Source organism: Anoplopoma fimbria, chromosome 3, assembly GCF_027596085.1.
Source record: "Anoplopoma fimbria isolate UVic2021 breed Golden Eagle Sablefish chromosome 3, Afim_UVic_2022, whole genome shotgun sequence".
NCBI classification, from domain to species: Eukaryota; Metazoa; Chordata; class Actinopteri; order Perciformes; family Anoplopomatidae; genus Anoplopoma; species Anoplopoma fimbria.
This window is the reverse complement of record NC_072451.1, coordinates 134,460-205,973: the sequence shown is the minus strand read 5'-3', so window position 1 is coordinate 205,973 and position 71,514 is coordinate 134,460. Positions and strand designations below refer to the sequence as shown.

The following is a 71,514-nucleotide window of genomic DNA, read 5'->3' as shown; positions in this document are numbered from 1 at the left end:
AAACATTAATGACATCATTGTGTTCATACAGGAACATTTCATCACAGCTTTTATTGTGAAACATTAGCACGCTTCCCATGGCTACTTTAAATGTAGTGGTTCCTACAAAATAAAACACATGACCACAGTGACCATAAGCCAACAGGTGAGTGTCAGGGGTATGTACAGGTCTACAGGTGAGGGTCAGGGGTATGTACAGGTCTACAGGTGGGGGTCAGGGGTATGTACAGGTCTACAGGTGGGGGTCAGGGGTATGTACAGGTCTACAGGTGAGGGTCAGGGGTATGTACAGGTCTACAGGTGAGGGTCAGGGGTATGTACAGGTCTACAGGTGGGGGTCAGGGGTATGTACAGGTCTACAGGTGAGGGTCAGGGGTATGTACAGGTACACAGGTGAGTGTCAGGGGTATGTACAGGTCTACAGGTGAGGGTCAGGGGTATGTACAGGTACACAGGTGAGTGTCAGGGGTATGTACAGGTCTACAGGTGAGGGTCAGGGGTATGTACAGGTCTACAGGTGAGGGTCAGGGGTATGTACAGGTCTACAGGTGAGGGTCAGGGGTATGTACAGGTCTACAGGTGAGGGTCAGGGGTATGTACAGGTCTACAGGTGAGGGTCAGGGGTATGTACAGGTCTACAGGTGAGGGTCAGGGGTATGTACAGGTCTACAGGTGGGGGTCAGGGGTATGTACAGGTCTACAGGTGAGTGTCAGGGGTATGTACAGGTACACAGGTGAGTGTCAGGGGTATGTACAGGTCTACAGGTGAGGGTCAGGGGTATGTACAGGTCTACAGGTGAGTGTCAGGGGTATGTACAGGTACACAGGTGAGTGTCAGGGGTATGTACAGGTACACAGGTGAGGGTCAGGGGTATGTACAGGTACACAGGTGAGGGTCAGGGGTATGTACAGGTACACAGGTGAGGGTCAGGGGTATGTACAGGTACACAGGTGAGGGTCAGGGGTATGTACAGGTACACAGGTGAGGGTCAGGGGTATGTACAGGTACACAGGTGAGTGTGAGGTACGTGTCAGGTGTTACCTTGGTGCACGGCGGTCTCCAGGAAGTGTTTTTCCAGTAGCTCGTGTATGGGCAGCTTCCTGATCAGGTAATAACTGTTGATACTGTTAAATACAGTTTCCAGGTGAGAGGGGGCGGAGCTACACTCAGGCAGCAGCAGGGACACCTGCACAGGTAAAACAATTTACAGAACAAATGACAGGGCTCATGACAGAACTGAAATTCTACAGGTGTTCTATTTTCCTTTCATTCCCTTTAAATCAGTTACGGGTCAGCTGTTCTCTCTGATGAATATTCATAATCACCTCTCACAGAACAGCTTAGTGCTAAGCTAACATGCTGACTGTTAGACAGGGCTCTCACGCTATGCTAAGCTAACAGGCTGACTGTTAGACAGGGCTCTCACGCTATGCTAAGCTAACAGGCTGACTGTTAGACAGGGCTCTCACGCTATGCTAAGCTAACAGGCTGACTGTTAGACAGGGCTCTCACGCTATGCTAAGCTAACACGCTATGCTAAGCTAACAGGCTGACTCTCTGTTAGACAGGGCTCTCACGCTATGCTAAGCTAACACGCTATGCTAAGCTAACAGGCTGACTGTTAGACAGGGCTCTCACGCTATGCTAAGCTAACACGCTATGCTAAGCTAACATGCTGACTGTTAGACAGGGCTCTCACGCTATGCTAAGCTAACAGGCTAGGCTACCTTGTAGCTGAAGTGCAGCTGCTCCACCTGAGCACTCAGCCGGTTCTTCTCCTCCAGGAAACTGGACCGGTCACAGACCAGCAGAGTCCGGGGGGTCCGCTCCAGATCCCCCAGCATCCTGGAGAACCTTGCTAGAACCTTGTTAGAACGTCACGGAGCTTAGCCAGGAGCTAACACGCTACAAGATACTTCCTGTTTGGGGTTTTCAACATAAAAGCCTCCGATGGAGCAGCTGCTGCTTCTGATCCAGCTAACCTCCACCAGAGAGGAGGGGGAGCAAAACGAGCGTCTCCTCTTCTCCACGTGTTCTCCCCTCTGCACACCATCAAAACCATCAGACCCATAACAACCATCACACCCATAACAACCATCACACCCATCAGACCCATCACACCCATCAGACCCATCAAAACCATCACACCCATCAGACCCATAACAACCATCACACCCATCAGACCCATAACAACCGTCACACCCATAACAACCATCACAACCATCACACCCATCAAAACCATCACACCCATAACACCCATAACAACCATCACACCCATCAACAACCATCACACCCATCACACCATCACACCATCACAACCATCACACCCATAACAACCATCACAACCATCACACCCATAACAACCATCACACCCATCAAAACCATCACACCCATCAAAACCATCACACCCATCACACCCATCACACCCATAACAACCATCACACCCATAACAACCATCACACCCATCAAAACCATCACACCCATCACAACCATCACACCCATAACAACCATCACACCCATCAAACCATCACCCATCACACCCATCAAAACCATCACACCCATCAGACCCATCACACCCATCAAAACCATAACAACCATCACACCCATAACAACCATCACACCCATCAAAACCATCACACCCATCACAACCATCACACCCATAACAACCATCACACCCATCACAACCATCACACCCATCAAAACCATAACAACCATCACACCCATAACAACCATCACACCCATCAAAACCATCACACCCATCACAACCATCACACCCATCAAAACCATCACACCCATCAAAACCATAACAACCATCACACCCATAACAACCATCACACCCATAACAACCATCACACCCATCAAAACCATCACACCCATCACAACCATCACACCCATCACAACCATCACACCCATCAAAACCATAACAACCATCACACCCATAACAACCATCACACCCATAACAACCATCACACCCATCAAAACCATCACACCCATAACAACCATCACACCCATCACAACCATCACACCCATCAAAACCATCACACCCATCAAAACCATCACAACCATCACACCCATCACACCCATAACAACCATCACACCCATCACACCCATCAAAACCATAACAACCATCACACCCATCAAAACCATCACACCCATAACAACCATCAGACCCATCAAAACCATAACAACCATCACACCCATCAAAACCATCACACCCATAACAACCATCAGACCCATCAAAACCATAACAACCATCACACCCATCAAAACCATCACACCCATAACAACCATCAAAACCATAACAACCATCAAAACCATAACAACCATCACACCCATAACAACCATCACACCCATCACAACCATCACACCCATCAAAACCATCACACCCATCAAAACCATAACAACCATCACACCCATAACAACCATCACACCCATAACAACCATCACACCCATAACAACCATCACACCCATCAAAACCATCACACCCATCAAAACCATCACAACCATCAAAACCATCACACCCATCACACCCATAACAACCATCACACCCATCACACCCATCAAAACCATAACAACCATCACACCCATCAAAACCATCACACCCATAACAACCATCAAAACCATCACAACCATAAAAACCATAACAACCATCACACCCATCACACCCATAAAAACCATAACAACCATCACAACCAGGTTCATCTCCCATCATATTTAAAATATATGATCATATTTAATATATATGATCATATTTAATATATATATTATCATATTTAATATATATATATATAATCATATATATATAATCATATATATATATATTAAATATGATAATATATTTATATTTGTATTTATAGCAGTTAACTGTATCTTATCTTTGTTCTACTTTGTTATCCATGTTTGTTTGTTTTTGTCTAGAAACGTTTTAAATAAAGTTTCATTGGTTATGTTTGATACTAATAGAAGCAGTATTTCTACACTGAGGTATTAGTACTTCCTCCAACAATATTGATTATTATATTGATTATTATATTATATTGATTATTATATTGATTATTATATTGATTATTATATTGATTATGACCCTCAACAGGGGGCAGCACTGAGCTGCAGTTCGCTAAAGCAGCCTCGTCTCTCTCCGTAGTCACATGTTCAGACCCGGAAGTGAACATAACACGCTGCAGTGTGAGCTGCTCCGACCACGTCTGGATCAGTTTGGATCGGGTTCGGTTCTGGATCAGTTCTGTTCAGAGTCTCTGTTGGTGTGTGACGTCATGTCTGCGGTCAGCTGTGTACCTGGCCAGTTTGATGACGTAGAGGAGGACAGGTGAGACTGTTTGTTTCTACTGAGAGACCAAATGTTGTTATTGATATACACATATGTATATATATATACATATACACATATACACATATATATATATATATATATATATATATATATATATATATATATATATATATATATATATATATATATATATATATATATGTATATATATATATATATATATATATATATATATATATATATATATATATATATATATATATATATATATATATATATATGTATATATATATATATATGTATATACATATATATATATATATATATATATATATATATATATATATATATATATATATATATATATATATATATATATATATATATATATATATATATATATATATATATATATATATGTATATATATATGTATATATATATATATGTATATATATATATGTATATACATATACATATATATATATATACATATATATATATATATGTATATATATGTATATGTATATACACATATACACATACATATATATATATATATATATATATATATATATATGTATATATATATATGTATATACATATATATATATACATATGTATATATATATATGTGTATATGTATATGTATGTATATGTATATATATATATATGTGTATATGTATATGTATGTATATGTATATATATATGTGTGTATGTATATGTATATGTATATGCATAAGAAAGATATTTTCTTAATGAACGGTCAGCTGATACGTGATCAATATCAGTAAACAAAACTATAACGTGACAACATGAATAACAAATAATCAAACAGATGAAGAGTTTCTTCCAATAACGAGGCGTCAATATCACTATTCAGTAGTTTCCTGTTAAGTAACGTTATGATTCATATCGCCTCCTGCAGTGGCCAATCACAGCCGTCTGCTGCAACGCATCACACCGGTGATGTCACTCAGCAGCCTCCATCACACCGACAGGAGGAGGAAGACGAGGAGGAGGAGGAGGAGGAGGAGGACGAGGAGGAGGAGGAGGAGGAGTGGGCGTGGCGTTCAGCAGGAGGAGATCTTACCAAAAGATACAACAGGACGGCCGTGAGCTGTCAGGTCAGAAACACTGATCAATCTGATTGATTATCAGTAGGTTCGTTGGAGATGAGTCAGTTCTGATCAGAATCGATCGCCACAATGCATGCTGGGTAGATTTGTGTCCGACTTGCTCTGACGTCATGAACACGTGGGCAACAATGACCTCACGAGAGCGAGGTGGGTTTTAGAGCTGACTGCATGGCCCAGTGCATGATGGGAAACGCCTGCTGTCTCCAGATCAAAGAGCTGATTGGCTCTTAGCTTAGACAACAAACACCACGTTTTGTAGAAAATTCTTATTTTCTGTGTAAATGTAAGATTTGATGCTAGATTGTTGAATAGTGGACTCACGTTGTGCAATGATGAGGCTGATAATTCAATTCAGTTTATTCTGTAGAGCCCAGAATCACAAATTACAAATTTGCCTCAGAGGGCTTTATAATCTGTACACATGAGACATCCTCTGTCCTTAGACCCACCTCACACCCTCCCTCTGTCCTTACACCCTCACATCCTCTGTCCTTAGACCCTCACATCCTCTGTCCTTACACCCTCACATCCTCTGTCCTTACACCCTCACATCCTCTGTCCTTAGACCCTCACATCCTCTGTCCTTACACCCACACATCCTCTGTCCTTAGACCCTCACATCCTCTGTCCTTACACCCACACATCCTCTGTCCTTAGACCCTCACATCCTCTGTCCTTACACCCCCTCACATCCTCTGTCCTTACACCCTCACATCCTCTGTCCTTACACCCTCACATCCTCTGTCCTTACACCCTCACATCCTCTGTCCTTAGACCCTCACATCCTCTGTCCTTACACCCTCACATCCTCTGTCCTTACATCCTCTGTCACATCCATCCTCTGTCCTTACATCCTCTGTCCTTACATCCTCTGTCCTTACACCCTCACATCCTCTGTCCTTACACCCTCACATCCTCTGTCCTTACACCCTCACATCCTCTGTCCTTACACCCATCACATCCTCTGTCCTTACACCCTCACATCCTCTGTCCTTACACCCACACATCCTCTGTCCTTAGACCCTCACATCCTCTGTCCTTACACCCTCACATCATCCTCTGTCCTTACACCCACACATCCTCTGTCCTTAGACCCTCACATCCTCTGTCCTTACACCCTCACATCCTCTGTCCTTAGACCCTCACATCCTCTGTCCTTACACCCTCACATCCTCTGTCCTTACACCCTCACATCCTCTGTCCTTACACCCTCACATCCTCTGTCCTTACACCCTCACGTCCTTACTCTGTCCTCAAACGTCCTTAACCTCACATCCTCTGTCCCCGAAACGACTGTGACTCTTCTTCAGTCAGCTGACTGCTCTCCTTGTTCTCATTGGTCAGTTCAACAGACAGAATCCATCCAATAAGACGCTGCAGTCGACTCCGTCTGACAAAGCTCTGAGGAAATATGAGCACAAGATCAACCTGGGTAACCACACACACACACACACACACACACACACACACACACACACACACACACACAAACATATATACACACAAACATATATACACACAAACATATATACACACACACGAACATATATGCACACATATACACACATACACACACACGAACATACACACACACACACACACACACACACACACGAACATATATACACACACACACACACAAACATATATACACACATATACATACACACACACACAAACATATATACGCACATATACATATACGTATACACACACATACACACACACGCACACAAACATATATACATACACACACATACACACACACATATATACACACACATATACAGACACACATATACATACACACACACATACATACACACACACATATACATACATAAACACACACAAACATATACACACACTCATACACACGCACACACGCACCCACACACACACACACACACACACACACACACACACACATACATACACACACACACACACACACACACACACACATACATACACACACACACACACACACACACACACACACACACACATATACATACATACATACACACACATACACACATTTATTTTTTGCTGACCGCTAATTGATGCTATTTATCGCTGTCGATCGTCTTCGTACACAGTGGGTTCTATTGAGAACACGTGTTTGTTTGTTTCTTGCTAATAAAACAACAAAAGCAGCTTCTGGATCTTTGATCATCGACAGACGGGTTCTTCTCCTTCGTTAACCTCTTTAACATGTAGTCACCTAGAACATGCTTTTCTCTGGTTCTTCATGTGGTCCACTGAGACGTTAAACTACCTGAAGAACACAGAACGAACTCTTTGTTTGCCGACAGAACCTGATCTTCACATCAACACAGTGGAGACTAGAACACTACTCTGTGTTCTGAAACTAGAACGGTAGAACCAGTTGGATCACATGGATGTTATTTCAGTAAAATCCTTGGATGCTGCGTTCCTGAGGTTCATAACCGTAGAACCGTACAGAACCCTCCTCTGACACTTTGACCTAAAGGTTTGGTTTATTGATCCATAAAGCTTCATCCCTCTAACTGTCAACAGAACGAACGGAACGAGGAAACTCCACTCTTTTCCTCTTTCAGAACAACGTTCTCATGGAACCCACGTTCTCTTTCAGAACAACGTTCTCATGGAACTCTTTTTCTCTTTCAGAACAACGTTCTCATGGAACTCTTTTTCTCTTTCAGAACAACGTTCTCATGGAACCCTCGTTCTCTTTCAGAACAACGTTCTCATGGAACCCTCGTTCTCTTTCAGAACAACGTTCTCATGGAACCCACGTTCTCTTTCAGAACAACGTTCTTATGGAACTCTTTTTCTCTTTCAGAACAACGTTCTCATGGAACTCTTTTTCTCTTTCAGAACAACGTTCTCATGGAACCCTCGTTCTCTTTCAGAACAACGTTCTCATGGAACTCTTTTTCTCTTTCAGAACAACGTTCTCATGGAACTCTCGTTTGCTTTCAGAACGTTCTCATGGAACCCTCGTTCTCTTTCAGAACAACGTTCTCATGGAACCCTCGTTCTCTTTCAGAACAACGTTCTCATGGAACCCACGTTCTCTTTCAGAACAACGTTCTTATGGAACTCTTTTTCTCTTTCAGAACAACGTTCTCATGGAACTCTTTTTCTCTTTCAGAACAACGTTCTCATGGAACCCTCGTTCTCTTTCAGAACAACGTTCTCATGGAACTCTTTTTCTCTTTCAGAACAACGTTCTCATGGAACTCTCGTTTGCTTTCAGAACGTTCTCATGGAACCCTCGTTCTCTTTCAGAACAACGTTCTCATGGAACTCTTTTTCTCTGCTTTGATCCATTAAACCTTTGATCTTTTTCCTGTCATGTTCCACGTCACTGTTTTCATCTCTTCTGTTTCATCGTGTTCTCCGTTAACGTTCGTTCTCCTCTTTTTAGGCTCCTTGTAGTTCTAATTGTTAGCTCTTTGGTTCTGTGTCGTAGAGAGGAAACCTCAACGGTCCATCAGGTTCCACAGATAGACATTCTGAGTGACTCTCAGAGGAGATAACGGAGAACCCTCTGACGTTCTGAACATGTTCACTCTGAGTTTACTAACGGAGACCTAAATCACAAAGAAGGAGCGACGTTACAAACCCTTGGTAAAGGCCTTCCTCTTCAGGATATTGACCAATGAGCTTCAGAGGGGTGTGGCTAAGCACGTCACACCAAGTGAACAACCATCGGGCCAATCATCAGGATTTGTTCTCAAGAGAACCTGAAGCTCCCGGAACGGTTCCTTCAAATCCACCACTAAGGGAACCACAAATGCAAATCTATCTCTAAATCCTAAACAGTTCTTCTGATCAGTACAAACTCAGGATATGATTGATGACGATGTTGAACCACATGTGTAGAACATTTTAAAAACACTAGACAGATGTCAGCGTGTGCATGAGCCCGGGGAGAATGTGTCCATAAATCAATGTTTGTCCAAACTTCACCAAACCTGCTGGACATTTTGAATGAGGCTGTTGAAACAGCTGGACATGTGACTGGAGGGAATGAGAGTGAGTGACGGCTGATGGGAGGAGCCCCGTTGTCTTGAGTCAGTCTGTGATTGTGAGGTTCCAGCGACACCTTGAGCTCAGTGAGTGTAGAGGACGGGTCTCACCAGAAGGTCGGACCTGTGGTTAACTTGGTCTATGTAAAAGAATCTAAGTCAATAATCAATGTATTGATTAAGTTCTTCATCCTGATCAGTCTGTTCGTTGTTGTTTCAGATAAACTGAACTACGCCGACTCAGTGATCAATAAAGTGACGACGATGCAGAAACAGAAGGAAGCCGACAAGTACGTCTGAACTCACCTCATATCGCATTACCTCACAGCTCGTCTTACCATGTGACTAATGATCTGATTGGCTGCTGTCTGCAGGTACAGAGTGAAGGACAAATCAGATCGGGCCACAGTGGAACAGGTGAGCTGCTTCTCTACATGCAGAGGCTCTTATTTTGAAAAGCTTTGACAGGAAATAGGTGAAATGGTTTAGCCTCATGATCAATTCATCTCCCCGGTATTTTATTGATTACTTGATGAACCATACACTAAGGAAGGTGAAGGGTTTTTGATTTAAGTGGTAAGCAGCTGGCCTTCTGAACACCGGGTCGGGGGTTCGATCCCCGCCTCCTCCCGTCAGCATGTGTTTAGATCACCGTAACCTGCTTTAGAGAAAAAGAATGTGAGTTAGAGTGCAGATTGATGAAACAAGTCTTCTGTTTCCTCATGATGTAATCATCAAACACATTCAGGAACGTTCCGCTCCTCCTTGTTGTTCTCATCAGCTGCTTGTTGCTCTTCTTCTTCTTCTGCAGGTGTTAGATCCTCGAACTCGAATGATTCTCTTTAAGATGTTGAGTCGGGGAGTCATCTGTGAAATCAACGGCTGCATCAGTACAGGGAAGGAGGTCAGAAATCACTCATCAATACTGACTAATACTCATCAATACTGACTAATACTGATCAATACTGACTAATACTCATCAATACTGACTAATACTGATCATCAAATACTGATCAATAATAATACTCATCAATACTGACTAATACTCATCAATACTGACTAATACTGATCAATACTGACTAATACTCATCAATACTGACTAATACTCATCAATACTGACTAATACTCATCAATACTGACTAATACTGATCAATACTGACTAATACTGATCAATACTGTGTGTGTGTGTGTGTGTGTGTGTGTGTGTGTGTGTGTGTGTGTGTGTGTGTGTGTGTGTGTGTGTGTGTGTGTGTGTGTGTGTGTGTGTTTTTTCAGGCTAATGTTTATCATGCCAGCACCTCCTCTGGAGAAAGTAGAGCCATAAAGATCTACAAGACCTCCATCCTGCTGTTCAAAGACCGGGACAAGTACGTCAGCGGAGAGTTCAGGTCAGTCTCATCATAGTGACATCACAGTCTCATCATAGTGACATCACAGTCTCATCATAGTGACATCACAGTCTCATCATAGTGACATCACAGTCTCATCACAGAACTTCCTGTTGTCTCTAAAATAACAGACATCAGACAAGTCAATAAGTTAGTGTCCTTTATGATCATTATCAATAATCAGCAGGCATCAGCAGTTCATTGCTGTTCTCAATCATCATCAGGTTCTAACACGTTCAGTTAACTGTTTAAAGTCCTTCTTCTGTTGTTCTGCAGGTTCCGTCACGGTTACTGTAAAGGAAACCCCAGGAAGATGGTGAGAACCTGGGCAGAGAAGGAGATGAGGAACCTCATCAGGTGAGAACCTTTCTGCTGACACATAAACCATGTAGAACCTGTTCGACCAGATGATAGAACCCGTCAGAACCTGATCCGACCAGCTGATAGAACCCGTTAGAACCTGATGCGACCAGCTAATAGAACCATGTAGAACCTGATTGACCAGCTGATAGAACCTGTTAGAATCTGATCCGACTAACTGATCGGACCTGTTAGAAACTTGTGCGACCAGCTGATAGAACCATGTAGAACCTGATCAGACGAGATGATGGAACCAAGTAGATCTTAGCCGACCAGCTGATGGAACCCGGTAGAACCTGATCCGACCAGCGGCTAGAACCTTGTAGAACCTGATCCGACCAGCTGATAGAACCCAGTTCCCAATCGAACCTTATCTGGCGCTGGTGGAACCCAGTAGAACCTGATCCGAACAGTGGATAGGACCCAGTAGAGTCTGATCTGACCACTGGATGGAACCCAGTAGAACCTTACAGTGTGTGTGTTCTAGGCTGCAGACGGCAGGAATCCCGAGTCCAGAACCGTACCTGCTCAGAAGTCACGTTCTGCTGATGAGCTTCATCGGAAAAGACACCATGTAAGAACCCATCGGGGCCGCTGATCAGAGAGGTCCAAACAGAAACTATGACTGTCCTGTCATGTATTGATCACTCCGGTATTGACGACCCTGTTGTTTATTGATCGGTCAGGCCGGCTCCTCTGTTGAAGAACGCGGCGTTGTCTGAGTCGAAGGCTCGTGAGCTCTACCTACAGGTTCTACAGAACATGAGGAAGATGTTCCAGGAGGCTCGCCTCGTCCACGCGGACCTCAGCGAGTTCAACATGCTGTAAGAGACCCTGCTCACACACACAACCCCTTCAAAATAAAAGCCTCTAAAACTCACCAACCTGTCTTTAGATATCACAACGGAGACGCTTACATCATTGACGTGTCGCAGTCGGTGGAGCACGATCATCCTCACGCTCTGGAGTTCCTCAGGAAGGACTGCTGTAACGTCAACGGTGAGACGTCTGCCCCTATCGGACTGTGTACAGTGGATGACGTCATCATGACGTCATCCTTGGATTGTGGACTGATGTTTTGAAACCTTCAGTTCAGCTTTTGAACTGATACGATTTAAGTGCCTTCATCATTTCAAGTGTTGATTGGAAAAAGAAATGTTATTTTGTTTCAATGAACTGCGAGCACTAGGAAAGGACCACCCCATTGTAGAGACCTGTCAATCAGTGTGTAGCCCCGCCCCTAAAGCAAACCTGTCAGCTGATCTGATTGTGGGTTTTGTTTCCCAGAGTTCTTTGTGAAGCGTGGCGTCGCGGTGATGACAGTCAGAGAGCTGTTTGACTTCATCACAGACCCGTCGATCACCTGCCACAACATCGACCAATACCTGGAGAAGGTCTGAACACTTCCTGGAAAAAGTGTATTCATAAAAACATGCTCAGGAAACACAAACAAGTAGAAGAAAGAGACAATAGAAACAGAATAGAGAGAGCTTTTACCTTTGTGTCGCTGATCTACAGGCGATGGTGATTGCATCTGAGCGGACGTCGGAACAGCGGTCGGATCAGGACGGAGTGGACGAGGAGGTGACGGATACACAAACATCCTCATGTTCAGATGGTTACAATAGTCTCCCCCTCTGACCTCCCCCTCCTCCCTCCTCAGGTGTTTAAGAAGGCCTACATCCCCCGAACTCTGACGGACGTGAGTCACTACGAGCGAGACGTCGACCTGATGAGGACGAAGGAGGAGGAGTCGGCCATCTGTGGACATGAGGACAACGTAAGAGAAGCAACACATGAGGACGAGTAGGGACTAGTGGAGACGTGTGGAGACTAGTGGAGACGTGTGGAGACGTGTAGAGACTCGTAGAGACTAGTAGAGACTAGTAGAGACGGGTGGAAACGGGTAGAGACGGGTAGAGACGTGTAGAGACGTGTGGAGACGGGTAGAGACTAGTAGAGACGTGTGGAGACGGGTAGAGACGTGTGGAGACGGGTAGAGACTAGTAGAGACGGGTGGAGACTAGTAGAGACGAGTGGAGACGGGTGGAGACGGATAGAGACTAGTAGAGACGTGTCGAGACTAGTAGAGACTCGTAGAGACTCGTAGAGACGTGTCGAGACTAGTAGAGACGTGTCGAGACTCGTAGAGACTCGTAGAGACGTGTCAAGACTAGTAGAGACTAGTAGAGACGGGTGGAAACGGGTAGAGACGTGTGGAGACGGGTGGAGACGGGTAGAGACGGGTGGAGGGCTGTGTTACCTGAGTTAGCTGTTACCTGAGTTACATTACATTTACATTACATTACAGTCATTTAGCAGACGCTTTTATCCAAAGCGACTTACAGGAAGTGTATTCAACATAGGTATTCAGTTACCTGAGTTAGCTGTTACCCGAGTTACCTGTGTTACCCGAGTTACCTGTGTTACCTGAGTTAGCTGTTACCTGTATTACCTGAGTTACCTGTGTTACCTGAGTTAGCTGTTACCTGTATTACCTGAGTTACCTGTGTTATCTGAGTTAGCTGTTACCTGTGTTACCTGTGTTACCTGAGTTAGCTGTTACCTGTATTACCTGAGTTACCTGTTACCTGTATTACCTGAGTTACCTGTGTTACCTGAGTTAGCTGTTACCTGTGTTACCTGTGTTACCTGAGTTAGCTGTTACCTGTGTTACCTTGAGTTACCTGTGTTAGCTGTTACCTGTGTTACCTGTGTTACCTGTGTTACCTGAGTTAGCTGTTACCTGTGTTACCTGAGTTACCTGTGTTACCTGAGTTAGCTGTTACCTGTATTACCTGAGTTACCTGTGTTACCTGAGTTAGCTGTTACCTGTGTTACCTGTGTTACCTGAGTTAGCTGTTACCTGTGTTACCTTGAGTTACCTGTGTTAGCTGTTACCTGTGTTACCTGTGTTACCTGAGTTAGCTGTTACCTGTGTTACCTGTGTTACCTGTGTTACCTGAGTTACCTGAGTTACCTGAGTTAGCTGTTAACAATCTGCGTGTTTGCCGTTCAGGTTCTGTACCAGACGCTGACCGGACTGAGGAAGGATCTGTCTGGAGTTCAAACGGTATGACCATCTCTCACTCTGTCTAATACAAGTGTTAGCTTAGCTTAGCTTTGTCTTTATTGCCTTATTTACCTCACCTGTCGAGAGAACCATAGAACGTCCCCTGTTAAGCTTTATCAATAAAACATTAAAAGTCTCAGGACCAAAGTAGAAAAAGAGGAGGAGAGGGAGGAGGACAGAGGAGGACAGAGGGAGGAGGACAGAGGAGGAGAGAGGGAGGAGGACAGAGGAGGAGAGAGGGAGGGGGACAGAGGAGGACAGAGGGAGGAGGACAGAGGAGGAGAGGGAGGAGGACAGAGGACAGAGGAGGAGGACAGAGAGAGTAGGACAGAGGGAGGAGGACAGGAGGAGAGGGAGGCGGACAGAGAGAGGAGGACAGAGAGAGGAGGGGAGGAGGACAGAGGAGGAGAGGGAGGCGGACAGAGGACAGAGGAGGAGGACAGAGGGAGGAGGACAGAGGAGGAGAGGGGGAGGCAGGACAGAGAGGAGGGGGAGGACAGGGGAGGAGGACAGAGGAGGAGAGGGAGGAGGACAGAGGGAGGAGGACAGAGAGAGGAGGACAGAGGGAGGAGGAGAGGGAGGAGTCTTTTAGCTTTTAGAACAAACTATTGGATTGAAATCCAAAAATATTTCTTTCTTTTTTGAGACAATTCAAAGTTTTCTTCAGATTGAGATGAAATGGAAACCCGAGTTCAGGCTAACGTTAGCTGGACAGGTGAACAGGTGTACTCTCTCTGGTTCAGGTTCCTGCTCTCCTGGAGAATGACCAGTCTTCATCTGAGGAGGAAGAGGAGGAGGAGGAGGAAGCGGAAGAAGAAGATCAGCAGGAGCAGAGTGAGGAAGCCCAGATTGACAAAAAGGTACTCAACAGCAGTCCTCCAGCTGAGACAGAAGACAGGATGAAGAGTTTATTTGTCTCCTACATGGAAAATACAATAAAGATGTTTCTATTTATTTCATTCTTTCAGGAGAAGAAGAAGGTGGTGAAAGAAGCTCAGAGAGAAAAAAGGAAAAAGAAAGTACCAAAACATGTGAAGAAGAGGAAAGAGAAAGCGTCCAAGATGAAGAAAGGCAAATGATGACTTCCTGTTTGTCTGTGTAGACTTCCTGTGTGTTACTACTCTATTGATCAGCTGTGCAGCATCACCACGACGACCAGTCACAGTAAACATCAAAGAAAGCTTTCAATAAAACATTTTATCACATGTTTTTATCATCATGTCATATTTTTATTTTCCTCCACTAGCCAAGGTTTGTGTGTGTTTGTGTGTTTGTGTGTTTGTGTGTGTGTGTGTGTGTGTGTGTGTGTGTGTGTGTGTGTGTCAGGAACAGTGTGTGTGTGTGTGTGTGTGTGTCAGGAGGAACAGTGTGTGTGTGTGTGTGTGTCAGGAACAGTGTGTGTGTGTGTGTGTGTGTGTGTGTGTGTGTGTGTGTGTGTGTGTGTCAGGAACAGTGTGTGTGTGTGTGTGTGTGTGTGTGTGTCAGGAACAGTGTGTCCTCGTCTGTTCACTATCGTCACAGTGAGACAGTATGAGACAGAAGACAAAACAAAACTACAAACTGATAAACAGCCAATCACAACCCTCTGAAACTCACCTCTCACTGGCTCATGGGTAATGTAGTCTTCAGAGACTGTTAGCGCTCACCATCACAGAGATGGACAGAAATGTTGTTCATTGAACAAGTTTAAATATTATTGATAATGAGCAGGAACAGAGTAAGTATGACATCATCAGCTTCCTGTAACACTGAGGTTTGATGTATGACATCATCAGCTTCCTGTAACACTGAGGTTTGATGTATGACATCATCAGCTTCCTGTAACGCTGAGGTTTGATGTATGACATCATCAGCTTCCTGTAACACTGAGGTTTGATGTATGACATCATCAGCTTCCTGTAATGCTGAGGTTTGATGTATGACATCATCAGCTTCCTGTAATGCTGAGGTTTGATGAGTTCTTATGCTCCTTAAAACTGAAACATGATTTACGAAAGGTCCATGACACGGACAGACAGACAGACAGACAGACAGGAGAAGTGTGTGTGTGAATGGGAACCTTTGACTGGTTTCAGTAAACCAGTGTGAGCATGTGGAGGAAGTACTACTCACAGCTCTACTACAGTAAAAGTATCACTTGTACTGTGTAAAATACTCTGTGACAAGTATTCATCCTGCTGTCAGAGCGTCTCAATGGAACATCATTATGGGATGGATAACTCGCTGTTTCCTCCTCAAGGGGGACAGACACCCACTCCCTTATTGCTGAGTGCTCATTGGCTGTCTCAGAGTGCAGCGTGTGGCGTTCTCCGGTTCTGATTGGCTGATGCTTGAAGCAGCAGCTCCTTACAGAAACCCAGTGACCCCGTGACCTCTGAAGGTCACAGTGAACTTCAGGTTATCAGTGGTGATATGTAGTGACATCATCACTGATAACACACACACACACACACACACACACACACACACACATACACACACACACACACACAATCATACACGAATACAATCACACACACACACACACACACACACACTGTTCCTGACACACACACACACACACACACACACACACACACACACACACACACACACACACACACACACACACACACACTACCTCTAGCTCAATAGAATTAGTGTGGACGAGTGTCTAAACAGGATGTGTCAGCTGACCGACGGCATGTGCTGCCACTTCCCTGTGACAGTCTAACCCAAAGACTCCTGTAATCAGTCTGAAGAGTGAGGATGAGGAGGGAGGGGTCCAGTGATCCAGGCAGCTCTGCCATTGGCTGGTTGTGTGGCGGGGGGGGAGGTGAGCACTGATTGGCTCTCAGTTGTATAAAAAGAGGAAAAAGTTGAAAAAGTTTTTCTTCATTATCGGAGATTCACTGAACTTCAGGTAACAACACTGGTTCTACTCTTATTCTACTGGTTCTACTCTCACTCTACTGGTTCTACTCTCACTCTACTGGTTCTACTCTTATTCTACTGGTTCTACTCTCACTCTACTGGTTCTACTCTCACTCTACTGGTTCTACTCTTATTCTACTGGTTCTACTCTCACTCTACTGGTTCTACTCTCACTCTACTGGTTCTACTCTTATTCTACTGGTTCTACTCTTATTCTACTGGTTCTACTCTCACTCTACTGGTTCTACTCTTATTCTACTGGTTCTACTCTCACTCTACTGGTTCTACTCTCACTCTACTGGTTCTACTCTTATTCTACTGGTTCTACTCTTATTCTACTGGTTCTACTCTCACTCTACTGGTTCTACTCTCACTCTACTGGTTCTACTCTTATTCTACTGGTTCTACTCTCACTCTACTGGTTCTACTCTCACTCTACTGGTTCTACTCTTATTCTACTGGTTCTACTCTCACTCTACTGGTTCTACTCTCACTCTACTGGTTCACTACTGGTTCTACTCTTATTCTACTGGTTCACTCTACTGGTTCTACTCTCACTCTACTGGTTCTACTCTTATTCTACTGGTTCTACTCTCACTCTACTGGTTCTACTCTTATTCTACTGGTTCTACTCTCACTCTACTGGTTCTACTGGTTCTACTCTCACTCTACTGGTTCTACTCTCACTCTACTGGTTCACTACTGGTTCTACTCTTATTCTACTGGTTCTACTCTCACTCTACTGGTTCTACTCTCACTCTACTGGTTCACTACTGGTTCTACTCTTATTCTACTGGTTCACTCTACTGGTTCTACTCTCACTCTACTGGTTCTACTCTTATTCTACTGGTTCTACTCTTATTCTACTGGTTCTACTCTCACTCTACTGGTTCTACTCTACTGGTTCTACTGGTTCTACTCTTACTCTACTGGTTCTACTCTTACTCTACTGGTTCTACTCTCACTCTACTGGTTCTACTGGTTCTTATTCTACTGGTTCTACTCTACTCTACTGGTTCTACTCTCACTCTACTGGTTCTACTCTTATTCTACTGGTTCTACTCTCACTCTACTGGTTCTACTCTCACTCTACTGGTTCTACTCTTATTCTACTGGTTCTACTCTCACTCTACTGGTTCTACTCTCACTCTACTTTCTACTGGTTCTACTCTTATTCTACTGGTTCTACTGGTTCTACTCTCACTCTACTGGTTCTACTCTTATTCTACTGGTTCTACTCTCACTCTACTGGTTCTACTCTCACTCTACTGGTTCTACTCTACTACTGGTTCTACTCTCACTCTACTGGTTCTACTCTTATCTACTGGTTCTACTCTTATTCTACTGGTTCTACTGGTTCTACTCTCACTCTACTGGTTCTACTGGTTCTACTACTGGTTCTACTCTCACTCTACTGGTTCTACTCTTACTCTACTGGTTCTACTTCTACTCTCACTCTACTGGTTCACTACTACTGGTTCTACTCTCTCTACTGGTTCTACTCTTACTGGTTCTGGTTCTACTCTACTCTACTACTGGTTCTACTCTCACTCTACTGGTTCTACTCTTACTGGTTCTACTCTCACTCTACTGGTTCTACTCTTACTTCTACTGGTTCTACTCTCACTCTACTGGTTCTACTCTCACTCTACTGGTTCTACTCTTATTCTACTGGTTCTACTTATTCTACTGGTTCTACTCTTATTCTACTGGTTCTACTCTCACTCTACTGGTTCTACTCTTATTCTACTGGTTCTACTCTCACTCTACTGGTTCTACTCTTATTCTACTGGTTCTACTGGTTCTACTCTTACTCTACTGGTTCTACTCTTACTGGTTCTACTCTCACTCTACTGGTTCTACTCTCACTCTACTGGTTCTACTGGTTCTACTCTACTGGTTCTACTATTCTACTGGTTCTACTCTCACTCTACTGGTTCTACTCTTATTCTACTGGTTCTACTCTTATTCTACTGGTTCTACTCTTACTACTGGTTCTACTCTACTCTACTGGTTCTACTCTTATTCTACTGGTTCTACTCTTACTACTGGTTCTACTGGTTCTACTGGTTCTACTCACTCTATTTCTACTGGTTCTACTCTTATTCTACTGGTTCTACTCTCTACTGGTTCTACTACTCTATTCTGGTTCTACTCTCACTCTACTGGTTCTACTCTTATTCTACTGGTTCTACTCTCACTCTACTGGTTCTACTCTCACTCTACTGGTTCTACTCTTATTCTACTGGTTTTACTTTTACTCTACTGGTTCTACTCTTATTCTACTGGTTCTACTCTCACTCTACTGGTTCTACTCTCACTCTACTGGTTCTACTCTTATTCTACTGGTTTTACTTTTACTCTACTGGTTCTACTCTCACTCTACTAGTTCTACTGGTTCTACTCTCACTACTGGTTCTACTCTCACTCTACTGGTTCACTCTACTGGTTCACTCTACTGGTTCTACTCTCACTCTACTGGTTCTACTCTCACTCTACTGGTTCTACTCTTATTCTACTGGTTTTACTTTTACTCTACTGGTTCTACTCTTATTCTACTGGTTCTACTCTTATTCTACTGGTTCTACTCTTATTCTACTGGTTCTACTCTCACTCTACTGGTTCTACTCTTATTCTACTGGTTCTACTCTTATTCTACTGGTTCTACTCTCACTCTACTGGTTCACTCTACTGGTTCTACTCTCACTCTACTGGTTCTACTCTTATTCTACTGGTTCTACTCTCACTCTACTGGTTCTACTCTTATTCTACTGGTTCTACTCTCACTCTACTGGTTCTACTCTCACTCTACTGGTTCTACTCTTATTCTATTCAATTCAATTCAATTCAGTTTATTTTGTATAGCCCAGAATCACAAATTACAAATTTGCCTCAGAGGGCTTTATAATCTGTACACATGAGACATCCTCTGTCCTTAGACCCTCACATCCTCTGTCCTTAGACCCTCACATCCTCTGTCCTTACACCCTCACATCCTCTGTCCTTAGACCCTCACATCCTCTGTCCTTAGACCCTCACATCCTCTGTCCTTACACCCTCACATCCTCTGTCCTTACACCCTCACATCCTCTGTCCTTACACCCTCACATCCTCTGTCCTTCCCTCACATCAGCACAGGAAAAACTCCCCTAAAAACCCCTTTAACAGGGAGAAAAAAGGAAGAAACCTCTGGGAGAACGACAGAGGAGGGATCCTTCTCCCAGGATGGACAGAATGCAATAGATGTCATGTGTACAGAATGAACAGCATAACAGAGATACAACACATTCAATGTATATGGCATAAATGATTCATATAATAAGACTACTTATAATAACAGCAGCAATTATTACAGTAGAATTATAGCCATGAAAATAGGGATAGTAATGTGATTAATAATAATAATGGAAGTAGCAGTGGGTGTCAGTCGGCTCACAGCAGGAGGCACGACTACGGTCCAGGTACCACAACGATTCATGGAAACCTGCAGAACGAGAAAGCAAAAGGGCTTCAGGGTGGAAGTAAAGCTAAAATGCTTAATGGTACAGGTAATAGTAATAGTAATGTGACTAGTAATAATAATAATGGTGGTAGCAGTCGGTGTCAGCAGGGCCGTAGCAGGATGCACGACCACGGTCCAGGTACAGCCACGATTTATAGAAGCCTGCGAAGCGAGAAAGCACAAAGACTCCAGGGTAGAAGCAAGTCAATAAGCGTAATAGTACAGGCAATAATAATAGTAATGTGACTAATAATGATAGTGGTAGTAGTAGTGGGTGTCAGCAGGGCCTCAGTAGGTGGCACGATGACAGTCCAAATATAACCCCGATTCCTGGGAACCTGCGAGGAGAGAAAGCACAAGAACTCCGGGGAAGAAGCAAAATCAGTAATGTGCATAAATAGGAGATTAATACATAAAGAAGGAGGGAGAGAAGAGGAGAGAGGAGCTCAGTGTATCCTAGGTAGTCCCCCGGCTGTCTAGGCATATAGCAGCATATCTAGGGGCTGGACCAAGGCGAACCTGAACCAGCCCTAACTATAAACCTGAACCAGTCCTAACTATAAGCGCTATCAAAAAGGAAGGTCTTAAGTCTACTCTTAAATGTAGTGAGTGTGTCGGCCCCCCGGACTGAAACTGGAACCTGGTTCCACAGAAGAGGAGCCTGATAACTGAAGGCTCTGGCTCCCATCCTACTTTTATATACTCTAGGAACCACAAGTAACCCTGCATTGATTGAGCGCAACTCTCTAGTTGGGTAATATGGAACTATAAGTTCCTTAAGATAAGACGGTGCCTGACCAGTTAGAGCTTTGTAGGTAAGTAAAATAATTTTAAATTCTATTCTTGATTTAACAGGGAGCCAGTGCAGAGAAGCTAATACTGGAGTAATATGATCTCTTTACTTAGTTTTTGTTAGAACACGTGCTGCAGCATTCTGGATCAACTGTAAAGATCTAAGAGACCTATTAGAGCAGCCTGATAATAAGGAGTTACAGTAATCTAGTCTAGAGGTAACAAATGCATGAACTAGTTTTTCTGCATCACTTTGAGACAGGATTTGCCTGATTTTCGCAATGTTACGTAAATGAAAAAAGGCTGTCCTTGAGATCTGTTTTATATAAGAGTTAAAAGACAGATCCTGATCAAAGATAACTCCGAGGTTCTTAACGGTAGTGCTGAATGCTAGAGCAATGCCATCTAGAGAAACTATATCGTTAGATAATTGAATTCGAAGGTGATCTGGGCCTAGTAGGATAACCTTTGTTTTTCAGAGTTTAACATTAAGAAGTTACAGGTCATCCAGGTTTTTATGTCCGTAAGACATGCTTGAAGTTTAGAGAACTGGTTAGTTTCGTCTGGCTTAATTGATAGATATAACTGGGTATCATCTGCATAACAATGAAAGTTTACTGAGTGTTTTCTGATAATATTCCCCAAGGGAAGCATATATAAGGTAAATAAAATAGGTCCAAGAACAGACCCCTGTGGAACTCCGTGACTAACCCTGGTTTTCATCGAGCTTTCATTGTTTACATATACAAACTGAGATCGGTCTGATAAATACGACTTAAACCAGCTGAGTGCGGTTCCTTTAATGCCTATAAGATGCTCCAATCTCTGTAATAGGATTTGGTGATCAATGGTATCAAATGCAGCACTAAGGTCTAACAGTACAAGTACAGAGACAAGTCCTTTGTCTGAAGCTATTAGAAGGTCATTGGTAATTTTCACCAGTGCCGCCTCTGTGCTATGATTCACTCTAAATCCTGACTGAAAATCCTCAAATAAACTATTGTTATGCATAAAGTCACAGAGCTGATTTGCTACTGCTTTCTCAAGGATCTTAGAGAGGAACGGAAGGTTAGATATAGGTCTATAGTTAGATATAGGTCTATAGTTAGATATAGTCTATAGTTAGATATAGGTCTATAGTTAGATATAGGTCTATAGTTAGATATAGTCTATAGTTAGATATAGGTCTATAGTTAGATATAGGTCTATAGTTAGATATAGTCTATAGTTAGATATAGGTCTATAGTTAGATATAGGTCTATAGTTAGATATAGTCTATAGTTAGATATAGGTCTATGGTTAGATATAGTCTATAGTTAGATATAGGTCTATAGTTAGATATAGTCTATAGTTAGATATAGTCTATAGTTAGATATAGGTCTATAGTTAGATATAGGTCTATAGTTAGATATAGTCTATAGTTAGATATAGGTCTATAGTTAGATATAGGTCTAAGGTTAGATATAGTCTATAGTTAGATATAGTCTATAGTTAGATATAGTCTATAGTTAGATATAGGTCTATAGTTAGATATAGGTCTATAGTTAGATATAGGTCTAAGGTTAGATATAGTCTATAGTTAGATATAGTCTATAGTTAGATATAGGTCTATAGTTAGATATAGTATAGGTCTATAGTTAGATATCTATAGTTAGATCTATAGTTAGATATAGTCTATAGTTAGATATAGTCTATAGTTAGATATAGGTCTATAGTTAGATATAGGTCTATAGTTAGATATAGTCTATAGTTAGATATAGGTCTATAGTTAGATAATAATAATAATAATAATAATAATAATAATAATAATCAATCCTTTATTAGTCCCACAATGGGGAAATTATTTCTCTGCATTTAACCCATCCCGGAGGAGCAGTGGGCTGCAATGAAGCGCCCGGGGAGCAACTTGGGGTTAGGTGTCTCGCTCAAGGACACCTCGGCATGTTGCCAGTAGAGGGGTTTGAACCACCAACCTTGTGGTTACGGGACAAGCGCTCTACCTCATGTGCCTATAGTTAGATATAGGTCTATAGTTAGATATAGGTCTATAGTTAGCCAACACCTCTGGATCTAGAGTAGGTTTCTTAAGAAGAGGTTTAATTACAGCTAGTTTGAAGGCCTGTGCTACATGGCCCGTTAGTAAAGACAGATTGATCATTTCTAATAAAGAATTGCTAATTAAAGGTAAAACTTCCTTAAGCAGCCTAGTCGGAATCGGGTCTAAGAGACAGGTGGAAGGTTTAGACTTAGAAATAGTTAAAGTCAATTGTTGAAGGTCGATGGGGGAAAAGCCATCTAAATATATTTCAGGTTCTACAGCTGTGGATCGATGGGTACTGGTTGAGGGCAGTAGATTATACATTCTTTCTCTAATAGTTAGAATCTTATCATTAAAGAAGTTCATGAAGTCACTACTACTGAGGTTTATAGGAATACACGGCTCAACAGAGCTGTGACTCTCTGTCAGCCTGGCTACAGTGCTGAAGAGAACCCTGGGCTTGTTCTTATTTAAATCTATTAATGCTGAGTAATAGGCTGCTCTAGCATTACGGAGTGCCTTCTTATATATTTTAAGACTGTCTCGCCAGACTAACCGCGCTTCATCCACACTGGTGGAACGCCATATCCTTTCAAGTTTTCGCGATATTTGCTTTAAATCGCGGGTTTGAGGATTATACCATGGAGCAAACCTCCTTTCTTTTATTAGCTTCTTTTTTAGAGGAGCTATAGAGTCTAGTGTCATTCAGTGAGCATGCAGCACTATCAACAAGATGGTCAATCTGAGACGGACTAAAGCTAGAGTAGGAGTCCTCTGTTATATTGAGCAATGGTACTGAATAAAACCCTGAAGAAATCGCTTCTTTAAATTTAGCTACAGCATTATCAGATAGACATCTAGTGGAGAAACTTTTGCCTAATGGCGTACACTCTGGTAGAACAAATTCATTATTAGATAATGGTCCGATAAAAGAGAGTTCTGTTGAGAGACAATTACATTTTCTACTTCAATACCATAAACCAGAACAAGGTGGAGGGTTAAAACAGTGAGTGGGTTTATGTACACACTGACAGAAGCCAATAGAATCTAATAATGAACCAAACGCAGTACTAAGGCTATCATTATACACATCCACATGAATATTAAAATCCCCTACAATAATAACTTTATCTGTCTTAAGGACTAAACTAGATAAAAACTCTGAGAATTCAGATAGGAATTCAGAATACGCACCTGGTGCACGATACACTATAACAAATAAAATTGACTTTAATGCTTTCCCGCTCGGGTTTGAAAGACTAAGAACAAGGCTTTCAAATGAGTTGTAATTTAATTTAGGTTTAGGGTTTATTAATAGGCTTGAGTCAAAGATAGCTGCTACTCCACCTCCTCGGCCTGTGCCTCCAGGAATATGAGTATTAATATAACTTGGAGGAGTTGATTCATTAAAACTAACGTACTCTTCATGACACAGCCAGGTTTCAGTAAGACAAAATAATTCAATATGATTATCTGATATTAAATCATTTACAAGTACACCCTTAGATGACAGAGATCTGATATTTAAGAGTCCACATTTAACTGTCCTGTTTTGATGCACTGTTGCATCGGTTGCCTTAACTTTTATTAAGTTATTTTGTATAACTCCTCTTCTGTTGACTTTAAATAATTGAAGTGGCCGTGGGGCAGACACAGTCTCTATAGGGTTTTGGGTGGTAACTGGGTGGGTAAATGGGTGGGTAAATGGGTGGGTAACTGGGTGGGTAAATGGGTGGGTAACTGGGTGGTAACTGGGTGGGTAACTGGGTGGGTAACTGGGTGGTAACTGGGTGGTAACTGGGTGGGTAACTGGGCGGGTAACTGCTCCAAAGGAAGCGCAGAGAGGTGTGAAAGACTGCGACTCTGCTTCTGCTTCCTGGTCTGAACTCTGGGTCATGGATTAGGTCCACTAATGAACCGGGTCAGATTTCTAGAGATGAGATCCGCTCCATCCAAAGTAGGATGGATGCCGTCTCTCCTCATCAGACCAGGTTTTCCCCAGAAAGTATGCCAATTGTCTACGAAGCCCACATTGTTTGCAGGACACCACCTCGACAGCCAGCGGCGGAATGATGACATGATGACTATACATCTCATCATTGACCAGATGATGAGATGGTTCTACTCTTATTCTACTGGTTCTACTCTCACTCTACTGGTTCTACTCTTATTCTACTGGTTCTACTCTCACTCTATTCTGACTCTACTGCTTCCTTCATCATTCTTTCCTTCCTCACCTTGTTTGTCTCCATCTTGTTTCTTCTTCTCTTCTTTTTTAATGGTCCCTTTCCTCTTTTCTTCTTTTCTTCTTCTCTCTTTTTGATCTGTTTTAAACTCTTTTTTTCTCTTTCTTTTCTTCCACTCTTTTTCTTTGATATCTTTTCTTCCACTCTTCTTCTTTGCTTTCTTTTCTTCCACTCTTCTTCTTTGCTTTCTTTTCTTCCACTCTTCTTCTTTGATATCTTTTCTTCCACTCTTCTTCTTTGCTTTCTTTTCTTGCTCTTTCACATCGTATTCTTCCTTTAAGGTCCACCTTCTTTTCTGTCTCTCTCGTCTTCCTCCTCTTTTTCATTTTCTCATAAGTGTTTCTTCTTCTTCCCTGACAGGAGGTCTCACTCTGTCAGATTTTCTGCTCTCATCATCATCATCATCATCATCACCATCATCATCATCATCATCACCATCATCATCATCACCACCACCATCATCACCATCATCATCATCATCATCAGGGTAACCAGACAATGATGGAGGACAGAGGCGTGGGTCCATTTTCACAATGATCGCGGTTTATTTGACAACATAACAAAAAGGAGATCAAAACGTCGCAGCGTGGCAAGCAGGTAGAGATGCCAAAAAGGAAGGGCTGGACTGCTGGAACAGGGCGCACCATATAGGCCACCAACGCGGCGACTCCGCCCCTCTTCATCAGTCCTGGTTGGGAGACAGGCATACCAGTCATCACAATCATCACATCTCCCCCCATAAAAAAAAATCCACCGGATTTCCGATTTGGTCAATCCAGCAATTCCACTACCTATTGCTCTTAAATAAAACTCATCAATCTGGTTCATCAATCAACCATTTTTAGCAATACAAATATTCTAGGTCAAACAGTCGTAACCCACACATAAAGTTACTCAACACTACAATATACAACCTGACCAACAGCTCCTGGTCTCGTACTGACCCCCGTATTCCGGCGCCTGGAATAACTAAGGATAAGACAAAACAAGAGACTGCATAGAAATTACCACAATTGCATGTTAGACACACTAGATGGCAGGAGCGCGTGACAGCGCGTCCGCGATTACGTTCTCTTTGCCCCTGATATGCCTAATGTGCAGATTGTATGGCTGGAGGAAAATACTCCAGCGCATCAATCTCTGGTTCGGGTTTTGAAGTGAGTGAAGGAAAGTTAACGGGTTGTGATCACTATAGATGACGATGGGTGTTGGGCTACCCCCAATGTAAACCTCAAAATTTTGCAAAGCCCAAATTAATGCCAATGCTTCTTTTTCTATGGTTGAGTAATTCAGCTGATACGAATTGAATTTTCTCGAGAAATAGCATATGGGACGTTCAACGGAATCCTCATCATCTTGGAGCAAAACGGCTCCAGCTCCCACATTGCTCGCATCTACGTGCAACCTGAATGGCTTATTAATTTTTGGAGCCAACAGAAGGGGCGCAGATGAGAGAAGATCTTTGGCTCTCTCAAACGCCGCTTGACAAGTGGACGTCCAAACAAAAGGCTTGTTCTTTTTTAACAAAGTTGTCAAAGGCACAACGACTGAGGAAAAGTTCTCGCAAAAACTTCGATAGTATCCGATCATTCCGAGAAATCTCATTAACTCTCGCTTAGTGGTAGGTGGTGGGTAACCATCTATGGCCAGGACCTTTGCGCGCACTGGGCGCACAAAGCCCTGACCAACCACTTTTCCCAGGTAGGTCACCGTCGCCCTGGCAAACTCACACTTCGCCAGGTTGACGGTGAGGTTGGCGTGTGCAAGTCGAGTAAATAAGTGATGAAGTCGTTCCAAATGTGAACCCCAGGTGTCGCTATATACCACCACGTCGTCCAGATAGACTGCACAACCGTCCAAATTTGCCACTACCTGATTCATCAGTCTTTGAAAGGTGGCGGCAGCGTTACGTAGCCCGAACGGCATGACCTTGTACTCATACAACCCACTAGAAGTAACGAAGGCGGATAGCTCCCGTGCTCGCTCGGTCAACGGAACTTGCCAATATCCTTTTAATAAGTCCAATTTGGTAACAAATTTAGCTGACCCCACTTGGTCTACGCAGTCCTCCATTCTAGGGAGGGGAAATGAATCGGGTTTCGTGACATTATTCAATTTCCTATAGTCGGTGCAGAACCGATGTGTTCCATTGGCCTTTTTAACTAGCAAACAAGGACTTGTCCAGCTAGAATAGGACCTTTTTGCCAAATCATTCTTCAATAAATAATTCACTTCGCCTTCTAAGATTTGCTGTCTCTCCCCAGAGCCTCTATAGAAGCGTTGCCGAATTGGGGTGGCCTCCCCAACGTCAATATCGTGACTAATAAGGTCAGTCTGAGTGGGTGTGTCGGAAAAAAAGACCCGGAAACTCCTTAATCAGCGCACTCAACTCAGATGCTTGATCTGGAGTCAGATGGCCCAACAGCAACGGTAAATTAGCCAAAGATTCAGTATTGTTGAGTTTTCCCAACAAAGCTGCATCGTCAGGCTCACAGGCGTCCACCTCCTCCAGCGTTGCCACCGCTGGCATGGAGGGGATGGAAGTTGCGATACAAGTCTGAATGCAGGTAGCGCCGTCCTCATCCGGTGCTACCACCACCGGACTGGGAACAGTGCTCAAATCAGGCCGCACAGACGGCAACTCCTCTTCCTCCCCGTCTCGGTTAAAGTAGGGCTTCAGCAGATTTGCGTGACACAGCTGTGTACGTCTTTTCTTATCTGGCGTGGCCACTACATAATTGTCATTTTTCTCTTGGCGAATCACCTTGTATGGCCCTGCAAATTTAGCCTGAAATGGAGAGTGTATGACAGGTAGAATGACCATCACCTGGTCTCCAGGTTTGAAAGAGCGACACCTAGCTTTCCTGTCATACACTTGCTTCATTTTCACTTGCGCTTTTTGCAGTTTCAACCTTGCTAATCCCCCAACAGCATATAATCGTCGCCTGAATCCATTAACGTAATCGGTCAAAGTCTGCGGCGGCTCATTGCTTGCACTATCCATCAGTGATGCTACTGGCCCCCGCACTGTGTGGCCAAACACAAGTTCGTTCGGGCTAAACCCGGTACTTGCCTGAGTCACCTCCCTAACCGCCAGCAGCAGCCAGGGAAGAGCATCCTCCCAATCGCTGTCTAATTGTACACAATAGGCTCTCAGCATCGATTTGTACGTCTGATGGAAACGTTCTAAGACACCTTGACTCTGGGGGTGCCGAGCCGATGACTTATTGTGTCGGATCTTCAACAAGCGCAATATTTGAGAGAACGTTTTGGATGTGAAATTTGTACCACGATCCGACTGTATCACTGTAGGCAATCCGAATATGGAAATGAATTGGGACAGCGCCTTAACGACTGGCTTGACCTTGATTGAACGCAGAGCATATGCTGCGGGGTAACGGGTTGTTTGACACATCACTGTCAGCAGATAAATACAACCCGATTTCGAGCGAGGCAGCGGTCCGACACAGTCAATCACAAGATGATCAAAAGGTTTAGGTGTAGGTGTTATCGGCCTTAGAGGCACGGGCTTAATCGCCTGGTTCGGCTTACCAGTTAATTGACACACATGACAGGTCTTCACGTGTGAAGCGATGTCTCGTTTAACTCGAGGCCAATAACAGTAGCGCAGGATTCGGTCATACGTCTTTTTAACCCCCATATGACCCGCATCATCATGGGCCGTTTCCAACACTATTTTGCGCAGTGAAGCTGGCACTACCAACTGCCAGTCATATACTCCTGGCAGTCCGCTGCGTGCTGGACATCTGCGCATTAGGACATCCTCTCTAACCACATAACCCTGTACGGTATTGCTGTCCTTCACTCTAGCGTATAGAGACTGTAACGAAGTGTCAGCTCGTTGCGCATCGATCAGCTGTTCTCTCGGGATCGAATCAGGCAAACCAGGCAACGGTGGCAGCGCAGAACTGTCGCCATCACCTGTTTTGGCAGCAGCCCGCGAGGCAGAGCGTGTCACAGCAGCCACTGGGTGCACACAGGGGGTCTCACACCCCTCAAAGAGAGATCCTAGGTTAGATTTATCAACGCTAGGCGGTGCCTTGGCCCATACTCTGGACTTGGCCAGTCCATTACCAAGAATCATGGCGGCGCCCTGTAACGGGAGCGCCGGACGTACGCCAACAGCCACCTCACCCTGGACCAAGTCGGAGTCTATATACACCCTATGCAGGGGCACAGACAAAACATTTAGGTTAATTCCACGCACTAAAACAGACTGGCCAGTGTCGGAAGCAGGCGAGAACGGCAACGCTGATTGCAAGATAAATGATTCGACCGAACCAGTATCTCTGAGTATCTTAATCGGCACTTTCTCTCCATCAGCGCCTAGTGAAACAGAGCCATCTGAAATAAAGGGGGAAAAACTCACTTCGAATTCAGGCTCGTTCACGTTAATCGGTTGACTAGGGAGAGATATGGCCAAAGCAGATCCTTGTGCTGCGCCTTTAGTCTGAGTAGCGGTACCAAATTTAGCCTTATATTTTTGTTCATTCTCTTTTTTCTTTTTCAACGCCTCACATTGCCATTTCGTATGCCCTACGCCTAGGCAGAAGTGGCACGTTACGTTATGATCTATTTTATTTTGAGTGCGCTCAGCACGAAATCCTGAATCACCAGAAGCAGAGGGTGCATTAGACGTGGTTTTACGGGGAGCTTGGTGGCTCCACTGTGCACGTTCATTACTGACTGGTTGTCCACCAAACAACCTTGTTTTGTGGACCAACGCATAGTTATCCGCTAAAACTGCTGCTTCAGAAAGTGTAGTCACCTGGTGTTCTGTTACATACATCGCCATCTCCTCAGGGAGCCAATTCTTGAATTGCTCCACCAAAAAGAGACTGCGTAACCCGTCATACGACTCAACTTCCGATGACGAACACCAGCGATCTAACTGAATAGACAAATCGTCTGCGAACACCCCATAAGTCTGACCAAAACGTTTGCGCATTCCACGAAACCTTTGACGGTATGCTTCTGGCACGAGTTCATAGGTTTTAAGCACTGCTTCTTTCACACACGAATAAGAACGACTCTCGGGCACACCGAGTGCTGCATAAGCTTGGGCAGCACGACCACTCAAAACACACTGAAGCAGTAAACATCGCGTCGCATCAGGCCAATCGTGCAGGTCAGCCGCACGCTCAAATAAAGTAAAAAAAGTATCTACATTAGACTCTTCAAACTTTGGCAGAAGTCTTAGGTACCTCGTAACATCAATATTGCCACCATTAATAGGTGTAATAGGAGTTGATTTACCCTCCTCAATTAATGCTAAGCGCTTGTGCTCAAGCGCCATTTTTTCGCGTTCAAACTCCTGTTTTCCAACTTCGATATCGCGCTCCAATCTGCACTTTTCAACAAGAGCTTCACGCTCTAAAAGTTGCAGCTTGCCTTTGTCTATTTGCAATTGCAAAAGCTCTTTTTGCTGCTCAAACGACAAGCCAATGGGAGGCAGCTCGGGAGGAGGTTCGGGTTCTGCAGGCAGAACCTCCTTCTCAACTAGCGCGTCTCGTATAATCGTTTGCATTACGCCTTTATTTCTCTTTGCAGAGCTAGACAACGACACTCCATAATGGCCCGCAAGAAACACAAGCTGTTCCTTGGTAAATTCCTCGAACACCTCCAATGTGGGAGTGGCCACGAAATTATCAATCTCAGCCATGGCTGTGGCAGATGGCTCATCGATCAGCTGTTCTTAAAAATAAATCAAACGAGACACGCAACGCGCAACTCTACCCATGTAACAAGACAACACAGAGCTCCCTCTAATTCCCCCCCGACTAATCTTACCTATCTTCTGACTGCGTCCGAGAGCCGGGGATTAGCAAAAAGGCTCTGCCCACCTAATACCGCTGGAGTTCCAGCCATCCCGACTATGTCGATTCAGCCTTCCTTCCAGGGCGGTGACCACCAGCCCAGACGCAGTCGCTGGAACCTAGGCACAAACGCCGGAGCGTTCTAACTGGGGAAAACGTTGCTCTGCAATTGTTATCTTGTCACACGAGCATGAGCAGCGAACATGAAAACAAAATAAACTACGTATCCGAAAACACAACCCAACGCTAGAACGTTGGTAGGATATTGAACAGCTATCAGAGACCACTCATGATCAGACCTACCATGCCCGACCCTTACATTTAACATTACAAAAAACACATTTTAATAACCAATATCGCACACCTCTCGCCCTCCCAAAAAAAAAAAAAAAAAAAAAAACGATCTCGGCTCAGTTACTACGTAACCAACGTAAACAATCACTGGAGTTACTCACGTGATGTGTCCATTCATTCATAAAATGGAACCAAACAAAGCCGACTAAACAAACCACGGAGCATGGCTATAGTTTGACGAGCCCCCACTTGTCATGGTCTAGGGTAACCAGACAATGATGGAGGACAGAGGCGTGGGTTCATTTTCACAATGATCGCGGTTTATTTGACAACATAACAAAAAGGAGATCAAAACGTCGCAGCGTGGCAAGCAGGTAGAGATGCCAAAAAGGAAGGCCTGGACTGCTGGAACAGGGCGCACCATATAGGCCACCAACGCGGCGACTCCGCCCCTCTTCATCAGTCCTGGTTGGGAGACAGGCATACCAGTCATCACAATCATCACTCTGGGATGGTCAAATGCAGAGAATTGTAATTTCCCCATTGTGGGACTAATAAAGGATTAATTACTGATACTACTACTGATAATAATACATTAATTTTATATAGCGCTTTTCTAGATACCCAAAGACGCTTTACATAGGGCGAAGACAAACAAAAACAAAAAAAGAACACAAAGGAGCAAACAAAACAAACAAACAGAACATTTAAGAAAACTGGAGAAGCTGTGCGGAATGAGTCATGTAGTGGAGGGTAGGGAGGGAAAGGGAGCAGGGGTTAGCAGGTGAAGGCGAGTTTGAAGAGGTGGGTTTTGAGGGCTTGTTTGAATGATGATAGGGTGGGAGCCTGACGGATGTGGATGGGGAGGGCGTTCCAGAGGGAGGGTGCAGCAACTGAGAAGGCCCTGTCACCCCAGGTCCAGCGCTTGGTCCTGATGGTCTTCAGAGTGTTTGCACAGGCGGACCTGAGGCAAGGGGTGGGCCGTGGAGGGGGAGGAGGTCTGAAAGGTAGGGAGGGGCCAGGTTGTTGAGGGCTTTGTAGGTGGTGAGTAATATTTTAAAGTCTATCCTGTATTTGACCGGGAGCCAGTGGAGGTTGCGTAGGACCGGGGTGATGTGTCCGTAGCGGCGGGTGGAGGTGAGCAGTCGAGCGGCAGAGTTCTGAACATATTGGATTTTGTTGGGAGAGCCATAGAGGATGCTGTTGCAGTAGTCAAGTCTGGAGGTTATGAGGGCATGGATGAGAATTTCGGTGGTGGCAGAGGACAGGGAGGGCCGGAGGCGTGCAATGTTCCTGAGGTGAAAGAAGGCAGTTTTGGTGATGTGGTTGGCGTGGGGTAGGAAAGAGAGGGTGGGGTCGAGGATGATTCCGAGGTTGCGGACCTGGGTGGAGGGGGTGACGATGGAGCCATCAATGTTGAGAGAGAAGGTCTGGGCTGAGCGGGTGAGGGAGTTAGGGCCGATGATGAGTATTTCAGATTTATTGCAGTTGAGTTTGAGAAAATTCTGTTGCATCCATGATTTTACATCAGTGAGACAGGTGGTGAGAGTGGAGTGGGTGACTGAGGTGATGGTCTTGGAGGAGAAGTAGAGTTGGGTGTCGTCAGCGTAGCAGTGGAAATGTAGACCATGACGACGGATGATTTGTCCAAGGGGAAGGATGTAAATGATGAAGAGGAGGGGACCAAGCACGGAACCTTGGGGGACACCGTGGGTGACTGGGGAGGTGGAGGATTTACAGTTGTTTATGGCAATGAATTGATGTCGGTCTGAGAGATATGAGGTGAACCAGGAGAGGGCAGTGCCAGTTATGCCAAGGGAGTGCTGGAGACGTGAGAGGAGGATGGAGTGGTTGATGGTGTCGAAGGCGGCGCTGAGGTCAAGGAGGATGAGGATGGTGAGGAAGCCAGAGTCAGCAGAGAGAAGTATGTCATTTGTGATTTTCAGTAGGGCGGTTTCTGTGCTGTGATACTGATACTACTTCTACGATGGATACTACTACGGATACTACTACTACTACTGATACTGATACTACTGATACTACCACTAATAACAACATGTGTTTTTTCAGATTGTACTGTCAGCGTTTCAGCAGCAGAAGGAAGTGAAGTTGAAAAGCTCTCCGGCTGATTTGGTGACAGAAACTGACCAAAGAGTCGAGAAGATCCTCATCTCCGCCATCAGGAACAAATACCCACAACACAGGTTCTACTGTTGTTCTACTGTATTCTACTGTATTCTACTGTAGGAACAAATACCCACAACACAGGTTCTACTGTTGTTCTACTGTATTCTACTGTATTCTACTGTAGGAACAAATACCCACAACACAGGTTCTACTGTTGACGTGTCGTAAACCTCCAAAGGGAGGTGTCCAGGTGGATCCTGATCAGAGGAACCAGCTGCTCTGCCTTTGGGCTCAGTTCCCTCTTCAACAGAACCCTTGCATCACATTACCTCACTGTGGAACCCCAGACACTGGAGCTCCCTCATTGGGACAGTGACTCACTCCCAACTAGAGCAACTCAAAGTTGTAGGTACTGACTCTCATCCCAACTAATCCTCTCTGCTGCACCCAGTCAGAGCTGAAGATCCCAGTCTGATGGAGCCACCAGAACCACATCATCTGCTAAGAGCAGAGACACAATTCTGAGGACCCCAAACCAGATCCTCTCCTCCCTCCTGTCCATGAAATCGATCTTTGACCTCGGTTGATCTGATTTCAAGTGTTGTGAGCATTAAGTAGACCAGCGGAACTGTGGAGTTCCCAGTCGCCATTTCCAGGACGCCGTCCAGAGACTCTAAGAAGGCCAGGAACTCCCATCTGCTGATCGGTGTCTGGCAACCGCAGACAGGAAGTCAGCAGGTACATGATGACATTGTTTGTCCTCTGACCCTCAGGTTCATCGGGGAGGAGTCTGTAGCTGCAGGTGAGCGTCTGGAGCTGACTGACAGTCCCACCTGGATCATTGACCCCATCGATGGCACTGTAAATTTCGTACACAGGTGAGAATCTCTGCCCACGCTGTGATGACACAGAGACGAGGGTCACACCTGCTCTACCTGCACTGATCTGCCTGATTCACTGATCAACTCAAGTTCGTGATTATCAACACTTCTTCCTGTGGCTTTATGATAAAAGCATGAATGAAAATATATAATTATCTATATGAATAGTTCTACAAGCATGAACAATCTGTACACCATACGACACCCTCCATTGAGATAAAAAACCTTTAATCGGAGGAAATGTTAGAAGGCTCAGCAAAAGCCACTGAGGACCCTTCTTCAGGACGGACAGACAGGAAGTCAATGTGTAATCAGAACCTGAGGTCATGTTTCTGCTCACAGGTTTCCATTCGTGGCCATCTCCATCGCCTTCACCGTCAACAAGCAGGTAAACTCACCTGTTAGCTACAGGTCAGAGGTTATGGGGGTGGAGTTTCGGACAGGAAGTGGACTGATATGTTGTTGTTGTCAGACGGAGTTCGGGATCGTGTACAGCTGTGTGGAGGACAAACTGTTCTATGCTCAGAGAGGAAGAGGAGCGTTCGTGAATGGAGAACCCCTGCATGCGTCTGGACAGGAAGGTGACATCATACACCTGTGACGTCACAGATGTAACATCACACCTGTACTTTGAGTGTTAAGGTGGTATTGGAGTTGTTCTGATCGTTCTGTCTCCTTTCAGACGTGAACAGGTGTGTGGTGGTGACAGAGATCGGAGCGGAGCGTGATGATCTAGCTCTGTCCACCATGACCTCCAACATCTTCAGACTCCTGAAACTTCCTGTTCACGGGTGAGAACAGAAAACATGACACTCCTCTCTGCTGCTCAATAAGAACATAGAACATTCAAACTTTTTTAACAGTGCATTTTGAAACACTTTGTTATGTGCTGGTAATCCAGACAACACCTTGATGTTTAAAGCTACATACTGATGTTCCAAACTACAACTTGCAAGGCTCGACATTTAGGTTAGCACGGGGCAAGTAAACTCTGTGTTGGGGCAAGTGGAATGCCTCATCCAATCGGGGTAAAAAAATAAACCTGATCTTTTTAAGGGACTTTCAATCAGTGAAATATGTGATCAGGAAATCAACATCAATCCTTTCTCGTTGCTGATCCTTGATAATGATACACTTTGAACAACCAATTTTTTGGAATCAGCAGGAGGAGAGTTAACTATCGTTAGCTAACGTTAGCTGTTAGCGTGTTTCTTGTATGTTCCAGTATCCGTGTGTTGTCACCTCTCTAACGTGTCGTCTGCGTGTTTCTTCTATGTTCCAGTATCCGTGTGTTGTCACCTTTCTAACGTGTTTTCTGCGTGTTTCTTGTATGTTGCAGTATCCGTGTGTTGTCACCTCTCTAACGTGTTGTCTGCGTGTTTCTTGTATGTTGCAGTATCCGTGTGTTGTCACCTCTCTAACGCGTTGTCTGCGTGTTTCTTGTATGTTGCAGTATCCGTGTGTTGTCATCTCTCTAACGTGTTGTCTGCGTGTTTCTTGTATGTTGCAGTATCCGTGTGTTGTCACCTCTCTAACGTGTTGTCTGCGTGTTTCTTGTATGTTGCAGTATCCGTGTGTTGTCACCTCTCTAACGTGTTGTCTGCATGTTTCTTGTATGTTGCAGTATCCGTGCGTTGGGGACGGCAGCGGTCGACATGTGTCAGGTTGCGACGGGTGGAGCCGACGCCTACTACCACATCGGGATGCACTGCTGGGACATTGCGGCCTCTGCAATTATCGTCCAGGAGGCGGGAGGCGTTGTCATGGATACGGACGGTCTGTATTTAACATGTGATATGTCACCAGTGTGTATCAGCGGAAGTCGTGTCTTACTCACATTGGTCCGTGTTCCTCCTCAGGGTCAGAGTTCGACATGATGTCCAGGAGAGTCATCGCTGCCAGCTCTGCTGCTGTGGCCAATGATATCTCTAAGGTCATCAAGGTGTTTCCCTGTCGCCGTGACGACGAGGACATCAGGTGTGTCGGTGGGGCGACAGATGAAAACTGAGTGTAGGTCATCTGACAGAATGTCTCATTGAGTTGTATCTGTTGAATGTTGTAACGTTATGTTGTAAATCAGGTTCCACAAATACATCTTAAGGAAGCTCATCGAGATTTAACCAGTAAATTTATTATTTCCTAATTAATAAACACATCCAATAAATCCTCATTTTGTCATTTTCATTGTCCATACTGTTATTTTACTTATTTATCTTAGTCTGTTTGCCTCTTCTGTAACTCTTCCTGAGCTTTCAACATTTATTCCCCAGATATGGGTTTTTGGGTAGTTTTTTAATTTGTATTGTTGTTTGCTCTGCAGATTGTGAAGACCCTTGAGCCAGATTTGTGATTTGTGATATTGAGCTATTTAAATAAAACTGACGTGACTAAAGAAAAAAGTAAAAAGTTTGCTTTATTTATTGATGAATTTGTGGAGAAATCTGTGATCAGTTAGCATTATTAATTTAATTAAGACTGAGAGAAAAATATCTGATTAAGAATAATTAAGACATTAATTATTCATTTAGTTTATCTAACACATTTGTATTGCTTTTTAAAATTGAGACATTGTGTTTTTTGTGAAATGTAATTTAACTTACGTTATGATAAACTCTGTTCTCTACCTGTTCAGGTACTCTGTTCTCTACCTGTTCAGGTACTCTGTTCTCTACCTGTTCAGGTACTCTGGTACCTGTTCAGGTACTCTGTTTACCTGTTCAGGTACTCTGTTCTCTACCTGTTCAGGTACTCTGTTCTCTACCTGTTCAGGTACTCTGTTCTCTACCTGTTCAGGTACTCTGTTTACCTGTTCAGGTACTCTGTTCTCTACCTGTTCAGGTACTCTGTTCTCTACCTGTTCAGGTACTCTGTTTACCTGTTCAGGTACTCTGTTTTCTACCTGTTCAGGTACTCTGTTCTCTACCTGTTCAGGTACTCTGTTCTCTACCTGTTCAGGTACTCTGTTCTCTACCTGTTCAGGTACTCTGTTCTCTACCTGTTCAGGTACTCTGTTCTCTACCTGTTCAGGTACTCTGTTCTCTACCTGTTCAGGTACTCTGTTCTACTACCTGTTCAGGTACTCTGTTCTCTACCTGTTCAGGTACTCTGTTCTCACACTTCATACAGGACTGTGGCTCGCCTGTAGTGTGTGTAATTCACCAGCAGGAGGCAGCAGCACTCTGCTGCACGAGTGAAAAGAAGAAGAAGAAGAAGAAGAAGAAGAAGAAGAAGAAGAAGAAGAAGAAGAAGAAACAGAAACCCGGAAGTAAGCGGAGCCACTGATCCGCAGCAGCAGCAGACCGTCAGCAGGTTGGACCAGAGCCCGTCTACGAAGAGCCTGGGCACTCCCTATACGCCCCATTGTACCGATTTTGGTTGTAGTTCCATGAGACATCCACTGGGAGTGATCGCGGGCGAGTCCAGATTGAATGGGAGTCTATCGGGCTAAACGGCTAATTATGCCTCTTTCACCTGCTTGTCGTTGAAATATCGCAAATTTTATTGTAGATTCCGCAAGTTCAATATAGATTATGGTTCAAAAGTCAAATGAGTGAGTACTTATGTCCTTTCGATTTCTTACAGTTTGGGCCGTTGTTGGCCGTATACGCTAGCATTCTGCTAATGATGCTGATTGGTCAGGGACGGACTTGCGACTGATTACGACCAGAGACCCCTCTTGACGGCATCTGAAGCTGAAGCGCATCGGAAACATTATCTTAAGGAGGACTTTCCGTCGAAGTTATTTTTGCGTACTGTATTTATATTATATATATATATATATTATACTATTATATGTTAATAAAAGGAAGTGCCGAAGTGATTCAGAAACTGCCGTAAAGCAGTACCTCTGACAGTGTGACGTCATCGCATTTTTTGAACACCTTTTTAGAACAGATACGTGACCTTAAAAAATGCAATATTCAGCTGAGTTTATTATTTTAGCCCCACCCTTTGATAGCAACTTTAAAATTACTTGACAAAAAATTACATCGTGAGAAAAGTGGATTCTGAGGATAAAACCCCGTTGGCTCCCATTCATTCTGGACTCGCCTACGAGCGCCCCGCATGGTCAAAGATTATTACTGCAACCAGTCCGGAAACCCGGAACTAACCCGCGAGTGCCAGTTCTCCTCATATTAGACATTCTCTGGTTGGACTTTAACGTCACGTTGTTCACGTTGTTTACGTCGTTTACGTCGTTCACGTCTCTGTGTCTCCGTCAGCACTTTACCTACGTCACAGACGCGCTGTTTTTAGGCTCTTCGTGAGAAAACACACAGCCCGGACAGCTTCCGGTGTGACACCCCCACTGGTTTCAAACCCACTGGTTTAGAACCACTGGTTTAGGACCCACTGGTTTAGAACCACTGGTTTAGAACCACTGGTTTAGAACCCACTGGTTTCAAACCCACTGGTTTAGAACCACTGGTTTCAAACCCACTGGTTTAGAACCCACTGGTTTCAAACCCACTGGTTTAGAACCACTGGTTTAGGACCCACTGGTTTCAAACCCACTGGTTTAGGACCCACTGGTTTCAAACCCACTGGTTTAGGACCCACTGGTTTCAAACCCACTGGTTTAGGACCCACTGGTTTAGAACCCACTGGTTTCAAACCCACTGGTTTAGGACCCACTGGTTTCAAACCCACTGGTTTAGGACCCACTGGTTTCCTTACGTTGCGTAAGTGTACAGGCTTCACATGATGTTACTCAGGAACATCATGTGAAAGAAAAGGTTCTATTGGTTCTTTAAGGTCAACCATGGAATATATAACAGGTTCTTTAAGGTCAACCATGGAATATATAACAGGTTCTATAGGTTCTTTAAGGTCAACGATGGAATATATAACAGGTTCTCTAGGTTCTTTAAGGTCAACGATGGAATATATAACAGGTTCTCTAGGTTCTTTAAGGTCAACCATGGAATATATAACAGGTTCTATAGGTTCTTTAAGGTCAACGATGGAATATATAACAGGTTCTCTAGGTTCTTTAAGGCCAACCATGGAATATATAACAGGTTCTCCTCAAGTTCCATTGATGATGTAATTTCTCTCCTTATAAGGAGCTGTTCATCCAAGATGGCCGACCTCTGGCAGAACGCCATGGATCACGCTGTCGCCCTCGCAAGAAGAGCTGGAGAGGTCAGACACTGTGTGTGTGTGTGTGTGTGTGTGTGTGTGTGTGTGTGTGTGTGTGTGTGTGTGTGTGTGTGTGTGTGTGTGTGTGTGTGTGTGTCAGTCTGTTCTCTGTATCGATCAGCTCTGTTCTCTGTATTGATCATCTCTGTTCTCTGTATTGATCAGCTCTGTTCTCTGTATTGATCATCTCTGTTCTCTGTATCGATCATCTCTGTTCTCTGTATCGATCAGCTCTGTTCTCTGTATTGATCATCTCTGTTCTCTGTATCGATCATCTCTGTTCTCTGTATTGATCAGCTCTGTTCTCTGTATTGATCAGCTCTGTTCTCTGTTCTCTGATCAGCTCTGTTCTCTGTATCGATCATCTCTGTTCTCTGTATCGATCAGCTCTGTTCTCTGTATTGATCAGCTCTGTTCTCTGTATCGATCAGCTCTGTTCTCTGTATTGATCAGCTCTGTTCTCTGTATCGATCAGCTCTGTTCTCTGTATTGATCAGCTCTGTTCTCTGTATCGATCAGCTCTGTTCTCTGTATTGATCAGCTCTGTTCTCTGTATCGATCAGCTCTGTTCTCTGTATTGATCAGGTGGTGCGTGAGGCTCTGCAGGATGACAGGAAGGTGATGACGAAGAGTTCGTCGGTTGATCTGGTGACACAAACCGACCAGAAGGTCGAGCAACTCATCATCCAATCAGTGAAGGAGAAATTCCCCACTCACAGGTAAGAAGCCCCGCCTCCTCAGTGTGTATGGTAACGATGGTTGATCAGATCCATTCATCAATTCTGAAGGGGTTTGGCACACAGACAGATAAGTATTTACATACATTAATATTTGAATACAACATGTTTTATTTACAGTAACAATGAGAAACAAAACCTTCAGTTTAAATCCTGAACCTGTCTGTCTGTCTGTCTGTCTGTCTGTCTGTCTGTCTGTCTCTGTCTGTCTGTCTGTCTGTCTGTCTGTCTGTCAGCTTCATAGGGGAGGAGTCTGTCGCTGCAGGTGAAGCTTGCGTCCTCACTGACAGTCCCACCTGGATCATCGACCCCATCGATGGGACGACCAACTTTGTTCACGCGTGAGTGTTTTTCATATCAAACACACCATTGTAGCGTGTTTATCAAACTACTTTAAAATTTAAATATTACTCTTGTGAAAACTTTGGGGGCACCACCTCCGTATGGAGGAAAATAACAAAAATACAATCAATTATTTGGCAACAAATGATCCAGTGTTAATATCTCAGGCGTAAGTCCTGATTTCATTGACCTTATAAGAAGATGGATGCCGGTTGATGAGGAGAAGATGGATGCCGGTTGATGAGGAGACGATGGATGCCGGTTGATGAGGAGAAGATGGATGCCGGTTGATGAGGAGACGATGGATGCCGGTTGATGAGGAGAAGATGGATGCCGGTTGATGAGGAGACGATGGATGCCGGTTGATGAGGAGACGATGGATGCCGGTTGATGAGGAGACGATGGATGCCGGTTGATGAGGAGAAGATGGATGCCGGTTGATGAGGAGAAGATGGATGCGATGGATGCCGGTTGATGAGGAGAAGATGGATGCCGGTTGATGAGGAGAAGATGGATGCCGGTTGATGAGGAGATGATGGATGCCGGTTGATGAGGATGGATGCCGGTTGATGAGGAGAAGATGGATGCCGGTTGATGAGGAGACGATGGATGCCGGTTGATGAGGAGAAGATGGATGCCGGTTGATGAGGAGACGATGGATGCCGGTTGATGAGGAGACGATGGATGCCGGTTGATGAGGAGACGATGGATGCCGGTTGATGAGGAGAAGATGGATGCCGGTTGATGAGGAGACGATGGATGCCGGTTGATGAGGAGAAGATGGATGCCGGTTGATGATGAGGAGACGATGGATGCCGGTTGATGAGGAGATGGATGGATGAGGAGACGATGGATGCGGTTGATGAGGAGACGATGGATGCGGTTGATGAGGAGAAGATGGATGCCGGTTGATGAGGAGAAGATGGATGCCGGTTGATGAGGAGACGATGGATGCCGGTTGATGAGGAGACGATGGATGCCGGTTGATGAGGAGAAGATGGATGCCGGTTGATGAGGAGACGATGGATGCCGGTTGATGAGGAGAAGATGGATGCCGAGATGAGGAGACGATGGATGCCGGTTGATGAGGAGACGATGGATGCCGATGGATTGATGAGGAGACGATGGATGCCGGTTGATGAGGAGACGATGGATGCCGGTTGATGAGGAGAAGATGGATGCCGGTTGATGAGGCGAAGGAGCGGTGGTTCTCAGCCGTCTTCGGAAATTCACCAAGTGAATTGGCAAATAGTCTCTGAATTACACACACTGCGGTGGCAATGTGAATTGGAAAGTTTCTGTGCTTTCCGAGTCTTGATTCACTGAAGTAGCTTTGGATCCGGTGTGGTACTGGGCGGGATATTGCTCTGAATAATTTTATAATTGAGGCTACTCGTTGATGGACTCAAACTAATCTCGTTCGGCCTAAACGATAATAATTAAAGTTGATATCTCACAAGGTCAACAGACGTACACTAAAACAAAATAAGGCTTGCTTAAAATGAATAACTATAAGATGCTCAAAAGGAGTTGAGAAGAAAGAGCAGTGACAGTAACTGCTGTTCTATTAAATAAAATAACGGGAGCGTTTATGGAGCTCCGTAAACCAAACAATACGCACAACCAGCACGAAACGAAAAACAAGAGACAAAGAAAAGTTCACCCGTTTTATCCATGCAGGAACGGTGTCAAATCGTAGGGTGTGGCCTGAGTTACGACTCTGTTTTGCCACGATTTCAGGTTCCTTTGTCTCTAAATGTTGCCGTGCTCTTGATTAGTAAATGAACTAATCTAACATCTTAAACAAATCAATCACATACTTTCCTTCACTATTAGATTAATAAACCTTACACACTTACAGCGGGTAAAATAAATATTGAACACGTCACCATTTCTCTCAGTGAATATATTTCTAAAGGTGCTATTGACATGAAATGTTCACCAGATGTCGGTAACAACCCAAGTAATCCATACATACAAAGAAAACCAAACAAATAAGTTCAGAAATTAAGTTATGTGTAATAAAATGGAATGACACAGGGAAAAAGTATTGAACACGCTTACTGAAATGTATTTAATACTTGGTACAGAAGCCTTTGTTGGTGATGACAGCTTCAAGACGCCTCCTGTATGGAGAAACTAGTGGCATGCATTGCTCAGGTGTGATTTTGGCCCATTCTTCCACACAAACAGTCTTCAGATCTTGAAGGTTCCGTGGGCCTCTTCTATGAACTCTGATCTTTAGTTCTTTCCATAGAGTTTCTATTGGATTCAGGTCAGGTGATTGGCTGGGCCATTCTAGCAGCTTTATTTTCTTTCTCTGAAACCAATGGAGAGTTTCCTTGGCTGTGTGTTTGGGATCATTGTCTTGCTGAGATGTCCACCCTCGTTTCATCTTCATCATCCTGCTAGATGGCAGCAGATTTTTATCAAGAATGTCTCGGTACATTTTTCCATTCATCCTTCCTTCAATTATATGAAGTTTGCCAGTGCCGTATGCTGAAAAACAGCCCCACACCATGATGTTCCACCTCCAAACTTCACTGTTGGTCTGGTGTTTTTGGGGTGATGTGCAGTGCCATTTGACCTCCAAACATGGTGTGTATTATGGCCTCCAAAGAGTTCCATGTTGGTCTCATCTGACCAGACTATATCCTCCCAGTATTTCACAGGCTTGTCTGATGTTGTGCAGCAAACTTTAAACGAGCTTCAACATGCTTTTTCTTCAGCAGTGGAGTCTTGCGTGGTGAGCGTGCATACAGGCCACGGCGGTTGATGCATTACTTATTGTTTTCTTTGAAACAATTGTACCTGCTGATTCCAGGTCTTTCTGAAGCTCTCCACTAGTGGTCCTTCGCTCTTGGACAACTCTTCTGATAATTCTTTTCACTCCTCTGTCAGAAATATTGCGAGGAGCACCTGGTCGTGGCCGGTTTATGGTGAAATGATGTTCTTTCCACTTCCGGATTATGGCCCAAACAGTGCTCACTGGAACATTCAGAAGTTTAGAAATCCTAAACTACTACTTGGGTTGTTACCGACATCTGGTGAAGATGTCATGTCAATATCACCTTTAGAAACATATTTACTGAGAAAAATGGTGACGTGTTCAATACTTATTTTACCCGCTGTATCAACTTGTATGTTTACAGAAATGGAATTTCAGTTACATACACATAATATACAGGATTTAACAAAGATAATGCGGATCAGAAATGCGCATCGGTCATGTGACTTACTAGCGTGTAAACATTTTATAACTATCGCTACTATGTACTGTCACCTTAACTGTGTCACCACATCTTGTCACTTTGACAAATATCTGTGTTATCACCAATTGACCACTGGATGGCAGCATGGTCACATGATGAGTCAAGATGTTAAAAACATGAAACGGTTTAACTCTGTTCTCCACTTCACAGTTTCAGGACAAAGATGTACTTTCCTGAAATCAACCATGGAATAACTTGAGTGGGGTTATTGAATACTGTAAAGACTCATACATACCCTAACCCAGAGCTACTAGACAACTAGTGTGAGTTCCTGTTCTCTTGACTTAAGTACTTTATGAAGTGACCTGTGAAATCCAGATGGCCTGTTCCCAGATAAGAGAAAGGGGGGGAGAAGGTTAGGCATTGGTTCAGACGTCCCGGTGCTAACTTCCTATCTTGTCTTGAGATCTTCCTCTCAGGGCTGCGGACTGTCAGATCTGACACCTTTACTGCTGAAGGTGCAGAGGTACCTTCTGGTACGATGGGGAGTCTCTGGGAAAGTGTGTTGGAACCTCCTCTGTAGAGATGCAGTACCAGAGTGAAGGAGGGGGGGTCTCTGGGTCAGAACAATATTCTGCAGTGTTAGATCAACAAAGGTCCATCCAGTCTCACTACATCATCATCATTATCACCGTCATCATCATCATTATCACCATCACCATCACCATCATTATCACCATCATCATCATCACCATCACCATCATCATCACCATCATCATCACCATCATCATCACCATCATCATCACCATCATTATCACCATCATCATCACCATCATCATCATTATCACCATCATCATCATCATTATCACCATCACCATCACCATCATCACCATCATCATTATCACCATCATCATCATCACCATCATCATCATCATCATCATTATCACATCATCATCACCATCATCATCATCACCATCATCACCATCATCACCATCATCACCATCATCATCACAATCACCATCATCACCATCATCATCATCACCATCATCATCATCATCATCATCATCACCATCATCACCATCATCACCATCATCATCATCACCATCATCATCATCACCATCATCATCATCATCATCATCATCATCATCATCATTATCACCATCATCATCATCATCACCATCATCATCACCATCATCATCATCATCATCATCACCATCATCAACATCATCATCATCATCATCATCATCATCACCATCATCATCATCATCATCACCATCATCATCCTCTCCTCTCCTCACATCTCCTCTTTATATAATACCATAACCCTGAGTGACATTTATGTTTATATGAGGTCATCACTTAAGGACAGGAGACATCGTTCACAGAGGACACACTTGAACGAGGTTGTACTGAAGGAAGAGTCCCTGTGATAACTGTCGCCATAGTAACAGAGCTGATGTGAGGAACACCTGGAGGGAAGTTCTTTACATTTGGAACAAACGTCACCTTGACAGAACAACATCTCTAGAGTCATGTGACCGTTTAATCATAGAATGATGGAGTGATGACATCATGTAGTTTGTGACTTCACTGGTTGGTGGAGAGAGAGCGGCGATGCGTTTACTGTCATCATTCATTAAATACGTCACTGTCTCTTTAACAGATTCCCTTTTGTTGCTGTTTCCATCGGATTTTCTGTCAACAAACAGGTGAGTTTGATGACAAGTCATGACCTAGTACACATACCGGGGTGGTAACTATAGACCTGAACCAGTCCTAACTATAGACCTGAACCAGTCCTAACTATAGACCTGAACTATATAGACCTGAACCAGTCCTAACTATAGACCTGAACCTCCTAACTATAGACCTGACCAGTCCTATAGACCTAACCAGTCCTAACTATAGACCTGAACCAGTCCTAACTATAGACCTGAACCAGTCCTAACTATAGACCTGACCTGAACCAGTCCTAACTATAGACCTGAACCAGTCCTAACTATAGACCTGAACCAGTCCTAACTATAGACCTGAACCAGTCCTAACTATAGACCTGAACCAGTCCTAACTATAGACCTGAACCAGTCCTAACTATAGACCTGAACCAGTCCTAACTATAGACCTGAACCAGCTCTAACTATAGACCTGAACCAGTCCTAACTATAGACCTGAACCAGTCCTAACTGTAGACCTGAACCAGCACTAACTATAGACCTGAACCAGTCCTAACTATAGACCTGAACCAGCTCTAACTATAGACCTGAACCAGCACTAACTATAGACCTGAACCAGTCCTAACTGTAGACCTGAACCAGCACTAACTATAGACCTGAACCAGCTCTAACTATACACCTGAACCAGTCCTAACTATAAACCTGAACCAGCTCTAACTATAGACCTGAACCAGCTCTAACTATAAACCTGAACCAGTCCTAACTATAGACCTGAACCAGCTCTTAACTATAAACCTGAACCAGTCCTAACTATAAACCTGAACCAGTCCTAACTAACCAGTAACTATAAACCTGACCAGCTCTAACTATAGAACCAGCTCTAACTACTATAAACCTGAACCAGCTCTAACTATAACTATAGACCTGAACCAGCTAACCAGTCCTAACTATAGACCTGAACCAGCTCTCACTATAAACCTGAACCAGTCCTAACTATAGACCTGAACCAGTCCTAACTATAGACCTGAACCAGTCCTAACTATAGACCTGAACCAGCTCTCACTATAAACCTGAACCAGTCCTAACTATAGACCTGAACCAGTCCTAACTATAAACCTGAACCAGCTCTCACTATAAACCTGAACCAGCTCTAACTATAGACCTGAACCAGTCCTAACTATAAACCTGAACCAGTCCTAACTATAAACCTGAACCAGTCCTAACTATAAACCTGAACCAGCTCTCACTATAAACCTGAACCAGCTCTAACTATAGACCTGAACCAGTCCTAACTATAGACCTGAACCAGCCCTAACTGTAGACCTGAACCAGCTCTAACTATAAACCTGAACCAGCCCTAACTGTAGACCTGAACCAGTATATAAAAGGACCTACTCTAGGTTGACCTGGTTACTATCACTTATTGGTTAAGGACCTACTGTAATAGACTTGTGAACATGTCTGATCAGAGACTTACAAAAAAGATATTTCATTGGGACATTTTGCATGGCCATCCATGGGCTAAGGGTTTGAAATCTCTGTTTTATATGACCGACCTGTCTTTCATTTTTCAGAACAGGTTACTTTGTCATATTCTGGATATTAGGACCAAACTGTTTCTTATGCATAAAGAAAAATGGTCAGTTGACATATGGTGTACACCAAAGTTACGAACTTATTGTCTCATAAAGAATAACTATAATTCAGAACTTTATGTTAAGTACAACTTAAACAGAAGACAAAGATCCCTATGTGTTACGCTCAGGAACATTAGCATTAGCCCTGGAGAGCGGTAGGTTTCATTCCACTCCAGAGGAGGACAGAACCTGTTTGTTGTGTGAGCTGGGTGAAATTGAAAATGAGGAGCACTTTTTGTTTTACTGTCCTGTCCACAAGGACATAAGAGATGCCCTCTTCAGTAAAATGACTTCCATTTATGTTGATTTCTTTTGGCGAGATGACTATGAAAAACTTGAGTTGTGTTTTAGGAAAGGAACCTTCTTTGTAGCAGTTTTTATTTGCCAGGCCTGGGAGAGAAGAAAGAATGTTTTGTTTAAGATGGAGCGGTGAAGCAACATGTCATTCTGTAATCAGATGTGACCTGATGAGATGTGGATCCACTGCAGCTGTACTGCTGCTGTCTTATAAACCCATGAGGGCTGAGCACGTTCTGTACCTATCTATCTCTCTAGGTTGACCTGGTGACTATCACTTATTGATTAAGGACCTACTCTAGGTTGACCTGGTGACTATCACTTATTGATTAAGGAGGTTGACCTACTCACTTATTGGTTGACCTGGTGACTATCACTTATTGATTAAGGACCTACTCTAGGTTGACCTGGTGACTATCACTTATTGATTAAGGACCTACTCTAGGTTGACCTGGTGACTATCACTTATTGATTAAGGACCTACTCTAGGTTGACCTGGTGACTATCACTTATTGATTAAGGACCTACTCTAGGTTGACCTGGTGACTATCACTTATTGATTAAGGACCTACTCTAGGTTGACCTGGTGACTATCACTTATTGATTAAGGACCTACTCTAGGTTGACCTGGTGACTATCACTTATTGATTAAGGACCTACTCTAGGTTGACCTGGTGACTATCACTTATTGATTAAGGACCTACTCTAGGTTGACCTGGTGACTATCACTTATTGATTAAGGACCTACTCTAGGTTGAATGAGGCTCTACAGCTGTCCTTCCTCTTTGTGCCTCCTTCAGATGGAGTTCGGGGTGGTTTACAGTTGTTTGGAAGATAAGATGTACACAGCGAGGAGAGGGAAGGGAGCGTTTTGTAACGGAGAGCCACTGCAGGTTTCTGATCAGGAAGGTCAGTAATCAATAACCCACCTCAACGGATTAACCCATCAATAAGCTATTAGAACGAGTCATATCTGCAAATCATATTTAATCTAAAGACACTGATCAAAGGCAACAACTGAGATGATGGAGGCTTTTATTTAAATCAACATGTTCAATATGTCTGTTCAGAAACAGCGGAGAGTGTAATTACACCTTTACTCTTTATTACTGTGTTTATTACTGTGTTTATTACTGCATGTATCGGAGTACAACAGGATGTGATGTCATGATGCTCTGATCCAATCAGAGACCCAACCTGACCTGTTTCTGTTGTACTGTCAGACATTAAACAGTCCATCATCGCCACAGAGTTCGGATCCAGCAGAGACCCTGAAGCTGTCGAGAAAATCTTCTCGAGCCTGAAGAGTATTCTCTGCATCCCTGTACACGGGTAATACTACTGATACTGTGGTAATACTACTGATACTGTGGTAATACTGTGGTAATACTACTGATACTGTGGTAATACTACTGATACTGTGGTAATACTACTGATACTGTGGTAATACTACTGATACTGTGGTAATACTACTGATACTGTGGTAATACTACTGATACAATACTACTGATACTGTGGTAATACTACTGATACAATACTACTGATACTGTGGTAATACTAGTGATACTGTGGTAATACTACTGATACTGTGGTAATACTACTGATACTGTGTGATACTGTGGTAATACTACTGATACTGTGGTAATACTACTGATACTGTGGTAATACTAGTGGTAATACTACTGATACTGTGGTAATGCTACTGATACAATACTACTGATACTGTGGTAATACTACTGATACTGTGGTAATACTACTGATACTGTGGTAATACTACTGATACTGTGGTAATACTACTGATACTGTGGTAATACTACTGATACTGTGGTAATACTACTGATACTGTGGTAATACTACTGATACAATACTACTGATACTGTGGTAATACTAGTGATACTGCAGTAATACTAGTGATACTGTGGAATTACTACTGATACTGTATTTTAACAGTACATGCTTGGTTCCAGGGTGCGTGGTGCAGGTACTGCAGCCATCAACATGTGTCATGTGGCCTCAGGGTGTGTTGAAGCGTATTATGAGATCGGGATCCACGTTTGGGACGTCGCTGCCGGATCCCTGGTTGTCTCAGAGGCTGGAGGAGTCCTGATGGACGTGGAGGGTACGGAGACTCAGATAGTAAATGATCTGCTGATGAATTCATGGAGGACATGGGCATTAAAACGTTGTGTGTTCAGGAGGAGCGCTGGACCTGATGTCCAGAAGGATTGTTGCTGCCAACAACAGAAGCATCGCCGAGAGGATCGTTAAAGAGATGGACGGCTTCAGTCCGGCCAGAGACGACGCCCCGCCAGCAGGCAGACCCTGAGCTCACGCACTGCATTGTGGGTTCAACCACAGATTTTATGTTCGGGACACATGTTTGTAGAATAAAGTTTGTCATGAAAACAAATACTTGCTGGGTGACAACAATGTTGTAAACATACTGTACTCTGACTGTTTATAACATACTGTACTCTGACTGTTTATAACATACTGTACTCTGACTGTTTATAACATACTATACTCTGACTGTTTATAACATACTATACTCTGACTATACTCTGACTGTTTATAACATACTATACTCTGACTATACTCTGACTGTTTATAACATACTGTACTCTGACTGTTTATAACATACTGTACTCTGACTGTTTATAACATACTGTACTCTGACTGTTTATAACATACTATACTCTGACTATACTCTGACTGTTTATAACATACTATACTCTGACTATACTCTGACTGTTTATAACATACTGTACTCTGACTGTTTATAACATACTGACTGATAACTACTTTATAACATACTGTACTGTTTATAACATACTGTACTCTGACTGTTTATAACATACTGACTCTGACTGTTTATAACATACTCTGACTACTCTGACTGTTTATAACATACTATACTCTGACTGTTTATAACTACTGACTGACTTTTATAACATACTGTACTCTGACTGTTTATAACATACTATACTCTGACTATAACATACTGACTGTTTATAACATACTGTACTCTGACTGTTTATAACATACTGTACTCTGACTGTTTATAACATACTATACTCTGACTGTTTATAACATACTGTACTCTGACTGTTTATAACATACTGTACTCTGACTGTTTATAACATACTATACTCTGACTGTTTATAACATACTATACTCTGACTGTTTATAACATACTATACTCTGACTATACTCTGACTGTTTATAACATACTGTACTCTGACTGTTTATAACATACTCTGACTGTTTATAACATACTATACTCTGACTGTTTATAACATACTGTACTCTGACTGTTTATAACATACTGTACTCTGACTGTTTATAACATACTATACTCTGACTGTTTATAACATACTGTACTCTGACTGTTTATAACATACTATACTCTGACTGTTTATAACATACTGTACTCTGTTTATAACATACTATACTCTGACTGTTTATAACATACTGTACTCTGTTTATAACATACTATACTCTGACTGTTTATAACATACTGTACTCTGTTTATAACATACTATACTCTGACTGTTTATAACATACTGTACTCTGTTTATAACATACTATACTCTGACTGTTTATGACATACTGTACTCTGACTTTTGTCGTAGGACTTGAAGATATTTTTATTTAATACATTTATTCACAGCAGTTAAAGTGCAGCAATAGCTAAAGCAGAAGAAGGTTGAGGGTTCACCGCCATCAGAGCTAACGCGGCTCACTCTGGCTGACACAGAAGGGAACGCTTAAAGTGGCATCCTTAAAGGTCCCATATTGTATTAAAAGAGATTTAGATTATTATGATGTAGCAGGTCTGAGGGTTGTATAAATACTGTGAAAATACTGAAACACTGAGTCCGTGGTGAAAGGCACACATCCCTTATTCAGGAACTGTCTTCAATATACAGACCGTTCACCTCAACATAAACATCCTGAACGTGTCCCAGTCTACTCCCGGCTGCATTTAAGGACCCAATCAAACCCCATAGGAGGCGGAGTTTACTGCAGCACACCGTTTTAACTGACTTGCTTTAGCTTTGCTGCTTTAGCATTTTTAGCAAAACTGAACATTTCAGACAGATGATGAAAACAACATCAAAGCATGATATGTCACCTTTAACATCTCAATCCTGGTTGATTAAGAAATTCTATATAAGTGAAAACAATGGAATTGTGCTCAGCTAACAGCTAACAGTGCTTGTTAAGGGGAACATCTGCTCGCTCCGTCTTTGGACCCTTTTCATTATAGTTCCAATAAAGTATTTTATTTTTCTCTGGCTGTGTTTCCACGGCAACTAATGAGCCAATCAGAAGCACGGCTGAAGTATTTGATGACGTCACTGGGACTGACACAGATGATAAGTTCCATTTTTAGTCTCAAAGCTTTGACCACGCCCTCTTCAGTGATGTCACTGCAGGTACTGACCACGCCCATTGAATTGATGTCATAGCAGGTTCTTTGTGTCAAAAAGTTATTTTTCCCGCGATGACACTGAACAAGGTCTGATTGGCTGGCATGTTAGGAGTGGGTGAAGTCAGTCAGTCACTCGGCAGCAGGCGAGGAGGCGGAGCTTAAGGAGTCACAGAAGATTTCGTCTGAGAGTGTCACTGCTTCCTGAGAGGAACGCTATTGGTCAGAGTCTGAGGAGACAGGGACGAGATACTGGGCTGTGATTGGCTGAAGCGAGAATATATGAGATGATTCAACATAAACAATCAATCAATCAATCAATCAATCAGGGGAATATTATCTGATCAAAACCTGTCATCAATAACAGAACACTATTTATGATGATGATGATGATAAACTGTATTTAAGATGATGATGTCATAGATAAACTGACCAGGCGGAGGCGTTTTGTGTACAGCGGCTCTGGTTCTCCTGGTTTCTTGGTCGGCATGGCAACATGCCAGCGCCGCAGCTCCGCCATCATCTCTGCCGGGCTGAAGAGGACCGCCGGGTCGGCACGGCAACGGTTGATCAGCTCCACCAAGCGCTCCTTATAGTGCAACCTGTCAAACAAACTCACCTTTACATGTAAACTACAAACCACCACACTCATACAATGGTCACACTGGGAGTCGGTACTGGGATCAGACTGGGATCAGACTGGGAGTCGGTACTGGGATCGGACTGGGATCAGACTGGTAGTTGTTACAGGGATCAGACTGGGATCAGACTGGGAGTCGGTACTGGGATCGGACTGGTAGTTGTTACAGGGATCAGACTGGTAGTTGTTACTGGGATCAGACTGGTAGTTGTTACTGGGATCAGACTGGTAGTTGTTACTGGGATCAGACTGGTAGTTGTTACTGGGATCAGACTGGTAGTTATTACTATATCAGTCTGTAAGGCAGTAACTGGTAGCAGCTGTAACTGGAGCAGCTGTTACTGGGAGTAGTGGTCTTACTGGCAGTATCCCCTGTATTCTTGTAGAGCAGGTCGTCCACAAGGCTCCTCCCGTCTGCTGCTGTCGTCTCTCAGCTCCAAAACCACGCACACTCCTGAAAATGATCAAACTGGTCGATCAAACTGAGAGAGGGAAGATCCCACCTGATGAGCAAAAATATACCTCACCTGTCTGACTGGAGTCAGGTGAGCTGCCATTGGCTGGTTCCAACAAGGTGAGAGACATTCGGTAATACTGAGACAACAGAAACAAAGACCACTTCATCACCTGCACACACGAGGCAGTACTGTCCACACATCACCTATTGGCTGAGCTCCCACGGGGCTCTTACCTGTAGCAGCAGCTGTAGACGGGCCACACTCCAGTCCCTCAGGTGGTAAAGGCAGTTTCTGGGGTGGTGGGCGTGAAGACCTTTGGTTCCACAGTCGGCAGAGAAACTGCATGCCTGTGAACATTGAGGTCCAAATGAATGCAGGTCTGGTCAAATCAAACCAGGGGCTCGTCTCGGCCGCTGCCATGGCGGTCTAAAAATCTTAACTTAAGGGTCAAGGTCTTTATTGGTCAGAGGCACAATCACTGCAGGTGTGATGCTACACCATTAAAAAGTAGAATCTCCTATCTCTCTCATTTATAATAATAAAAATAAAAATAAATAAATAAAGGTGTGGTTTCATAATAAACAGATGTGTGGTTTCATAATAAACAGATGTGTGGTTTCATAATAAACAGATGTGTGGTTTCATAAAAACAGATGTGTGGTTTCATAATAAACAGATGTGTGGTTTCATAAACAGATGTGTGGTTTCATAAACAGATGTGTGGTTTCATAATAAACAGATGTGTGGTTTCATAAACAGATGTGTGGTTTCATAATAAACAGATGTGTGGTTTCATAATAAACAGATGTGTGGTTTCATAATAAACAGATGTGTGGTTTCATAATAAACAGATGTGTGGTTTCATAAACAGATGTGTGGTTTCATAATAAACAGATGTGTGGTTTCATAATAAACAGATGTGTGGTTTCATAATAAACAGATGTGTGGTTTCATAATAAACAGATGTGTGGTTTCATAAACAGATGTGTGGTTTCATAAACAGATGTGTGGTTTCATAATAAACAGATGTGTGGTTTCATAATAAACAGATGTGTGGTTTCATAAACAGATGTGTGGTTTCATAATAAACAGATGTGTGGTTTCATAAACAGATGTGTGGTTTCATAATAAACAGATGTGTGGTTTCATAAACAGATGTGTGGTTTCATAAACAGCTGACACTGAATCTCAGGTTTGAACTGAGTAAAAACAATCTAATGTACTTGGTGATAAAAGTAGGTAGGGATCATATAAGACCGTGGGTCCCATAAAACCAGACACATAATGAGATGCAGATCAGAGACTCACAGATCCAGGAGTGAAGGTCTGACTGCAGCCTCCGCAGAACTGGTGCTGACACTGACTGCAGGTGAAGTGGAGACAGCCCCCTTTAGACAGACTGAAGACACACTGACAGTTTGGACACTCTGGGAGAAACAGTAGAGTCAGAGAATAGAATCATTAGAGCACACTGAAAACACAGGTCATCTACAGAGACCATGCACCCAGACAGCAGACCCTCGAACGGAACCTTTGGGTCTTTGGGATCGGGTTCTTTGTGTGTCGCGTGAACACGTTTTCCTGGACAAGGACATTATTGTTAGGGAGCTACTGTCCTGGGGGACCTGGTTTTATGGTTTATGTTTAACTTAAATTCCCTGGACAGGGGGAGTGGTCTTGACAGGAGGACTTGGTGTCAGGGGGACCCAGTGTCAGGGGGACCTGGTCTCAGGGGGACCCAGTGTCAGGGGGACTTGGTGTCAGGGGGACCCGGTGTCAGGGGGACCCAGTTTTAAGGTCCTGGTGGTGGTGCTGTGTTTGTACCGATGCTGTTGTGGCTCAGCAGGGTGGTGGTTTGGGGATCCAGATGGTTCTGCTGCTGCCAGATTCTGAACTGGTGACAGGAGCGTCCCTGATGTTGAGGAGACCACTGCAGAAACAGAAGAGATCTCACTGAGGTTCTGAGTGTGTGAGTGTGAACATGTATGTGTTTGTGTGTGTTTGTGTGAGTGTGAGTGTGAACATGTATGTGTGAGTGTGTGTTTGTGTGTGTTTGTGTGAGTGTGAGTGTGAACATGTATGTGTGAGTGTGTGTTTGTTTGTGTTTGTGTGAGTGTGTGTGTTTGTGTTTGTGTGAGTGTGAACATGTATGTGTGAGTGTGTGTTTGTTTGTGTGAGTCTTACAGGAGATCTACACTGACAGCAGGTACTCTTCTTACAGCTGGGACAGTCCATCCTCAACCTGTCAGCTTCATGAAGCATGCCGAACGAACACTGACACACACACACACACACACACACACACACACACACACACACACACACACACACACACACACACACACACACACACACACACACACACACACACACACACACACACACACACACACACAGCCACACACCTGTTCTAGTCTCAGAGGGACCTTAATACCAGGTGTTTAAATGAGTATCAGAGGAAAGTAGATTACTGTCAACATCACCAGAGCCACGAAGACCTGTTCTAGTCTCAGAGGGACCTGATCTAGTCTCAGAGGGACCTGTTCTAGTCTCAGAGGGACCTGTTCTAGTCTCAGAGGGACCTGTTCTAGTCTCAGAGGGACCTGTTCTAGTCTCAGAGGGACCTGATCTAGTCTCAGAGGGACCTGTTCTAGTCTCAGAGGGACCTGTTCTAGTCTCAGAGGGACCTGTTCTAGTCTCAGAGGGACCTGATCTAGTCTCAGAGGGACCTGTTCTAGTCTCAGAGGGACCTGATCCCCGAGTCTCTTTCTTACATGAGCACACCAGTGAAAGTTTGGCATGTCCTGCAGAGCTCGATCTCTGAGTTTCCTCTGAAAGAGTTCGTGGATCTGAGGAGGCAGGAAGTGACGGATCTGCAAACAAACAAACAAACAAACAAACAAACAAACAATCAATCAATCAAACAAACAAACAAACAAACAAACAAACAAACAAACAAACAGAAACAGAATGAGGATGTTTAGCGGATCAGGGGACAGGGTGTTAGTGTGGTGCATGACCTCTGACCCCTCACCTGTGTGTCCAGCAGGTTGAAGTATTCCATTCCCCCCTGACCTCTGACCTCAGGTTGGCCACACTGAGGACAAACCAGCTGATCGATGCTCTTCTCTTTAATGGCCGACAAGAAAAACGTCTTAAAACATGTCTGACACAAGAAACAGGAGCAGTGAGTCATGGTGATGATCTACAGGAAATAAAGACAGAGAAGAAGAAACAGGAGCAGTGAGTCATGGTGATGATCTACAGGAAATAAAGACAGAGAAGAAGAAACAGGAGCAGTGAGTCATGGTATGTACATGTACATACATTTACATACATACATGAATGTACATACATGTACATACATGAACATACATGTACAAACATGAACATACATACACGAACATACATACATGTACATACATGTATACATACATATATCTAAACCATTATTTGGGCCTTTAGCGTGGATCCTGTGCACCGTTTGATAAATGTGTTCTCTTGAATACCTATGTTGAATACACTTATTGTAAGTCGCTTTGGATAAAAGCGTCTGCTAAATGACTCTAATATAATATAATGTAATGTAATATAATGTAATGTACTGTAATGTAATTTTATGTAATGTAATTCTATGTAATGTTATGCAATGTAATGTAATTCTATGTAATGTTATGTAATGTTCTGTAATGTAATTCTATGTAATATAATGTAATGTAATTCTATGTAATGTAATGTAATGTTCTGTAATGTAATTCTATGTAATGTAATTCTATGTAATATAATGTAATGTAATTCTATGTAATGTAATTCTATGTAATGTAATGTAATGTAATTCTATGTAATGTAATGTAATGTGGCCGCTGGTCTCTGATTGGCCGAGCTGGTCTCACCTTGCTGAAGGACACCTGCTCCTGACAGAAGGGGCAGCTGTGAGTCAGGAACTTGAGGGCTGATGGTAGATCTCTGCTGAGTTGGACCGCCTCCATGACATCAGAGGGGCTGAAGCCCCGCCCCTCCATGGTAACCAGAGACAGGAAGCTGGCCGCCTGGTCCGGAGGAAGACGAGCCGCCATCTGAAGGAGGACGAAGACACAGCTAAGACCACCTGAGACCTGCTGAACTGGTCTGCTGACCCAGTGGTCGTCCTAACCTGGATTAGGTCCACTCCAGCAGCTGGTCCAGGATCTGGAACCATAACCACAGAGCATGTGGTGCGTCTGTCTCGGGCTGCTTCTGATTGGACCATCCGTACAGGTGACTCACCCTGCTGGTCTCTGCTGGACTCTCCGTCCAGCTTCAGAGCTGCCATCCTCCTGCTGAGAGGGACTGCAGGAGGACCACCTGCAGAGACCATGCAGACTGTAGTACTGTAGTGTAGAACTGTAGAACTGTACTGTAGTACTGTAGAACTGTAGAACTGTACTGTAGTACTGTAGAACTGTAGAACTGTACTGTAGTACTGTAATGTAGTACTGTAGAACTGTAGTACTGTAGAACTGTACTGTAGTACTGTAGAACTGTACTGTAATGTAGTACTGTAGTGTAGTACTGTAGAACTGTAGTACTGTAGTACTGTAGAACTGTAGTACTGTAGAACTGTACTGTACTGTAGTACTGTAGTGTAGTACTGTAGAACTGTAGTACTGTAGTACTGTAGAACAATAGTACTGTAGAACTGTACTGTAATGTAGTACTGTAGTGTAGTACTGTAGAACTGTAGAACTGTACTGTAGAACTGTAGAACTGTACTGTAGTGTAGTACTGTAGAACTGTAGTACTGTAGAACTGTACTGTAGTACTGTAGAACTGTAGTACTGTAGAACTGTACTGTAGTACTGTACTGTAGTACTGTAGAACTGTACTGTAGTACTGTAATGTAGTACTGTAGTACTGTAGAACTGTAGTACTGTAGAACTGTACTGTAGTGTAGTACTGTAGAACTGTACTGTAGTACTGTAATGTAGTACTGTAGAACTGTACTGTAGTACTGTAATGTAGTACATATATGAAATATATGAACACTATATGTCCATACACTATATGGACATAAATGGACATAGTGTATGGACATATAGTGGATGGACATATAGTGGATGGACATATAGTGTCCATATATGGTCCATGAGAAATGGACCCATTCAGTAGGTTCGTTGGAGTTGACTCCGCCTCTAAAGAGGACGAGAGCAGCAGCAGCAGGGGGCGCTGAAAAAAAACTGCGATGAAGAGGAACAGTGTTCAGCCTTCAATGAAAACACAGGAAGTCATTGAAACGTTTACTTCATGTTGGTGACGTTTGTAGGCTACCTGTAATTTGTAGGCTACCTGTAGTTTATAGACTACGTTTGTAGGCCACCTGTAGTTTATAGACCACGTTTGTAGGCCACCTGTAGTTTATAGACTACGTTTGTAGGCCACCTTTTGTAGGCCACCTGTAGTTTATAGACCACGTTTGTAGGCCACCTGTAGTTTATAGACCACGTTTGTAGGCCACCTGTAGTTTATAGACTACGTTTGTAGGCCACCTGTAGTTTATAGACCACGTTTGTAGGCCACCTGTAGTTTATAGACTACGTTTGTAGGCCACCTGTAGTTTATAGACCACCACCTGTTTTATAGACCAGGCCACCTGTAGTTTATAGACTACGTTTGTAGGCCACCTGTAGTTTATAGACCACGTTTGTAGGCCACCTGTTTTATAGACTAGGCCACCTGTAGTTTATAGACTACGTTTGTAGGCCACCTGTAGTTTATAGACTACGTTTGTAGGCCACCTGTAGTTTATAGACTACGTTTGTAGGCCACCTGTAGTTTATAGACTACGTTTGTAGGCCACCTGTAGTTTATAGACCACGTTTGTAGGCCACCTGTAGTTTATAGACTACGTTTGTAGGCCACCTGTAGTTTATAGACTACGTTTGTAGGCTACCTGTAGTTTATAGACTACGTTTGTAGGCTACCTGTAGTTTATAGACTACGTTTGTAGGCCACCTGTAGTTTATAGACTACGTTTGTAGGCCACCTGTAGTTTATAGACTACGTTTGTAGGCCACCTGTAGTTTATAGACCACGTTTGTAGGCCACCTGTTTACGTTGTAGGCCACCTGTAGTTTATAGACTACGTTTGTAGGCTACCTGTAGTTTATAGACTACGTTTGTAGGCTACCTGTAGTTTATAGACTATATGTAGACTACCTGTAGTTTATGGACTACGTTTGGGTTCTATGATGTCCATCAGTGACATGGTTCTCTCCTTTAAAGGTTTCTGATGCTTCACATCGTTAATCTGTGGACTGAAAACATGGTGACATCAAGGTAGAATTAGGCTTTCTCAATAAATATCTTTATTTACAGATACTAAATAAATAACCTTATATATTATAAGCCTCATCATTGCACAACGTGAGTCCACTAGTCAACAATCTAGCGTCCAATCTTACATTTACACAGAAAATAAGAATTTTCTACAAAACGTGGTGTTTGTTGTCTAAACTAAGAGCCAATCAGCTCTTTGATCAGGAGACAGCAGGCGTTTCCCATCATGCACTGGGCCATGCAGTCGGCTCTAAAACCTCGCTCTCTGAGGTCATCATTCCCACGTGTTCATGATGTCAGAGCAAGTCGGGATCAAGTCAGACACAAATCTACCCAGCATGCATTGATCGCCGGTGATCGATTCTGATCAGGACCGGCTCATCTCCAACGAACCTACTGACACCAGTCTCACCTGAGGAGGAGGAGCTCAGGAAAGGGTTGTTGGAGGAGGAAGATGAAGGAGGAGGAGTGCTGAAGTCGATCCCCAGCAGCTCCTCTGTGTACGACCTCCTCACCCTCACCTCCCTGCCCTGCTCCCATTGGCTCGCTGCAACAGAGGGGGAGTGGCTTCATCAGGTCACTTTAGAGACAAAAACACAAGCATGCTACGTTTAGCATGCTAAATGGTAAACATGCTAATATATGTGCAGTTAGCATGCTAACAAGCTATCATTTAGCTTGGCTGTGAACAAGAAGATTACCTGTCTGTCCAGTAAAGTGGGATGAGGTGAGGGAGAGACACTGTCTCTGTGGGGAGGAGGTGGAGGAGGAGGAGGTGATGAAGGTGGCATGATGCATGCTGCAGGAGGAGAAAACTGAAATATAAGAACTCTGTTTTCATGAGGTCACTGACAGCAGTCATCATGAACACCACAGCAGGATGTTTGAACTCTGACCTTTGGGCAGACACCTGCACACCTGCAGGGGGCGGGGCTTGTACAGGAGACCTGGCATACAGGGGCGTGTCCCTCTGGAAGGCCCGCCTCATCTCTGACAGCAGCAGTGACAGGTTGGACACGCCCTGACAGGAAGTGACAGACAGCGTAGTGTATGTATAAATATATAAAAACACATTCAAATGATTAGGAAATAAATTACTGTATTTAAATATCTGCTCTGATAAAACGTTTTGGAGAATACTAGTAGTAGATAGCAGATGTTTCTCTGCTGTTAGCTCTCTATGAACTGTTGTTCCAGATGTTTCTCTGCTGTTAGCTCTCTATGAACTGTTGTTCCAGATGTTTCTCTGCTGTTAGCTCTCTATTAACTGATGTTCCAGATGTTTCCTGCTCTAAACTCTGTCATTTGAAGCATGAAAGCCTGAATGGAGATCTCCTGATTGCATATTTCCCTGAATATCAGTCCCTTATGAAGATCAACTCTATTTTGCAGTTGCCCCGGTAACCCTGCTTAGCCCGCTAGCTAACGCCGCTATCTGGCCAGATTAACACCCCCCCCCGGCAGACTGAGCATGCTCAGTGGGTCTTACATGAGTCCAGTTTGTAAGTCCGTCCAGAAGGATGTTGCCAGAGGCGTCCACGCAGGAACAGGACGGGTTGATCACCATGGAGACGGAGGGACAGACGAAACAGCGAGGTCTGGACACCGGGTGGGTCTCATGAAGCCAGATGCACACTGGGATATTATACTCACTTCCTGTAAAGACACACACGAGTCAACAACATCGGACCAGGACAGACCGGACTAGACCACATCGGACCAGGACAGACCGGACTAGACCACATCGGACCAGGACAGACCGGACTAGACCACATCGGACCAGGACAGACCGGACTAGACCACATCGGACCAGGACAGACGGGACTAGACCACATCGGACCAGGACAGACCGGACTAGACCACATCGGACCAGGACAGACGGACTAGACCAGACCAGGACATCGGACCAGGACAGACAGGACTAGACCACATCGGACCAGGACAGACCGGACTAGACCACATCGGACCAGGACAGACGAGACTAGACCACATCGGACCAGGACAGACAGGACTAGACCACATCGGACCAGGACAGACCGGACTAGACCAGGACCAGGACAGACGGACTAGACCACATCGGACCAGGACAGACCGGACTAGACCACATCGGACCAGGACAGACGAGACTAGACCACATCGGACCAGGACAGACGGGACTAGACCACATCGGACCAGGACAGACCGGACTAGACCACATCGGACCAGGACAGACGAGACTAGACCACATCGGACCAGGACAGACGGGACTAGACCACATCGGACCAGGACAGATGAGACTAGACCACATCGGACCAGGACAGATGAGACTAGACCACATCGGACCAGGACAGACAGGACTAGACCACATCGGACCAGGACAGACCGGACTAGACCACATCGGACCAGGACATACGAGACAAGACCACATCGGACCAGGACAGACAGGACTAGACCACATCGGACCAGGACAGACCGGACTAGACCACATCGGACCAGGACAGACAGGACTAGACCACATCGGACCAGGACAGACCGGACTAGACCACATCGGACCAGGACATACGAGACAAGACCACATCGGACCAGGACAGACAGGACTAGACCACATCGGACCAGGATAGACTTGACTAGACCACATCGGACCAGGACAGACCGGACTAGACCACATTGGACCAGGACACACTGGACTAGACCACATCGGACCAGGACATACGAGACAAGACCACATCGGACCAGGACAGACGAGACTAGACCACATCGGACCAGGACAGACGGGACTAGACCACATCGGACCAGGACAGACCGGACTAGACCACATTGGACCAGGACACACTGGACTAGACCACATCGGACCAGGACATACGAGACAAGACCACATCGGACCAGGACAGACGAGACTAGACCACATCGGACCAGGACAGACGGGACTAGGACCAGGACAGACCGACTAGACCACATCGGACCAGGACAGACAGGACTAGACCACATCGGACCAGGACAGACAGACCGGACTAGACCACATCGGACCAGGACAGACGGGACTAGACCACATCGGACCAGGACAGACCGGACTAGACGTCACTAAGTCTCACACACTGCTCCTTTAAGGAAAGGTGTTTGTGGTTTGTCTTAATGTGAGACGTGGAGGATCAGACGTGAGCAGCTGCTGGATTTAAGGACATGCATTGAATCTGCAGAAGAAGAGCGTCACCTTCATAGTGAACAGGAACAGTTCCAGACAGATACAGCAGCTTCTTCTTCTCTTTGTTTGGAAAACCTGTCAGAGGAGACAACACTTTCATCTTCAGCTTCATTAATCATTGATTATTAATCATCTTCTGTGTCTGGGAGCTTAATGATCGATCATAGAAGGCTGTGTTCAGTTCCTTATTGTAGCTGGCTGCTGATTGGCTGCTCACCAACACTGTCCAAATGAACACTTCCTGATTCATCCACAGAGTTTAAAGAGGTCAAAGGTCGAAGCAGGTTCTGATGTCACCTTGAAGGACCACAGCTTAGATGAACTAGTTAATTGAACTGGTTAGATGAACTGGTTAGATGAACTGGTTAATTGAACTGGTTAGATGAACTGGTTAGCTGAACTGGTAAGCTGAACTGGTTAGATGAACTGGTTAGTTAAACCAGATAACTAGAAGATGAACTGGTTAGTTGAACTGGTTGGATGAACTGGTTGGATGAACTGGTTAGTTGAACTGGTTAGATGAACTGGTTAGTTGAACTGGTTAGATGAACTGGTTAGATGAACTAGTTAATTGAACTGGTTAGATGAACTGGTTAGCTGAACTAGTTAGATTAACTGGTTAGTTGAACTGGTTAGCTGAACTGGCTAGATGAACTTGTTAGATGAACTAGTTAGATTAACTGGTTAGCTGAACTGGTTAGTTGAACTAGTTAGATGAACTGGTTAGATGAACTAGTTAGATGAACTGGTTAGATGAACTAGTTAGATTAACTGGTTAGTTGAACTGGTTAGATGAAATGGTTAGTTGAACTGGTTAGCAGGAAGAGCCTCCTTAGTGAAGGGTTAGCGGTCATAGAGTGATTGAATCATGTTGGTACTCACAGTAGAAGTCCACATAGAGACGAAGATCAGAGAACCGAGAGAGAACGTCCTGAAGATCCGAGCGGGTCTCAGCTGGATAACTGTACCGACACTGGGGGGGGGGGGGGGGGGCATTAATGAGTTCAGAGATAACTGTACAGACACTGGGGGGGGGGGGGCATTAATGAGTTCAGAGATAACTGTACAGACACTGGGGGGGGGGGGGGGGCATTAATGAGTTCATTAATGAGTTCAGAGATAACTGTACAGACACTGGGGGGGGGGGGGGCATTAATGAGTTCAGAGATAACTGTACAGACACTGGGGGGGGGGGGCATTAATGAGTTCAGAGATAACTGTACAGACACTGGGGGGGGGGGGGCATTAATGAGTTCAGAGATAACTGTACAGACACTGGGGGGGGGGGGGCATTAATGAGTTCAGAGATAACTGTACAGACACTGGGGGGGGGGGGGGCATTAATGAGTTCAGAGATAACTGTACAGACACTAGGGGGGGGGGCATTACCTCATGCTAGCCGGTTAGCATGAGGTAGCTGGCTAGCCGGTTAGCATGAGGTAGCTGGCTAGCCGGTTAGCATGAGGCAGCTTGTTTTGTTTTATATAAACTTTGGTTTTGAACGTCTCACCTCCGCGAGAGTCCGCAGCTGCTCCTCGTGTCCGACTCTGATCATCTCATCCAGCGTGCTAGCATGCTAGCATGCTAACAGGCTAACATCCGCCCGGAGGAAGTTTAACGTGACACCCGCGTCAGCTTCAAGATTTTCAAAATAAAACAACGGAGATTCAATTCAGTTTATTTTGTATATTCCTCTGTCCTTACACCCTCACATCCTCTGTCCTTACACCCTCACATCCTCTGTCCTTACACCCTCACATCCTCTGTCCTTACACCCTCACCTCCTCTGTCCTTACACCCTCACATCCTCTGTCCTTACACCCTCACACCCTTACATCCATCCTCTGTCCTTACACCCTCACATCCTCTGTCCTTACACCCTCACATCCTCTGTCCTTACACCCTCACATCCTCTGTCCTTACACCCTCACATCCTCTGTCCTTACACCCTCACCTCCTCTGTCCTTACACCCTCACATCCTCTGTCCTTACACCCTCACCTCCTCTGTCCTTAGACCCTCACATCCTCTGTCCTCCTCTGTCCTTACACCCTCACATCCTCTGTCCTTACACCCTCACATCCTTCCTCTGTCCTTACACCCTCACATCCTCTGTCCTTACACCCTCACATCCTCTGTCCTTACACCCTCACATCCTCTGTCCTGTCCTTACACCCTGTCACATCCTCTGTCCTTAGACCCTCACATCCTCTGTCCTTAGACCCTCACATCCTCTGTCCTTACACCCTCACATCCTCTGTCCTTAGACCCTCACATCCTCTGTCCTTACACCCTCACATCCTCTGTCCTTACACCCTCACATCCTCTGTCCTTAGACCCTCACATCCTCTGTCCTTACACCCTCACATCCTCTGTCCTTACACCCTCACCCTCACATCCTCTGTCCTTACACCCTCACATCCTCTGTCCTCCTACACCCTCACCTCCTCTGTCCCCTCACATCCTCTGTCCTTACACCCTCACATCCTCTGTCCTTACACCCTCTGTCCTTACACCCTCACATCCTCTGTCCTTACACCCTCACCTCCTCTGTCCTTACACCCTCACATCCTCTGTCCTTATACCCTCACATCCTCTGTCCTTACACCCTCACATCCTCTGTCCTTACACCCTCACATCCTCTGTCCTTACACCCTCACATCCTCTGTCCTTAGACCCTCACATCCTCTGTCCTTAGACCCTCACATCCTCTGTCCTTACACCCTCACATCCTCTGTCCTTCCCTCACATCCTCTGTCCTTCCCTCACATCAGACCAGGAAAAACTCCCCTAAAAAAAACCTTTTAACAGGGAGAAAAAAGGAAGAAACCTCTGGGAGAGCGACAGAGGAGGGATCCTTCTCCCAGGATGGACAGAAGTCAATAGATGTCATGTGACCAGAATGAACAATATAACAGAGATACAACACCTTCAATGTATATGACATAAATTATTCATATAATAAGAGTAGTAAGCAGAGTAACGAAGGAAAAAATGAAGACTACTTATAATAATATCAGCAATGAATATAGTGGAATTAAAATAATGATATAGGGAATAGTATTAGTAATGTGACTAATAATAATATTCGAAGTAGCAGTGGGTGTCAGCCGGGTCGCAGCAGGAGGCACGACCACAGTCCAGGTACCACAACGATTCGTGGAAACCTGCGAGGCGAGAAAGCATAAAGACTCCAGGGTAGAAGCAAAGCCAATAAGCGTAATAGTACAGGGAATAATAATAGTAAAGTGACTAATAATAATAGTGGTAGTAGCAGTGGGTGTCAGCAAGGCCACAGCAGGAGGCATGACCACAGTCCAGATATAACCCCGATTCATGGAAACCTGCGAGGCAAGAAAGCACAAGAACTCCGGGGAAGTCAATAAAGAGCATAAATAGGACATGAATACATAAAGATGGAGGGAGAGAAGAGGAGAGAGGTGTATCCTAGGTAGTCCCCCGGCAGTCTAGGCCTATAGCAGCATATCTAGGGGCTGGACCAAGGCGAACCTGAACCAGCCCTAACTATAAACCTGAACCAGCCCTAACTATAAACCAGAACCAGCCCTAACTATAAACCAGAACCAGCCCTAACTATAAACCTGAACCAGTCCTAACTATAAGCGCTATCAAAAAGTCTACTCTTAAAAGTGGTGAGTGTGTCGGCCCCCCCGGACTGAAACTGGAACCTGGTTCCACAGAAGAGGAGCCTGATAACTGAAGGCTCTGGCTCCCATCCTACTTTTATATACTCTAGGAACCACAAGTAACCCTGCATTGATGGAGCGCAGCTCTCTAGTTGGGTAATATGGAACTATAAGTTCCTTCAGATAAGACGGTGCCTGACCAGTTAGAGCTTTGTAGGTAAGTAAAATAATTTTAAATTCTATTCTTGATTTAACAGGGAGCCAGTGCAGAGAAGCTAATACTGGAGTAATATGATCTCTTTTCTTAGTTTTTGTTAGAACACGTGCTGCAGCATTCTGGATCAACTGTAGAGATTTAAGAGACCTATTAGAGCAGCCTGATAATAAGGAGTTACAGTAATCTAGTCTAGAGGTAACAAATGCATGAACTAGTTTTCCTGCATCGCTTTGAGACAGGAAGTGACTGATTTAAAATGTTACGTAAATGAAAAAAGGCTGTCCTTGAGATCTGTTTTATATAAGAGTTAAAAGACAGATCCTGATCAAAGATAACTCTGAGGTTCTTAACGGTAGTGCTGGATGCCAGAGCAATGCCATCTAGAGAAACTATATCGTTAGATAATTCTAGTAGAATAACTTCAGTTTTGTCGGAGTTTAACATCAAGAAGTTACAGGTCATCCAGGTTTTTATGTCCTTAAGACATGTTGAAGTTTAGAGAACTGGTTAGTTTCGTCTGGCTTAATTGATAGATATAACTGGGTATCATCTGCATAACAATGAACGTTTATTGAGTGTTTTCTGATAATATTCCCTAAAGGAAGCATATATAAGGTGAATAAAATAGGTCCAAGAACAGACCCTTGTGGAACTCCGTGACTGACCCTGGTTTTCATCGAGGTTTCATTGTTTACACATACAAACTGAGATCGGTCTGATAAATACGACTTAAACCAGCTGAGTGCGGTTCCTTTAATGCCTATTAGATGCTCCAATCTCTGTAATAGGATTTGATGGTCACTGGTAATGGTATGTGTAACGAATGACATCAGAGCAGGAAGTGACTGTGACGCTTTATTCTGACAGTCAGCTGATCAGACTTATTTACATGATTATAACAACTCAAACTCCCATCAGCCCCGGCACAGGAAGTCCGTCTCCTTCGATGGGCGTGGCCCTCCACTCCTTGCCCTCGGTCAGAGCCCTCGGTTGGTGGATGAACACGCTGTATCGGACGCCCTGATTGGCCGCCGCCCTGACGAACCGGCTGTTCGCCGTCATGGTGACGGCTCTCAGTGAGTCTCCGGTGCCGAAGATCATGAGCGAGCGGTGATTGACCTTGGCGCTGTGCGTGAGGCGCAGCGTGCGCTCCGACGGCTCGTCATCCACCACGCGGAGTCGAGCGAGCAGCGTCTGAGCGCGCACCTTCTCGCCCGCGCCCCCCAGCGTGTCCAGAATCAGCTGGAAGTCTCGGACGGCGGCGCGGCAGGCGAACAGCTGCTTCCCTCGCATGAAGTCGTCGAGCCGCGGCAGAACCGGCAGCTGGCGCTCCTGAGCCGCCTGCTCCGTCAGCACCGGCTCCCGGAAGGAGAAGTGACAGCGCCCGTGACTCAGCGATGACACGTACGTGATGAGCGTGGTGATGTCCAGGTTAACGCGGCGGCACTCCTCCACCTTCACTTGGGCGGGGAACGCCAAGCTGGCCACCACTGTGCCCCGGTCCACCCGGGTCGGCTCCGACTCCTCCTCGTTATCTTCGGCCGGCTCCTCCTCCTCGTTATCTTCGGCTGGCTCCTCCTCCTCGTTATCTTCGGCTGGCTCCTCCTCCTCGTTATCTTCGGCCGGCTCCTCCTCCTCCTCGTTATCTTCGGCTGGCTCCTCCTCCTCCTCCTCCAGCATCACGCTGTTGACGGCGACGATGTCCCCGCGGACGGCGATGTCCATGTCCTTGAGTTGGCGTGCCATGGGGCAGGAGACGCCGTTGTAGAAGGCGAAGACGATGTGGGGGCGGTAGTGGACGGGCTGCTGCCGGCTGGCCTGCAGGAAGTCCTCGGCCTGGCTGATGATGCTCTTGTCTCCGTACTGGCCCTGCCCCTGCCAGATGTTGTGCAGAGCCTCCGCCTTCCTGCCCACCGCCTTCACCCAGGTGTGTCCCCCGTTGGCCACCACATCCACCACCAGCGTCTGCCTGTGGCCGGCGGCGTCCAGGTAGGTGAAGACGTGCAGCAGAGCGACCACGTCCTCCAGACTCGCCACCGACTCCACGATGGCCGTCAGGTGAGTCAGGTTGGTGCTGTGCAGGTGAGACTCTTTGACCTGCAGCTCTCCGGCCTCCACACGGCGCAGGAAGCGAAGCTCCGCCCGCAGTTTACCACACAGCTTCTGGTGACCCTCCACACCTGGACACAGAAGCTCCGCCCTCTGCAGCAACACCTGGGCGGAGCTGATCCTCTGCTGCAGCACCACCTGGAGAGACATGTCTCCTACATCGCACCTGAGGACAGAGACACACGGAGAGACACATGTTCTACATTACATATGTATTGATAAGATAAGATAATCCTTTATTAGTCCCGCAGCGGGGAAATTTGCAATCACTGTATTGATCACTGTATGATCACTGTATTTATTGATCACTGTATTTATTGATCACTGTAGCTAAGGAGGGTCTGGAGGACCCTTGCTGCCCCCGCGACCCGGCCCCGGATAAGCAGATAAAAATGGATGGATGTATTAATTGATCACTATTAATTGATCACTGTATTTATTGATCACTGTATCTATGCATCACTGTATTTATTGGATGCTCCGGTTGCACTTGGATTCATAACAGAAGTTAGCAGTAGACCAGACTCTGTATTTTACACATGATTACACTGAAACTTACCTGCAGTGACTTTATGAAGACAAAACAATCTGTGACGATTATTATATATATTATAGATATATAATATATGATATAATATATCATATATATGATATATAATGTATCATTTAATATATCATATATATGATATATTATATATTGTATATATTATATATGATATAATATATTATATCATATATATTATATATATGATATAATATATATGATATATTATATCATATATATTATATCATATATATTATATATATATTATGATATATAAATGATATATATTATATAATATAATATATATTACATGATATATAAATGATATATAAATGATATATATTATATAATATAATATATATTACATGATATATTATCACGTAACTAACACATTGAGATTAGCAATCAGCACCCTTCCTGTCTCACCCTCCTGTCTCTTCTGTCTCACCCTCCTGTCTCTTCTGTCTCTCCTGTCTCACTCCTGTCTCACTCTCTTGTCTCTCCTGTCTCTCACCTGTCTCACTCTCCTGTCTCTCTTGTCTCTCCTGTCTCACCCTCCTGTCTCTCTCCTGTCTCTCCTGTCTCACTCCCCTGTCTCTCCTGTCTCACTCTCTTGTCTCTCCTGTCTCTCTTGTCTCTCCCGTCTCACTCTCCTGTCTCTCCTGTCTCACTCTTGCGTCTCTTCTGTCTCACTCTCCTGTCTCACCTGTCTCACTCTCCTGTCTCTCTTGTCTCTTCTGTCTCACTCTTCTGTCTCTCCTGTCTCTCTCTCTTGTCTCTCCTGTCTCACCTGTCTCACTCTCCTGTCTCTCCTGTCTCTCTCACCTGTCTCACTCTCCTGTCTCACTCTCCTGTCTCTCCTGTCTCACTCTCTTGTCTCTCCTGTCTCACTCTCTTGTCTCTCCTGTCTCACTCTCTTGTCTCTCCTGTCTCTCTCTCTCTTGTCTCTCCTGTCTCACTCTCCTGTCTCTCCTGTCTCTCTCTCCTGTCTCACCCTCACATGAACCCTCACACTCAGCTCGTTAGCTCAGATGCTAGCTGTGTGACGTCATCAGTTAGCTTACTGCAGCCTGTCTGAAGTGTATCGTGTCGTACTTCCGGTCTGTAAACAGTTCAGAACAGCAGCGTGACGTAGACTTACAGCAGCGTGACGTCAGAACTTTAATCCGCAGGTCCAGATATCAGCTAACTGCCCGGCTAATGCTAATGCTAATGCTAACTGAAGCAGCGTCTTCTTCTTCTGCAGAAAGGAAGGAGGAACAAGTAGGCTTCCGGGAGGCTTTTCACAATAAAGGCGTCTTCTTCTTCTTCTCTGTTATTTGGGCGGAATGCAAAACCAACTTTAAGTGAATAGAGCCGCCTACAGGAGCAACGCAGAACAGCAGGAGGTCAGCCTGAAAGATCAATGATCACTGTGATCAATACGTATTCACATGGTCTCTGATGGTGGAGGTCATGTGATGAATGATTTAACTATAGAGGATGAACATGTGATAAATGATTTAATTATAGATTTAAAATGATTTAATTATAGAGGATGAACATGTGATGAATGATTTAACTATAGAGGATGAACATGTGAACATGTGATGAATGATTTAACTATAGAGGATGAACATGTGATGAATGATTTAACTATAGAGGATGAACATGTGATAAATGATTTAACTATAGAGGATGAACATGTGATGAATGATTTAACTATAGAGGATGAACATGTGATGAATGATTTAACTATAGAGGATGAACATGTGAACATGTGATGAATGATTTAACTATAGAGGATGAACATGTGATGAATGATTTAACTATAGAGGATGAACATGTGATGAATGATTTAACTATAGAGGATGAACATGTGAACATGTGATGAATGATTTAACTATAGAGGATGAACATGTGATGAATGATTTAACTATAGAGGATGAACATGTGATGAATGATTTAACTATAGAGGATGAACATGTGATGAATGATTTAACTATAGAGGATGAACATGTGAAATGATTTAACTATAGAATGATTTAAC

At 44.2% G+C, this 71,514-nt stretch overlaps 6 protein-coding genes across 10 annotated transcripts in view; 3 read left to right on the top strand and 3 right to left on the bottom strand.

Moving 5' to 3' along the window:
- rpp40 (ribonuclease P/MRP 40 subunit) overlaps nt 1-2,043 on the bottom strand; it is a 5,409-nt gene extending 3,366 nt beyond the window's left edge. Inside the window, exons 1-2 of the mRNA XM_054596126.1 lie at nt 1,729-2,043; nt 1,043-1,187 (exon numbers count right to left, since the gene is read on the bottom strand). Of these exons, the coding sequence (XP_054452101.1) occupies nt 1,043-1,187; nt 1,729-1,845 (262 nt within the window). The 5' untranslated portion in view covers nt 1,846-2,043. The remainder of the gene's footprint in view (nt 1-1,042; nt 1,188-1,728) is intronic.
- Nucleotides 2,044-4,162: 2,119 nt separating this feature from the next.
- Nucleotides 4,163-15,478, top strand: riok1 (RIO kinase 1 (yeast)). The gene is made up of 17 exons (XM_054596153.1): nt 4,163-4,328; nt 5,220-5,418; nt 6,775-6,862; nt 9,673-9,742; nt 9,827-9,869; nt 10,264-10,356; nt 10,728-10,840; nt 11,117-11,197; nt 11,688-11,774; nt 11,887-12,024; nt 12,096-12,199; nt 12,488-12,594; nt 12,719-12,784; nt 12,864-12,980; nt 14,220-14,273; nt 15,017-15,133; nt 15,242-15,478. Exons 1-17 carry the CDS (start codon nt 4,276-4,278, stop codon nt 15,350-15,352), a joined length of 1,641 nt encoding a protein of 546 aa, XP_054452128.1. The 5' UTR covers nt 4,163-4,275; the 3' UTR covers nt 15,353-15,478.
- An 18,045-nt stretch (nt 15,479-33,523) lies between these two features.
- On the top strand, nt 33,524-37,125 carry LOC129116000 (inositol monophosphatase 1-like). The gene is made up of 8 exons (XM_054627149.1): nt 33,524-33,604; nt 33,966-34,099; nt 34,796-34,900; nt 35,246-35,291; nt 35,376-35,484; nt 35,586-35,694; nt 36,528-36,679; nt 36,763-37,125. The coding sequence occupies exons 1-8, from the start codon at nt 33,524-33,526 to the stop codon at nt 36,909-36,911; spliced, it is 885 nt and encodes a 294-aa protein (XP_054483124.1). The 3' UTR covers nt 36,912-37,125.
- A 989-nt stretch (nt 37,126-38,114) lies between these two features.
- LOC129112851 (inositol monophosphatase 1-like) lies at nt 38,115-50,347 on the top strand. Of its 2 annotated transcripts, none has more exons than XM_054625100.1 (9): nt 38,115-38,212; nt 39,970-40,048; nt 40,631-40,764; nt 41,019-41,123; nt 46,000-46,045; nt 48,744-48,852; nt 49,167-49,275; nt 49,911-50,062; nt 50,139-50,347. In XM_054625100.1, exons 2-9 carry the CDS (start codon nt 39,986-39,988, stop codon nt 50,267-50,269), a joined length of 849 nt encoding a protein of 282 aa, XP_054481075.1. In that variant the 5' UTR covers nt 38,115-38,212; nt 39,970-39,985; the 3' UTR covers nt 50,270-50,347. The 2 variants fall into 2 exon arrangements, with proteins under 2 accessions (XP_054481075.1, XP_054481068.1); XM_054625093.1 differs by lacking the exon at nt 38,115-38,212 and adding an exon at nt 38,290-38,453.
- A 1,114-nt stretch (nt 50,348-51,461) lies between these two features.
- On the bottom strand, nt 51,462-64,567 carry si:dkey-181m9.8 (E3 ubiquitin-protein ligase RNF31). 4 transcript variants are annotated; one of them, XM_054596633.1, is made up of 19 exons: nt 64,480-64,567; nt 63,852-63,942; nt 62,979-63,044; nt 61,278-61,444; nt 60,685-60,809; nt 60,490-60,587; nt 60,201-60,335; nt 57,627-57,817; nt 57,367-57,549; nt 56,508-56,678; nt 56,248-56,346; nt 55,658-55,747; nt 55,298-55,403; nt 54,782-54,900; nt 53,707-53,820; nt 53,543-53,609; nt 53,376-53,469; nt 52,809-52,977; nt 51,462-52,605 (listed from the first exon to the last, which is right to left on the bottom strand). In XM_054596633.1, exons 1-19 carry the CDS (start codon nt 64,522-64,524, stop codon nt 52,570-52,572), a joined length of 2,166 nt encoding a protein of 721 aa, XP_054452608.1. In that variant the 5' UTR covers nt 64,525-64,567; the 3' UTR covers nt 51,462-52,569. The 4 variants fall into 4 exon arrangements, 3 of the variants coding, with proteins under 3 accessions (XP_054452608.1, XP_054452609.1, XP_054452610.1); XM_054596634.1 differs by lacking the exon at nt 56,248-56,346; XM_054596635.1 differs by lacking the exon at nt 51,462-52,605 and having other exon boundaries at nt 52,869-52,977; nt 53,376-53,449.
- Nucleotides 64,568-67,674: 3,107 nt separating this feature from the next.
- c3h7orf25 (chromosome 3 C7orf25 homolog) lies at nt 67,675-70,762 on the bottom strand. The gene is made up of 2 exons (XM_054596411.1): nt 70,627-70,762; nt 67,675-69,107 (listed from the first exon to the last, which is right to left on the bottom strand). Exon 2 carries the CDS (start codon nt 69,089-69,091, stop codon nt 67,736-67,738), a length of 1,356 nt encoding a protein of 451 aa, XP_054452386.1. The 5' UTR covers nt 69,092-69,107; nt 70,627-70,762; the 3' UTR covers nt 67,675-67,735.
- Between the last annotated feature and the right edge of the window lie 752 nt (nt 70,763-71,514).

What these genes read in the sequence shown, in the direction of transcription:
- riok1 (XM_054596153.1), top strand. Translation starts at nt 4,276, where the DNA reads ATGTCTGCGGTCAGCTGTGTACCTGGCCAGTTTGATGACGTAGAGGAG. An exon ending in GATGACGTAGAGGAGGACAG is followed by an intron (nt 4,329 to 5,219) that starts GTGAGACTGTTT and finishes CGCCTCCTGCAG; the next exon opens with TGGCCAATCACAGCCGTCTG. An exon ending in GGACGGCCGTGAGCTGTCAG is followed by an intron (nt 5,419 to 6,774) that starts GTCAGAAACACT and finishes CTCATTGGTCAG; the next exon opens with TTCAACAGACAGAATCCATC.
- LOC129116000 (XM_054627149.1), top strand. Translation starts at nt 33,524, where the DNA reads ATGACGACGGATGATTTGTCCAAGGGGAAGGATGTAAATGATGAAGAG. An exon ending in AACAAATACCCACAACACAG is followed by an intron (nt 34,100 to 34,795) that starts GTTCTACTGTTG and finishes TCTGACCCTCAG; the next exon opens with GTTCATCGGGGAGGAGTCTG. An exon ending in CGTTGTCATGGATACGGACG is followed by an intron (nt 36,680 to 36,762) that starts GTCTGTATTTAA and finishes GTTCCTCCTCAG; the next exon opens with GGTCAGAGTTCGACATGATG.
- LOC129112851 (XM_054625093.1), top strand. Translation starts at nt 38,434, where the DNA reads ATGGTTCAAAAGTCAAATGA. An exon ending in ATGGTTCAAAAGTCAAATGA is followed by an intron (nt 38,454 to 39,969) that starts GTGAGTACTTAT and finishes TCTCCTTATAAG; the next exon opens with GAGCTGTTCATCCAAGATGG. An exon ending in CTCTGCATCCCTGTACACGG is followed by an intron (nt 49,276 to 49,910) that starts GTAATACTACTG and finishes GCTTGGTTCCAG; the next exon opens with GGTGCGTGGTGCAGGTACTG.
- si:dkey-181m9.8 (XM_054596633.1), bottom strand. Translation starts at nt 64,524, where the DNA reads ATGATCAGAGTCGGACACGAGGAGCAGCTGCGGACTCTCGCGGAG. An exon ending in AGCTGCGGACTCTCGCGGAG is followed by an intron (nt 63,943 to 64,479) that starts GTGAGACGTTCA and finishes CCCCCCCCCCAG; the next exon opens with TGTCGGTACAGTTATCCAGC. An exon ending in GACTTACAAACTGGACTCAT is followed by an intron (nt 60,810 to 61,277) that starts GTAAGACCCACT and finishes ACTTCCTGTCAG; the next exon opens with GGCGTGTCCAACCTGTCACT.
- c3h7orf25 (XM_054596411.1), bottom strand. Translation starts at nt 69,091, where the DNA reads ATGTCTCTCCAGGTGGTGCTGCAGCAGAGGATCAGCTCCGCCCAGGTG.